The following is a 72089-nucleotide window of genomic DNA, read 5'->3' on the forward strand; positions in this document are numbered from 1 at the left end:
GCTTCTGTGGTACTGAGAAAGAGATGAAGAAGGTGCAGATGGGTGCAGATGGAGGCAAGCGTGGCCGAAGAGGGACTGGGTTCTGTGGGTTCTCTGTGCAGGAGACTGCCAAGTTCTACAGGCTAGGGACAAAGCAACATTTAGTAAAGGACTTGAGAAACATAATGAAGGTATGGACAGGTGAGTGTGAAAAACAGGCATTAACTTGAAAAGGTTCTCAGAGTAACAAAAGGGCAGGAGGTGCAGTTGTTCTGGGAGGTCTGGACAAACTTGGGGATCCCTGGAGACACTGACCTTGGGTGCTTTGAGTGTCCAGCATGGGACCCAGTGGGTGATATTTTATCTGTGAATGAATCAATGCCTTAAATTTATAGCAGGAACAGCCTAATTGTATGATGATGTCTAGTAGTTTTCACAGCCCCAGTATGGATTTAACTTTCCATAGTGTGTTTCTAGAGAAAGTAAGAGAATGTGGAGAGTGTGAGTGAACAGCATCAACCGGAGAGTGGTTAAAGGAATGCCTTGAGGACACAAATGAGACAGAGGCAGGCACAAATTATCTGCATGCCTAGTTAAACAAGGGCCCTAGCGATATTTAAGGCACATTCCAATAGGACTGTGAGAGAAAAACATCAAATCCACAATTTTTAGAAAGACTTATCCAATGTTATAACCATTGGATAATGGCCACACCTGCATTTCCAACAACATCGGATACTTTGAGAAAGCTTGTGAGTCAGGAGGCATGTAACTGTCTCTGACTCCAAGGATGAGGCAAGGGGTGCAGGTGTGTGCCGGCAGCCTTTCAACTGCAGCAAAGGCACCACACAGAGCCAGCCCCGGTGTCCCGCCATCAAGTCTTGACCTCTTGCATCAGGTGAGCTGGAAGGCAGGTAAGATGCAGCGTGGCCATGCTGTCAGCACTTGGGGTTACCAGGAATGGACCTGCACCAAGAAGCACAGTCTAAGGGCCAGACACAATTAGTCTGACGCAGGCACATGAGCTACAGTTGCCAGTCCTGGAACTGTTGCTGCTATGCAGGTTTCCCTCAGGACCAAGGAGCTTCAGACATGGGCCCTGATGAAAAAGCTCCTTAAATGCCACATACCTGGCTGGCTGCAAACTTGCCCTCCCTGCATCCACCTCTACTGCCAAGAACTTAGAAGCAGCCTATCCAAGAAGAGAGACTCTCTTCTTGCTTCTCTGACTAAGGCAGATGGAAGCAGCCCGCCTCCTCTCTCGCCACCCTCTCATTGTAGCCATGGCCCCTGAACCATGGGGATCCTGGTGACAGATGGATGCAGCTGTGACTTCTGAGCCAACATGGAGCTACAACAGGCAAGGTGACTCACACACCTGCTAATGAAAGGAAGAGCTGTCAAACACTTGGAGAGTGTCTGAGCCCCCAAGACTACAGGACACAAATTCCCCAGAAGAGCAGTACCACCTGGTGGTCCTGGCATAAACCCACTTGTGATTCATTGTCTTCTAACAGTGTGAACTTGGGAAAGTCATTCCGTATCTCCTTGTTTTTATCTGTAAGATGGGGGTAATAATAGAGCCTACCTCAGAGAATCACTGTAAAGAGATTTAAAATGCATGTATTTGACATATAGTCAATGCTCAATAGATGTTAACTATCATCATTTCCCTGGAAATGCTGGAAAGGGTCCAGGAAGGTTTCTGCACACCTCCCCAGAAAGGATTTAACTGAAGGCCTACTACTGCTGTGAAATCCACAGCTCCTCTTTCATATATAATGCAGTGTCCCCACTGAGCCAAGAGATCAGGAGGAAAAAGAAAAACTCAGTCACAAGGCTACATAGAGGTATAAGAATGGGCTGAGGAGAGAGCATCAGAAACAGAACCTTCAGCTCAGTGCTCCTCACACTGGGATACTGTAGCCCAGGGTCAGTGTAGGATGCCAAAGTATAAGAAAAATTTTATTGTATAAGCAATTTTAAATAATACTGTCATTGTATATAAGCACCTCACCTATATTTTGTTTATTGACTATTATGGAATAAAATTCAAATTGGTATTAATATTTACAATGAAATTGCGACTTTAAAAATGTCACAGTGGCCATAGCACAGGCCCATACACACATCTGCAGGAGCCCAAACACTCTACCCCCAGAAACCATTCCGTCATTTGGTGGAAATATTTGAGAGACATTTAGAACATGAGCAGAGATTCAGACTCCCAGCTAATGAGCTGGAAAGAATCTCTAGAAAAAATCCAGCCCTGCAGAGGAAGCAGCAGGGAGACTCAGGCCTGATCCTCTCTGGCACAGAACTCACATTCCCAGACCCATAACTCGCTACTCTCTACCCTTAGATAAAAGTTTCCTCTTATGTAAGACTCTGCAGGGTTCCCAGGAGTCCAGGAGCTCAGCAAGGCTTAGCTGTCCAGGGGCAGTAGAGAAATGCACCCACACTGGAGTCCGGGGCACTCTCTGTGTCACACATGACTCTGACTTTCATCTAGACACTAAGTCGGGACAGGCAGCTATGAAGCCACTCAGCACCTTGATAGCAATCGTCTGTGGTGATATTGTTCCAGGTCTGCTTATGTTCCCTTGTAAAACTACCTTCCACAATTATTTTGGGGAGCAGTAAAGAATGCAGAGGGGAGGAACTGAAGCTGGGTTATAATTTTAACTATGCCATTTCCCAGTCATGTGCCTTTTAGGCATAAAACCACTCCATCTCTCTGAACCCCACTTCCCTCATCTTTAAAATGAAGTTGAAAAAATACCTCATAGGATGACAGGGAGGTGAATAAAATGAAAAGATAGAAGAGAAACACCACAGTGCCTGTTAAATACAGACGAGGGTTTCAATATACCTTTGCCTTTCCCCTTCCAGGTTCCTTATATTCTGTTAAAGGTGTGGAAAACTAAACTGTCTCCAGAACTAGTGAATATGACAGTATAGTGGTTAAGAGTTCAAGTTTCATAGGAGAGATAGGTTTGAGCCACTGACTGGCTAAGAGACCTCCAGTTAGTGCCCTCACCCCAGGCAAAGGGTCCTTGTTGTTAAATGAATGTATAATAATAGATATCAACAATCAGGCCATAAGTCAATGAAGTGGTACACTATTCTTGGCATGGAGTAAGTGGTGAATAACTGAATGCATGATCTAGGAAAAGTACTTAGTACAGTGCCTGCCATATAGGTGTCCAATAAATGGTGCTGTTGGTGTTGTTAAAAAGAATGATTTTGGGACCTCCCTGGTGGAACAGGGGTTAAAGACCGCACTATCTTGCTATCACCAACCACTGCAGCACAAGTTCAGCTGAAACCCCAGCGGCCAGGAAGCTGACATGGTGCAGCAGACCTCTCCTGTCTTGCCCACTGCTCCCCTCAGCAGTGTGTTTCAATACATCTGCCTGTTCTGCTCCCCCTTTTGTCTCTGGTGAATCCTCTCACCCCCTTGCCTCTACTCTAGTTCTTGTATGCATAAATAAATAAATCTTTTTTTAAAGTGACTTTATGGGAGAAGAATTCAGGGGATATTCTCTTATCTAGCTTTTATCATAGCAGTTCACATTTAACTTTTATCTTGGCTGTTCTTTGCTATTGAGTTGGGATGTTATTTCTTTCCTTTTTTTTGTGCTATCTTCTCTCCCATCATAGTAATGCATTGCATTCATAGCTTGTCTTCCCCCGCTTGTCTTCCCCCGCAATGCCTGTCCTTGTCTCATTATTCCTATTACCCAGTGCATCCAGAAAGAGTTTGCCCATTGGGGGGCGGGGGAGGACAATGAAATTGAAGCCAGAATGTGCAAGAGATTTGACCAAACTCACATTGGCAGCATCAGTCATCAAGTGAAGGAAAAACCCAGTCACAGGACTTCTAGTCAAAGCTTTGTTCAGAAAAGCATACTGAATAATAATAGCCATGTGATATATTTAATGCAAAAAAAATGCGGTTATTTATAAACACAATCCACGTGCATAAAAATGATTACCATCTTCAAATCTATCAGTCAATGTAAATAGATTCATTCACCCTCATATATATATATAGGGTTTACATATAAATATAAATTCATAAAAATAAGAACGCAAAGATTAAATTCTGTATTTTCTCCTTGTCCCATTTGCCAGCCAGTAAAGGTACACACCCCTTTGCTTTACTTCTCTTCCCTCGGTTCCATATACAGAAATAGCCCATGTGTGTGCACAGCGTGAGCGCATATACATATTGTAGGGGCACTCAGATCCCTGTTCTCTCAGTGTGGAGTAACTGACTGCAGATATAGCAAAGATCCCCAGGAGTGCTGTTCCAGTGCTGAATTTAGCACATCAGGGCAATTTTCATAGGAGTCACTTAGGATGCCAAAGCCAAACTTCAAACTTTCATTTCTAGAGGACATTGAAAGGCATGACAAGAAGCTGGAGAAGTTTCTTTTCTAAGTATAGTTGTCTGCAGACATCACAGGGAAATAGCCAAAGTTCATTATTTTCTGGGAGCACCTCATCAGCAAATGTTTTCAACTTTCTGCTTGCTGAGTAAATACGTATTGCCTTCCTGACGTGGCTTTGTTGATGTAGTTTCTGTATGAGGTTCCTAGGAATAGCTCCTTTTTCACTGAGGATGCAAAGTTTCCATGTCCATGACATCATGTCCTAATGCTGATCCAAATGGCTTTCATTAAATGAACATTCACACCAAATGAATCTCACTGGGTTATAGAGCCTCACTCCTGAGAGAATGGGGAAAAAATGTCATTCAAGCAATCAAATAAGTTTTATACAAGTGTGAATTCATTACTCGTTGCATTAAAAGTATTTTCTCTGGGCCCTCCCTGGTGGTGCAGCAGATTAAAGCACAGCACTAAGAAGCTAAAGCCACTTCCGCATGAGTTCGATTCCCGCTTGTCCCGGAGGTGACCACATGGCGTGGCAGACCTCTCCTGACCCGCCCGCTGCTCCCCTCAGCAATGTACTTTGTGGATCTGCCTGTTCAGCACCCCACTCTGTCTCTGGTGAATCCTCTCACCCTCTGCATCTCTGACCTGTACCCCAGTTCGGTACTAATAAATAAATAAATCTTTAAAAAAAAAAAAGTATTTTCTCTAATATGAGGAGACTCTCCAAAGCTTCCCTAGTAAGGCTGCTAAGCTCCAGTACTATGAGGAAGAAGCCCACACAGCTCCTACTCCTATTTAATAACCAAGAAATAACTGAGAAGCTGCCATCTTTCATTGTGAACTTACTGAGGGACTACTATATGCATTATTTTAGGTTTTAAGGGCAAGCCACACTAAGCAAACAAAGTAGTGTTGATCCTTCACTGTTTGATGAAGACACAGGCAAGTCCAATAATAAGCACTGGAAGATGAGGCTTCCCAGCACAAAGATGCCTCACTGGGACCTGAGGAGTGTACGTTAAGCTGAAGGGAGGGAAAAGAAGACAAGATGGAAAATTTTTCAACAGCTAGTATAGGGGCTCACAGTAAAGGGGGGGGCTGTCATGTGTCATCAACAGTGGGTTTTGTTAGTGTGGCTGGAAAATTGAATGCTAAAAGAAATTCCTGTAGACTGAATATCTGCATTCTCTGCTCCCAAATTTCATATGTTGAAACCTAGTCCCCAATGTGATGGGTGTGGAGGTGGGCCTTTGGGAGTAATTAAGTCATGAGGGTGGAGACTTCCTAAATAGGCATAAATAGGATTAGTGTCCTTATAAAAGAATCTACAGAGAGCTCTCCTGGCCTTTCTGCCTTGTGAGTATACAGTGAGGCGACCACCTCTGAACCAGGAAGAGGGCACCCACCAGATGCCCATTCTGCCAACTCCTTGACCTTGGACCTTCTAACCTCCGGAGCTGTGAGAAATAAATTTCTATTGCTTATATTTCAGCCAGCCCCTCTACAGTATTCTATTATAGCATCTCAAATGGACTAGAAACATACAGAAATAATGAGAGCTGAGGCTTCAGACTGTCTAGCTCGACTCCACCCCATCCAGCCAGGTGCACACACTATGACTGCAGCTCTCCCCACCCCTAACTTGTACACACACATATGATGAGCATGTATCATTTCTACCTGCCCAGCACCCTAAGCTCTGGCTTCTGGTAATCAACATGTTTTTTTCCTTTGATGTGCTTCCCATCTCCTTCCGGTTTATATATATGCATGGAACTGACACATCACTGCTCTAAGAAGGGACACAAATTCACACCTGGACAGAAAGAGCCTTGCAGCTCCATGGTTATAGTGATTCATTCAGTAGTTAGCACATGTCTAGGATGCATGTGCCTGGAACTTATGCTGGAACTTATGCAAGTGGAAAAGCAGTGTGCTTCCCATTAGAGTTGACAGAGCTCACGGGATATCAGCCTAATGCTGCAGGCAGCCATCTGGCCACCACTCACTCATTCAATAACAATTTATTGAATAGCTATTATGTGCCTAGGGGCAGGCACATTAAAATATAAAAGGTGGGCCCTCCCTGGTGGCAATGGTTAAAGCTCAGCACTGAGAAGCACGAGTTACATCCCTGGCCTGAGGTGACCCACATGGTGCAGCAGACCTCTCCAGTCTCCCCTGTTGCTCCCCTCAGCAGTGTACTTTGCTGATCTGCCTGTTCTGCTCCCCACTCTCTCTGGTAAATCCCCTCACCGCCCCCACACCTCTGACATGTACCCCAGTTCTGCAATCATAAATAAATAAATCCTTTTAAAAAATAAAATAAAATATAAAAGGCATATAAAAGCAAACTAATCACACAAATAAAATATCATGTTGCATAGATAACCATATGATTAGGGGATGGCAGTGAACATAAGAAAGGTTTCCTGAGAAAACATTCTTTGAACCTTATTGGGCAATTACCTCTTGACTGGGTGAATTGGGACATGGTAGTGGTTCTAGAAAAGAAATTAGGGATTATGAAAGCATAGAAGGGAGGGTCAGTCAGGCAAACTCTGGTGACCTACCAATTGCAATCAGATTGGAGGGTAATGGCCATTCAAGGAGATAGGGGAAAGGAAGCCAGAAAGCCTAGCTGGGACTTAATCATGAAGGCCTTGGACTCTCACTGAATTAACTTCCAAAAGAGTTCAAGCAGATGGATGAGACCATCAAGTTGGCCTTTTAGAAAATCACACAATGCCGTAACTACAGAATGGTTTGAGGAGTGCCAGAATGCAGGAAGGGTGAGCCTTCTTAAGAGGCAGGTACATCACCTTCCCTTTTTAAAAAAATTTTTTTATTCATACAGAACTGTGGTACAGGCCAGAGATGCAGAGGGTGAGAGGATTCACCAGAGACAGAGTGGGGAGCAGAACAGGCAGATCAACGAAGCACACTGCTAAGGGGAGCAGCGGGCGCGCCGGTCAGGAGAGGTCTGCCACGCCATGTGTATCTCCTCCGGGGCAGGCAGAGATCGAACTCATGCAGAATCGGCTTAAGCTTCTTAGTGCTGTGCTTTAACCCGCTGTGCCACCAGGGAGGGCCCTCATCTTCCTTTTTAAAGTCAACTCCTATCAAATAAACACTCAGAGTTGGGGAAAGGTGAGCAGGCCCTGAATATCAGATTTTAGAGAGGACAAGCAGTTTTCCAGGTTAACTGGATTTATGCAGCTCTAGATTGGTGAGGGCCTGATCCAGAGTAAATACAGGTGGAAGACACAGGTTGTTCAGCTTGGGCCATGGTATGCTAAGTGTCTGCAGGGCAACGTGTTGGGGTATCTGAGGTAATGAATATGTCATAAAGTCTTCAGGGACTCTGGAGCCCCTGAGAGAGTTCTTCAGGTGGTATTTATTATTTCTGCAGTCCCTTCCTGCAGGTTTATATGCCTCTCAGTCAAGTATTAGCAGCACACAAGTCATAATTAAAATCATGGATATGGATGTGATTGTCAAAGACAAGCACAGATTTCAAGACAAGAAAGTAGCATTTTTAAGTAAAAGAAAAGGGAAAGAAAAGGTCATGAAGACTGAGAATCAGAGTGGGAATACAAGGAAGGGAGTCAAGGAAGGAGAGAATAAAGAGAACAATTACAGTCGTGATCCTGACATGTTCATGGAGCATAGGGTTGGTGGATTGGTCAGAAAAGGGGAAGGACAGTAAGGGACCATGAGTGTTTGTTCATTGACTGGTTGGTTGGTATAAAACAGTAGACATTCTGGCATGTCTGCCTTTAGCCAGTATAGAGTAGAGATGAAAGAATAAAGGAAAGGAGTGATGGATGTGGCCCTTCAGGGGCCAATGGGAACAAAGTTCATTGCCTAAAAGGTAGGAGGGTTCTGGGGTCTGGAAGTGCATGTCTGCCTTTGAAAAGAGGAAGAAAGGCAGCAACGGATGAATCTCCATGTGGGTAATTTTGTGAGCAAGGCTGATAGGGAAAAGAATACAAATTAATTATATCAAATAAAGTGATTCTAGAGCCTCCTTGGTGGCGCAGGCTATCAAGCTATGGCCAGACACCGAGTTGGATCCCTGGCCAGGGAGCCTACCCACATATGGCAAGGCAGAGCTCTCCTGTCTCACCTGCTGCTACCCTCAGCAGTGTACTTCAGTAGGTCCACCTGTTCTGCTCCCCACTCTGTCTCTGGTGAATCCTCTCATTCCCTCACTTCTAGCCTACAGCTCAGTTCTTGTATGCATAAATAAATATAACTTTTTAAAAAAGTTATTTTACCTATTATTCTATTAAAACATGTTCATGATCTCCAATTTCCAAAGTCAAAAATGACTGATTGAAGGTGATATATTTCAGGAAGCTATGAATGAACTGCACAGTCCCAATGGTGGGGGTTTTCTGTTATTTTCCCTCTTGTTTAATATTTTTCTCTTCTATTTGAAACTATAGCCTGTTTTATTTTTGACTCCTTGTAAGTTCTTGCAAGCTGTAGCCTGTGGGTCTCACCTATTTTAAGCAATTTCATTTTTCTGAATGTCAGGCTTTTGTGTCTTTGCCCCTCAAAAAATCAGCAGCAGTTAGAAAGATACTTGTTCCAATCAATAACCATTTGGAGATAGAAACTCAGATATTAAAGACCGTGTGAGTTGCTTCTCGGAAGTAACCTTGCCTCCTCCCAAAATCATATCATAAATACACCCGTTTGGGAGGCTGCTTCAGGTCTCTGTTACTGAAAATCACAAGCTGAGTATGTCTGGATGGTGACATGAGATCTCCAGCTCATAAATAAAGTACCCATCCTCAAACTGGATGTGGGGGCAAATGCAAAGCTGTGTGGAAAGCTACTTGACCAGGAAAACAGTCACACTAGGGAAGGAATCAATCACTAAAGAGATTATCCTTTCCAATCCAAGACACAAGAGCTAAAACCCAGGTTACTTGGAATGGAGGCCAGGACCTGAATTCAGGTCTCCTGAATCCCCACTCCCCACTCACTCCTCTTATAACATCTTTTTTTTTCTGTTGGGCAGCAAATTCAGCAGAGTCAGAGACCTTTCCCATCTTGTTCCCTTAGGTGTCCCGAGCATGAAGGTGACAATAAATATCAGTTAGTAAGTTAAATACTCAGGATAGTTCCCTCTGTCATTTGTGAGGTTTCATGCCGAGCTGAATATCAGAGTAAATGGCCTCAATGGAAAGAAAAAAAAAATTACTAACTGACAAACACATGGTTTATGAACTCTGGAAATGCCAGAAACTACAGATGTGACTTACATGGTGGAAACTCTGGGACAGCAGCTGTAGATCCATCTTTTGCTAAAGGAGCGTGTCAGGGTTTCATTTGTCTTTGGGTTGGCAGGCACCATACCACTATTAGCTATACAGCTTGAAAACAGAAGTTTCCACATTGCCTTTAAGTCAGTTTTGATGGACTTGAATCCTCCTTCAAGTATTTAACAAACTCTCTTCTCTCTCCTCTCTCCAATACTGTCATTGCTAAGCTAAGCCTCCATTCATTTCCCCATTATCAAGCTTGCCTAACATTTTTATGTGAGTTGAAATCCCATGTCCTTTTGTACCTTAGCAAAGCAACCCATCCCTCAGAGACTAGCCCCTACCAGAGTTTGCAGAGTATTCAGGCACTTCTAGGAGAGAGGGTTTGAAAGTAGCATTAGACACAGTAGAAGTCAGTTTTGTTTTGTTTTGTTTTGTTTCGTTTCCAAACAAGACCCTAAGCGGTTCTTCCTATCGCTGAAAACCACGTGCCAGCTTGATGACTTTCTAGCCTGGCTGAGACCAAATATTTCTCAAATGAATCCGCTAAAAGGGTTTCTGGGGAGAAATGCATTCCCTGTTAGATTCTTCATTTGGGTTTGCTTTGGGTTAATTGGTTAATGGTGAAAATAAGTACTTACAGCTTTAGCCCCTAAGTCAGGAGTGGCCGCTGCTGCTTCTGCTACCTCCCATCCTGACAGCCTGCTGTTACTCATAGCTGGCAGACGCTGTGAACTGTGATGCCACGTCAGCTGCCCAGAACCTTTCTGCTTCAGTCACAGTTTCCCAACGGGATGATTTTGTCTGTACATCCTGAGGCTAGAAACATGATCTGGCCACCATATTGAGAAGGTCCGGTGAGAGAAGTCACAATCTGAGATGAGAGAAACCACACATTCTTCTTCATGTGTCTAAGTAAGAATCTCAAGGAAAACTTCAACATTATATTGACTTCCTAAACAATGATGACAATAAGTTAATAGCTAACAAAATTAAAATCAGTATTAGAAATTGAAAATATAAAATTCAAGGAACCAGCATTATGGATTTAAGCTTATTTAGATTATTTGAATGGCAAAATGTTGAAAAGTGAATGTTCATGAATGGGGAAATTGTTGAGTAGATTATGAGACATTTATGACATGGAATATTAGGATATCTAACAACAAAAATTAAGTTAGATCTCTGTCAGTTCACTTGGAGGAGTTTCTATGGCTTTTAAGGAGGAAAAATATATAAAGGATCATCCCATCTGAGGTATCAATAATACATTATTGTGTAAAAACGTAATTATACCATGTGCCATTATTATATACATATGTAACTGAATGTGAATATATATGAGTATTTATGTATTTATTTAGATACGATATTTAAGATAAAGTTGCCTTTGCTTGAAATAGAGGAGGTACTAAGGCAATAGATAGGGTGAAAGTAACTTTTTTAAAGGTTTCTCAGCACAACAGCATTTATTTCATCCCATTCCTATAAGATTATATGTGAATGAGGTTTATTCTTAAAGAGACATGTATGTTGGCTGACAAAAGTGTTAATTATATATCTTTAGGTGGAAGGATTCAAACATGGCTTTTATTTGCTATAATTTCACATATATTTCCTTCTGTACAAAGAAAAATGTTATTTATGTAACCAGAAGAAACAATAAAGCTGTTTCTATTATGTAAAAATTATTGACAAGTGGTAATTTACTTGAACTCATGTTTCTGAGTCCTTCCACCAAATCATAAATAAATGTGGGTTTCCCCATTCTGTTTTCCAAACACACTCAAGAATTCTAAAGATTCCTGGGTTTCTCAGAAACAAACAAGTCATGCCAAAGAGAAATGTAAGACACTCTTCCAGCCCAGACCTCATGCAACCTGATTTTTCTTTAAGATTGATGTCAAAGCTGGACCATCTCCATGTCCCTCTGTGATGTGGGCTGCAGGGGGAAGGCCCCCAGCACACGAGCACAGAGATGTCAAAGGCTGTTGTTCTTCAACTCATACTGTCCCAGGTAATGCATCAAGGGGTCACTCAGAATTAATGTTTTTAAAATGCCAATTGGGGAAAAAAAGAGGGAGTTAGAGCATACCTACCAATTCCTGAATTCCAGCAACAGAGTAAGAAACAAGAAATAAACTCGTACTCATCAATGACCAACTAACCAACATATCTTACATCATTAGAACACAAGCAGTCACATTTTCTGAATTAAAATGAAGTATATGAATGTACCTGATTGTTAAGTTACCTTAATATATGGCCAGCATTCTCGTTAGCTGAGGCAATCATAGAAATTTCAAGATGTCCCATCACCATCAGGACCATATATCTAGTAGATATGTGTATGAGCCAGAAGGCATGTACTGTAAGTATGTGTTCATTACCTCAGTGTTGGAGAGCTATCAATTTTAAACATAATGGGGAAAAGGCCTGATTTAGGTAAAATTTTGGAATTATAGAATTGTTTTAAAAGATAACATTAAAATGTTCTTTTACTTTCAGCTACCAAAAAAAATCCAAAGTAGAATTCAAAAAATTTTTATACCAAAAGGGATCTTCATGTCAACCTATCATTTTAAATAGAAACAGATTCAGAATGATTGAATAACTTTCCTAAGGTCACACAGTAGAACTTAGGGCTTCTGGATCTCAAAAATCATCCTACAAATCTGAGCTGTAAATATTAAGAATAGATCTGTCATAACTAGACAAGGTAAATACAACCTCTTGAGATTTATGCAAAATATAGTTAACTGATGGAGGCTAAAGTAGAAAATTTAGGGTGGAGGCATCACAACACTAGAAACTGGAAGTGAGGGTAGAAATTATTGAAACAGTTTTTAAACCAGCTATAAAATGTAAAAATCCTTAGGCTCAGATTACTACAGAAAGTAGGCTCAGATTACTACAGAAAGTATCCAAAGGCTCAGAGCAGAGGTGGGGATATGGAAATTGAGGGTCATTAAAGGGAATCTCCCCTCCTTACAAATCAACTTAGTCACACCCTAAAACTGATTACTTTAAAAATAGGTAGCAATTTCACAAAGGAATTAACTCCTCCCCAAAAGAACACTAAATCAGAACAATTGTTTGCACTAGCAAAATGGCATCTCTCTGCCCACCTGTGTCTATGCAGGTGCCTCTCTTTTCCTTTCCCCTTTTCCTAATAAGTCTGCCCTTTGAATTTAACCTTCACCTGCATATGTCTGTGCAAACATCTTTGTCTCCTGGGTAAACTTGCCATGCCACAGAAAAGGAAACTCTGATGGAACTTTTCTATAGGTAACCCATAGATCCTGCTCACTGAACCCAAAACCACATCAAAATGACCTGGATGTGCCAGTTTGTCTTACAATTCCTTTATTCTCCTTTACCTTGTTAATAATCACTCACTCAACTGGATGAAATGAAGGACAGAAATGAAAATCCATAAAAAGCAGATTGTAACTGCATGCCAAATATGTGAAGTTAGCAGAAGGTGCTAAAAGAATTCCAGAGAGGAAAATTAACTAAGGTAATTTCAAGGGGTAAGAAGAAATCTATCACTCTCCTAAAAAGTGATAGGAAAGAAGATTCAAAGCATGAGGTTTCTTCTCCAAGAACACTTGTACTGTTCAGGCTCTCACTGACGATAATGAGCCTCGTTTACATGGGACTTGTGGCCACATTCTGCAACAATCTAGCTCTCTCATTATACACACATGCCCCTCATTCAAAAGAAGCACATTTGGAAAAAGACATACATCCATATATTCATGAACCTGCATTCTCCTTAGCTCAGACATCCAGGATAAATTAAGGAAGAAGTTACTAGACTTCCCTATCTGTAATTAAACAACTGAACAAAAAGTGGAAAATGCAGTAACTGCCACACACCCAAACACATACCTACAGGGGTCTTATAGGCACACAGTTTCCAGCCCCATCAACACATTAGCTCGGACTTCACTGAGCCAAAACCCACAGCAGAAACAAGTATAAATAGTTCTTCTTCAAAGAAGTTTAAGCTCCATCCCTTAAATTAAGTCACTTACATACAACAGACCAAAAATGTTATGATTACCCACCGCAAGTCTCCATCAAATTATAGGAAAGTATTTTGAACTCCCCAGGAAAGACTGCAAAAGGTGGAAGCCCACTTTTCAAGCAGGTAGCCCAGCACCATAATTGACATACTGGTGCAGAGAACTCACTGCCAGACCAGGGTCCTGGCTCTGTCACTCTCTAGCTCCATGGATGTTGAGAAAATCACTGACTCCCTTTTGGGTCCTCAGTTTCCTAATCTGTACAGTGGGCTTAATAGTGATTACATCAGAGGGTGTTTTAAAGAATAATTAAATCAGGTAAAACATTCAGAAAAGTGCTTCAGTTATGGTTTATACCTCTGCTCTATTATTATTATCAGCAATAATTATTATAGAAGTGGACATAAGCCTAATGTTTATTATTTTAATAAAATATCATAACATATAATCATAACATAATAACACTATATTCTTTATTATTAAACATTTGTTGAGTGCTATTAAATGGAAATAAAGCCTCGATGATAGTTGGACAAAGAGTTTATTAGATAAAGAGGGTATTCGAAATTGGGAAGCAGTCTGACTTTACTCTGTGAGAACTGGCCCAATAAACACAAGTTAGAGTTTAGTTTGTTTAGGCAAGAACAGTGAGTTGGTGACATTAAGAACATAATTAATCTCGACAAGAGATGCTTCTAGTTCTAAATTGTTCCCAAAGCGACAGATACAAAGCTAAAGATACACTGATTCTAATGGAGGACAATGCAGGAGTTAGTCTTTTCCTGGCTAAAGAGAGCACTGCAGAGACTGGGAACCCCTTGTTAAATAAGCTTCTTGGTCATCAGTGGATGCGAAAAGAATGGCTTTACCTTCAGGCAGTAGAGTTCCTGCACAGGCTACAGATGGAGACTGTTTGCACTCTAAGTCTCTGCTCTCTTGCCTGCTAGAGGAGGGAGGGGGTCCACAGAAAATTTTACAATATGTTCACAGTGCTTACAATGTGCCAGGCATTGTGCTAATGTTTTTCACATGTGATTCTAAATAATCCACACAGCATCCCTATGAACTAGCTTCTGTTACCTAGCCCCATTCTTCACAAATGAAAAAACTGAAGCTCAAATAGTGAGTAATTTTTCCAAAGTCCCACAGCTAGCAAAGACAGCCAGAACCAGACTTTAAATTTAAAGTGAGTGTGGATCAAAAACTTGAATGCTTCATTATCACTTACAAGGCCTCCCATATCAGCAGTTTAGAAATACACAATATAGGCCCACCCCTTTGTTGGTTCATTTGTTCATTCACCCTCATTCATTCATTCTCTGGGATCTCCCTGTGTCCTGGTTCTATACCTGATGTTGGAATCTAGACATGAACTGAGTAGACTAAGAGGAAACTGGCTTCCAAAAGCCCACATGCTAATGAGGGAGACTGATCAGCAAACAGATTCATCAAGTGATATCAGGTAGTGGTAAGTGGTATGAAGAGAGTAAGGAAGAGTTACGATAAAAAATATGGTGGGGGTGTTGCATTAGGTAGAGGAGTCGGGAGGTACTCTCATGAAATGGTGTGGTGGAACCAGGGATGGGTGTCCCACAAGATTTCCTGGAGGAAAGAGGGAATGTGGAAGGCATTAGGAACAATTAAATACAAATGTCAAATGTTTTGTTAGGAGAAAGATCAGCATCTTGGAGGAGTGAAAGAGAAGGCCAGAGAGACTAGAGAAGTTGGTTAGAAGAGAAAGTAGATAAAACAGCCTCCTGAAGAATAAAAAAGGGAAGAAGCCAGAGAAATGGTGGTGCTACCAGGTACCACTAAGAGTTCACTTGGGCTCTCTGTTGATAAAATTCAGGCCAGTAAATCAAGTGTGTATTATTAGGCAGCCATATTTTGATTTTTGGTGCTGGGACACAGCTGTGATTAGAGGAGGGGTGTGTTATTGGATCTGGGGTTTGCCAGGCTAAGGCAGCAGAGAAGAGGAGAGGCAAGAGAGGGCAGTCAGGGCTCTGGACTCCAGTATGGTGAGTAAGAGGAGGCCTTAGGAATGTGAAAAGGTGCAGGGATGTTAGACCAACGGGCCCGGTAAGGTTAAAGCATGGTAGAAGTTGGGGCTTTCGAGGGAGTGAGCCAGTAATGAGGAAGAAAGCAGAGAGGGATGGCAGAAATCAACATTTTTGAATTGGGGTAAGTACAGGCAATGACAAACACCTAATGTCACAGTTCAAGCAGAAGGACGAGGTGGGAGATGGATTTCTGGGAGGATGGCCAGAGAGACCAGAGAAGGAGGATGGAGGTGAGGGATCTCAGAAGCCAACCTATTACTCAGATCATCTCCACCAGTAGTTTTCAAACCTGGTCATGTACCAGAATGACAAAAATACACAGGCCTCAGACCCTCCAGAAATTCTGACTTAGTTGAGAAGTAAGCAGAGTATTGCCTGGGCCCTTTTAAAGTCCCAAATAATTTTAAAGTCTGTCAGGATTGGCACTGACTAATCTAAGAGGACTAATCACCCAGAGGGAGGGCAGGAGTGGTGCTGAAGAGGAGCTTCGAGCCAACCCATCTGGGCTTCAAGCTTCACTGAAGAGGCTGGCGGATGACCACGACAGCAGGAGAGTTTATGGAATATCGATGGCCTGTCTGCCAGGGAGACACAGTGGTTTGGGAGGGACCAACAGGAGACAGCAGATGTCTACCCCACCTCAGCCCTGGGACACTGGGGTGAGTCTTCGCATCCCCAGGAGTGAGTTAGGTATTAGAACAAAGAAGTGGGGGGACATTAGGAGAAGAAACTATAAGGACTCAGAGGAGGGCTTGGAACCACAGGGGTGCTAGAGAAAGTCAAATAAGGAGACATATGGAACCCTATGGGGAGGAGAGCCTGGGAATCTAGAACTGGAGTCATCACCAGAAAAGACATTATGGGATTAGCACCAAGGCCCTTGAGGGGTGATGGGCAATCAGTTCTAATTAGAGCCTCTCTTTTATATTTTATGTAAACTCTTAGGCAGTATATTTGTTTCCTAAGGCTGCTACAACAAATTACCACAAACTGGGTGGCTTTAAACAGCCTAAGTTCATTTTCTCACAGTTCTAGAAGCTAAGTGTCATGCTCCCTCTGAAGACACTATGGGAGAGTCCCTCCTTGCTGCACTAGGTTGATTCCTGAAAATCCTTGGCGTGAACTACATCACTCCTTTCTCTCCATCTTCCACTTCCATTCTCGTAGGGTAGCATGTGTCCAAATCTCTCTCTATGTGTAAGGAGACCAGACCTTGAATTATACCTATGAAGACCCTATATCTAAGAAAGCCACATGCATATGTACTGAAGGCTGGGATTTCAGCAGATATTCTAGGGGGACACAATTCAACTACAATAAGTAGTTGGAGGTGATATGACTGCCAGGGAACTTATTCAAAGTTCAGACACTCTCTGGGCCACTATGAAATCCACTGAAAGCCATCATGGCAACAGAAGGCCAGCTATTGGCCTCTTTGCAGACCCTAGTGCCCAGCAGGGGATTGGCTCTCAGGGACCATGTGCAAACCTGCCAGAGTGAGAGAACAAAGCTGATTCAGGACAAAAACCATCTACTAGTGGATCCACAATCCAAACAAACTGCCTTCGAGGCAGGTCAGCATATCTTCAAATAGCTATTTAGGATATATTTGACGAGAAGCTACAAATTGACAAGATAATGAAAGGGTCAGTGATTTCCCACTCTCTCACTATTAGCAGCAAGCAGTAAAACTGAAGAGACAAAAAAGACAAAGAAAATAACCTGTGTTGTGTTACAGAACCCAAATCTGGGCAAACCAGTAATGTACTCCATCAATCAGTGATCAAGAATTAAGTGCCTATTATTGCAACATGGACACAAGAAAAATAAAATGCACAGGTTGGTTCTCCAAAGTAACTTTACCCACCAGCGGGGACTGTGAAAACAGTAGAACTACAAATCAAAGACAAGGTTGAGTCATTGCTAAATCATGTAGTGAAGATAGACCAGAAATACCGAAATCCAAAGAGAAAAAGGATTAATGATTACAGGGTTACTCAAATTGGGCTTTCTGGAGTTTGAAAACGGTTTTTCTGGTGTCTGTTCTGTATATTTCAGTCACTCGGCTGGACCCCAAGCTCTGAACCCTTATTCAGTGATATTATTAGCATCCCTGCTTTCAAGGAGAAGAACTCGAGGTTCACAGACAGAAAGTGACTTGCCCGAGGTCAGATAGGTTGTTAATTCCAAGTCAGAAACTGAACCCAAGTCTTTGATCCTGGAGTCCATGGCTTTGTCTACAATGCATTGAAGGGTGGGGCTTGGATAGGTAAAGAAAACAACGAGAGTGTTTTATGTGTGGGAACTAGGATTAATATTTTATTAATACATTTAGCTCATCGGCTCCTGAGAGCCGGCCAGTATCCCCAGATGAGAAGCTGCTGTCAATCCTCCAACTCTTAAAATATCTAGGTCAGTGAAAAGAGGATCATAAGGTCTCCTTATGGTTATTTTTAACTTTAAAAATAACTTTTAAAGAAAAGGAGAGGATAAAAATGAAAAATATCTGAAATTTTACAAGCTGAAGTCCAAAGGGAGCTTTTCAATAGGAACAGGTAGATCACTGACCTTGACTTGGAAGCTGCAGGGAGGGCTCACTGCTGGGTCACTGTGGCTCCATCAGGACTGAGAAAGGTCTAGAATCTACATCAGAAGTGGACCTCAGACATGAGCAGAAACTGAAGACAGGAGATGCTCAGTGCTGGGGCTGCTTCCCCACATCTGCCTTCAAAGACATTGCCCTTGACCCTTTCTTCTCTGAAAGAAGTTCGTGGACCTGTTCCAGCTCTACCACATGCTTTTGCAATTTTTCAGAACAAAAGGAAATGAAGGGAAATCTTTTCAGCAATAGCCTTATGCTACATGAAAGTGGTACCAGATGACATGTGAATGCTATTCTGGGGAGAATGATAATCTAAGGGGTATTTTATTCTTTTTTGAGACCCATCAGCAAGAATAAACACCCCCTGTACAAGTGTCCCATCAACTCAAAGATATCAGGAAAGAGGATTCTGTAAGTGCCAGAAATTTTGGTATGTCTCCAGGGCCCTCAAAGGGAAAGTTTCCTTCAAAGCATCCCACTGGCTCATGAGCAGCCCATAGGAACAGAAGAGTGTCCTCCAGTAAGAAACAGGACAAGCACTTTCCAGCACTGGATCCCACACAGGGAAAAAGTACTAGAGAGTGTCCCTGAGTCCCAGGGATGGACTCCTTGGTGGCTCTCTCGCCCAGTGCCCTGATCACAGCAAATAGTTACTAAATGTGGAACTTTAGTGGCACATAGAACTCACATACAACATAACAGGACAACATGCAAATCCCTGACAACCTCAGGGCTGACTGGTTGGTTTCACTGAGTAAATCGGCCTGCAGCTGGGCCCTGCATAGCTACAAATGCCATAGAAAGGGCATGAGAAGGACTTGCTGCAGAGTTTCCTCAAGCACTGTGGGTTACCACAGACACACAGTGAACAAAGCACACCCTGGCCTCTGTTTGCTGGGGGCTTGATTTCACAATCCACCACCTTGACGCAGGGGCACTGATGGGTTATGACTTTCACTCAGACCTGTGGCCCATTGGATAAGCCGGGGTTCTGCTAAGTGCTTCACAGATAGACAGTTGCCCTTGAACAATACAGGTTTGAGCATCACCATTCTACTTATATGTACATATACAGTACTGATAAGTACTATCCAGTTCTATAAATGTATTTTCTTTTCTTATGATTTTCTTAATGTTTCCTTCCCTCTAGTTTTACTTTATTATAAGAATACTGAATATCATGCATATAACATACAAAATATGAGTTCATTGACTATTATTGAGAAGGCTGTTGGTCTACATCAGGGTATGAGTAAAGTTTTGGGAGAGTCAAATGTTTTGGCTGTATCAGGGGGCTGGTACCTCTATCTTCGATTTGTTGAGGGAGCACTGTCATCCCCTCAGTACTACTCAAGGGAAAGGGGGTTCATTGCCAGCCCTGTTTTATGAAGTGGAAACCAAGCCCACACAGCTAATTAGTGGGAAAGAATAGATTCAAATCCAGAGCTGTCTGACTCATGGGATATTCTCTGTCAGCTCTCATACCCCATGGGAAATGAGGCTAGGGGAGGGTGCCTGTTGAGTAATTGGAAAACAGGTGAAACCTCTCACAGAGAGGTTAGAGAAAATTAGAACTTATTTGTTCCCAGTTCTCTCTTCCTCCTGTTGCTGTACCCCCTTTGCCAAAGTCGGATTACCAAGGAATACACAAAGTTGAGGACCCTCGGGGAATGACATGTTCCAACACCTCCCCTAACACCTCCCCGAATCTCCATGAGCTTTCCCACTCAAAAGAACTGCCATGACCATTTGGAAAGAAAATTTGAAACCTACGTTATTCTCTCTCCCTTGAACCCTAAAGTCTATGAGCAGTCCTAAGAAAACAGTCCCTATGTTTTTGCTCACTCCACCCTTGTATTGGCCTTTTTTGGTTTTCCTAAGATTCACAAGAACCCTCCATATTGCCCAGATTAGAACACACCGGTCTTTTAGGTGGTATTTTTTGTTTCTTTCTTTGTTTGGATGGATAAAAATGAGGGTTTTTTGTATTGTTCTACCTCTCTGGAGAAGGGATATTCTTTTCTTGCTCTCACAGTCCTCTCCTTCATTTCTAGGTTGGCAAATACCGTTCTTGAAAGAGACCAGAATCAGGAAGCTCAAGGTGAAGGTCAACCCACCTGTAGTGCCTAGAACCGAAGGTACCACAATCAAAGTAGAAATTGCCCCTCCCTGGTGGAGCAGCAGGTTAGGGCACAGCATCACAAGCTAGCCACAGCTTCAGTATGAGTTCATTCCCTGCATGGGACTGGGAGTGACCCACACGACACAGCAGACCTCTCCTTTCTCGCCCACTGCTCCCCTCAGCACTGTACTTTGTCAATCTGCCTGTTCTTCTCTCCACTTTGTCTCTGGTGAATCCTCTCACCACCCCTGCACCTCTGGGTGCAGTTCTGTATGTATAACTAAATAATTTTTTTAAGTAGAAATTATTATGCTTTTAAGAGTCTTATCCATTTATCACCTACAAAGTACTTCCAGGAATGCCATTTCATTTGAATCTCTCTTTTTTGGGGAAGGGTCTTTAATTTTCTATTTCATTTCTGTTTTGAAACAGCATTTAATGATTTGGAAATGTCTCTAACAGCAAGAGCCAACCCCATGCTTTCCCAGAGCCTCCCCTCCTAAGAGCTGGGGTCCAAGATCCAGCACCTCCCCCTCACTCACACCAACAGCCCTATTTTCTCTCCAAAATCTCTCACAATAGTTAGGCATTAATGTTGCATTGGGTTTTTTCCTTATTTCTTTCAACAAGTGAGGAACATGAGACGCATAAAAATGAAGTGACTCCCTATGATCAGAGAAACTTGACCCAGGCCCCAAAATCTGGGCTCTGTGTTCTCTGCACATACACAATCAAATGAGCTACTTTGGACCCAGGTGCCAGAGAAGAAAATTCAGTGGTCACTCCCTTGGGTGTCATCCCCCAACACAGGGGAGATTTACTCTAATAATTTTCAGTTCCTTTTCTCACCTCCTATAGATCTGTCCTCCAACAGTACAAGTCCTTCTCACAGAACATTTGTTTTTGGTCCCAGCCAACTTTGAGAGTAGTAAGTTCTATGTATTTTTCATCCCTGTGCAAAGAAGTACTATTTTTACTTTGCCCTAGAACTATTTATTTATGATACTAAAGTTGGTCCTAGTTCTTGTGTTGTAGAGAAGTTCATATTTTTATCCTGTGATTTTCACTATTGTATAAATTCCAATCATATACCCCTCTCAGCTTTGTCTTTCTGGCACAGTCCTAATTGTTTTATCATCCCTCGCAAAGAACTGTCTTTACCATCAGCACTCACTTAGGCATCCTTTTCTAGACCTTTCCTAGCTCTGTGTGCCTCTGAGGTACATCAGGTCATCAGGTCCCATCACTTTATTCATTTTTTGTGAAAGAACACAATGACCTTAACTAAAATAAAATGTAAAAATATTTTATTCAAAAATCAAACAATTCTTTTGCTCTAAGTCAACCTAGCATAGGCTGAAAAACATAAACATTTTTGCTTCAACTCAAATGAATTTGAATATGCTGGCACTAGGCAACCTTGTCATCTATTATGAAAATGACAATTTACAAGGCAATTTCACATACTTTATCTCATTTGACCCTCACATGAACCATGCAAGGTAGAAAATGCAAATTATTGTCTTCTTTGTTCACTTGAGAAAAGTAAAATGATGAGTGTAGGCCAAGGTCAAACAGCTGGAATCAGACCTGAGGCCCTGGCCCTCCAGTGAGAGGTGCTTCATTCCCCACTGCACCACAGAGCCTTCCTTAGAACATTCGTGCTGTGCAGCTGATTTGTGAAGTATTTATCGTTCTATTGAAAGGGAAGATGCTTGAGTCTAGAGTAGACCCGTTTCCCCTCTTCTGCTCCCCAATGGGCAAGCACAAGCATCAGTAACTCCCAGATTTATATCTCTAGGCCCCACCTCTATTCTGAGCATTAGGCAATATGTAAAAACCACACACTTGACATCTCCTGCTGGCTTAATATGTGCAAAGCTTCATCTTCTGCTCTCACCATATCCCTTCCACTGGGAAAACCCAGCACTATTTGGATGTTCCTTTTCTTCAATATCACCCAGGAACCTAGGAGTCATCTTGACATTTTCCTCCTTCTCCAGTCCCCCCGCCCCCATATCCAATGTAACACAAAGTCCTGGAGGGATTCTTCCAGCCCGTCTGGTCATGCCACTCCCCACCCCGACTTCTAGATAGAACACATCAACACTTTTCGGGTAAGGCAAACTCCTATAATGGGCCACAAGCCCCTATCTAGTCTGGCCCCTTCTGCAGACCTTCTCCAACATATGCCTGCATGTTCCACCCCATAGCCTTTCAGCTCCTTTTATTTGCCATGCATTCATTTGCTACAGGGTCCTAGAATATTCTCCCTTTCCTACCTGCCTATGTAAATTCCTAAAGTTAAATTTTAGGAGGCCTACCTCTTCAGTGAGGGTTTCAAGAATCTTTCATCAAAGAAACCATTCTATTTTTTAAATACTTATTTATTTATGCATACAAGAACTGGGGTGCAGGTTAAAGGTGAGGTGTGGGAGGTGAGAGGATTCACCAGAGTTAGGGTGAGAGAGGTGAGAGGATTCACCAGAGACAGAGTGGGAAGCAGGACAGGCAGATTTACTACTGAAATACACTGCTGAGGGGAGCAGTGGGCAAAACAGGAGAGGTCTGCTGTGCCATGTGGGTCAGCTCCCTGGCCAAGGATCTACTCGTGCTGTAGTGGCTGGAAGTAGCTTGACAGCACTGCCTTTAATCCCTGTACTACCAGGGAGTTCCCAAGGGAACCATTCTTGACCAACCTCAGTTCAATACCCCCATTTTACTTCATACAGCACTGTTTGGCTTTGTATACTTAATTAATGGCCACTTTACAAAAAAAATTTGTAAACTTTTGTTTACCATAATATTCCTTATGCTGTGCTGAGCTTGGTATTTAGTGGCGCATCAAACAATTATTTACTGTTCAATAAACTAGCTAATCTGTGATAAGAAAATAGTCCTATATGATATACATCTTACTTATGGAATATCTAAGCAGCTGTTTGAAAGAATGAGATAACTCATACTTGCTAACATGCATGCTGTCCATGACACAGCACTGAGTAACACAGTACATCACAGAGCAGAATGCACACGTTGGTCAGTTATTCTCAAAGCTGATGTCTATTTTTTTTTAACTGTGGTTATATGTGTTTTAAAAGGTGTGTAAGACTAACAACAACTACTTGGTGATTTCCCTGGAGAACAGGAATGACACAGATTGAGAAAAACAGGATCACAATTTCTAGTCACAAACTTCTTGGTGATTTGACTTTTATTAATGACAGGTGGTATCATGGTGATAACATTGTTGAAATAATGATGTAATTCACCAAAGTTCAGTAAGTATATAAATACAGAAATACCTGTATTTTGCAGGACGATTTGAAACTGAGAAATTAGCAGAGGGAAAGGAGAGGGGAGAGAGATCAGGTTCCTACGTTAGGTTGTGTTTTCTTTGACAATGAAAATATTCCAGAAACCAGTATCTTTCTAATTCAGCCCTTCTACTTAGCAATAAACTATGACAAAGAAGGGAAATGGAAGAGACATACAGCATTTGCTGGTTGAACTAGGACACATGTCTTTTATAAACATTTTAATCAATTTTTATAGTCATTACATATTCACTTATACAATCTTAGAAATTATAATAACATGAATTTTCTAAGTTAGGTTTTCTCATGAAATAAAAGTGATAATGTACATACCTTTGTTTTCCTTCAATTATAGCAAGTAGCAATCTTTTGTTGCCTTTACCATAGTTCAGACAGAAAAGATAGCTTTCTAGAGCTGCACAGATTATAGCATAAAAAGCAGGGACAAATACACTGATGATACGTAGACAAAATTATTCCACAGTTAAAAGCACAAAACCTCACTTTCAGCTGTTAAGTGAAATGTGTGCAGGTGGACAGACCCACAGTAATTGAAAATGGAGAGGTAGGTGTGTGGGTGTGATTTTTCCAGCAGCCAGCCTACAGGGAAGTGCTGGGAAAAGTCTGTGAATACAGAATAAATGCTGTCACTTGGAACTGCATTGATTTCTTTTTTCAGACAACTAATGGCTCAGATGGTAGAACAACCAAACGATGACTAAAATATGAGTCAAATGCAAATCAAATCATTCCAATGAAGCAGGAACACAGGCAAGCACAGAACAGGTCATCAGGGGTTCCAACCAATATTCATTAAGCCTGAAGAAACTCACTCTCCTTAATGACTGCTTCTTTTCATCTAAGTCACTTAGGCATGGTGACCTGGCAACCATCTTTCCCACGAGTGACACCTACTGATCAACTATGCACAGTGGAAAGGTGGTCCCGGGCCAGACCTAGCCTCCTTTCTTCCTGAATCTAGCCAGCAAGCCTTTAATTATCCCAAAGGGTGTCAGAAATTCTAAGATTCGCCTCAAAATTAGTGTCTTGTTATTTTTGAAAAGCAACTTCCATTTACATACAAAAAATTGCTCACCTTTGGAAGAAGTCAGGTGGGGAGAGGGTAGGTGAGGAGAGGCTACCAGACACACAGGCCCCAGGAAGGTAAAAATGCGGCAATTAGACAAAGCAGAGATAGCAGCAAGTACTCTGGCCCTTGGGCAAGTACCACATGGACCCATCACAAGTAAGTAGTTTTCCTGATCTCTCGCCCCTCGCCTTACCTTCTGCTAACTTCTCAGCTGCAAACTCTTTCTGCTAACTTCTCAGCTGCAAACTCTTTCTGCAAACGTTCACTATTTTACAATTCAATTGTTCCAAAAGCTTACTTGGTGAGGAGCCCTGAGAAGACAGGTGTGTGTTCAAAAGAACTGAGGTACTACCTAGAAAACAAAGCTTCTCACCACAGATATTGGAACGGGACCACAAGAATAAAATCTGATTATCATTTTCTCTGGTATCAGATGTCTGTATTATCCCCTCCCAACCCTCCACCTCCCTGAGAAATATCACTCATGCAATATGAGGCACTGAGAGCCCCGGTTAGTGTCCAGTAGTGTGTACAAAACCTCTCCCTGCAGACCAGGGCTCACACAGGGCCTGGAGCTCTCTTCAGCCTAAAGTAGGCACTCTTCCTCTTCTCTGAAGGAACTCACTAATATGTGAGGAAAATAGACTCATTTTTTGGAAACATTTTTGTGGTAAATATATACATAACATAAAATTGACCATTTTAACCATGTTTAAGTATCCACTTCAGTGGCATTGTGTAAGTTATATTGTTATGCAAATATAACTACTCTCTTATCTGTACAACTTTTCACCATCCCAAACTGAAACTAAATAATAACAACTCCCCATTTTTGTCTCCTCTGGCCCCCAATAACCACTCTCTTAGGTTGTCTGTGATTCTGACTGCTCCAGAAACCTCATGCAATTGAGATTATACAAACATACAATATTTATCCTTTCATGTTTGACTTAACTCCATTCAGCATGTCTTCAAGTGTCATCCATGTTGTAGCGTATGTCAAATTGCAATTTCTTCTCAAGTGTACAGTAGTCCACTGTATGTGTAGATCATATTTTATTTATCTGTTGTGCATCAATCTATGGATATCTCAGTTCCTTCCAGGCTAACATATTCTTAACTGAATCCCACAATTTAATACGTGCAAATAATTCCATTTCAATTTGATTTATTGTGTTTTTTTTTTTTACCCAGGGCATGGCACTTTGTTAGGCATTATAGGCGGTACAAAGGGGAGTTAGGCATGGAACCTATTCTCAAAGGATAAAAAAAGGGAGGAGAGGAAGAACAGAACTAGTGTTTCCTAATTGTTTAGCATGTGCCAGGTGCTTTGCCAAAGGACAATTTTCTTCTTTGTTTTGTTTTTTAAAGATTTATTTATTCATGCATACAGAACTGGGGTACAGGCCAGAGGTGCAGAGGCAGCAAGAGGATCCACCAGAGACAGAGTGGGGAGCAAAGCAGGCAGATCGATGAAGCACACTGCTGAGGGAAGCAGCGGGAGGGCCAGGAGAGGTCTGCCGCACCATGTGGGTCACCTCCGGAGCAGGGATCAAACTCATGTTGAAGTGGCTTCAGGCTCTCAGTGCTGTACTTTAACCCGCTGTGCCACCAGAGACACCAATGAGAAGAGATGACAGCTCAGAGACCTTAAATAACCACCTCCCAAGTAGTGGGACTGGGATTCAAATCCATATCTTGGATTCCAAATCCTTTAATGATGCCACCAGACATTTGCTCCGTCCAATGCAAGGCAGATAGAGATGCATCATTCGGGGAAGCTATAGGAAGGAAGGGGGAGGGTAGAGATGATCCTCCTCCTGTAAGGAAAGACTCGTGCAGAGGTATATCTTGGAGGTCAGGAAGGCTTATGTTTGGCAAAGATAAGGGAGTAGAGGAAACAGTCTGAGCAGAGCAAGGAGAGGGTGGAGGAGACAGGAAACCTAGGAGTAAACTTGGGTACAGGTGACGCTACAGCCCAAGGCTGGAGAGCTGATGGGGCAAAATCAAGGCCATAACAAAAGGTTAACTCAAGGAGTCTACACTCCAACAGGCAGTGGGGATCTGTTGCAGGTTTTTTTTAAAATGAGACATAGCTATAGTTGTGCTTTGGGAAGGTCACCATGGCAATACGTAAAATAGGAATGGAGAGGGTGGGGATAATTAAAGGTAGGAAAACCAGTCAGGAGGTCACTGGAAATAGCAAGTGAGACATAATTAGTCAGAATAGGCAAAAGATACAGAGTGAGAATTAGCTTTCAGTGTGGTTATTCTGTACAGAATTCAATGATTAGGAAATGCATGATAATAGAGCCTGGCTCACCTAGGCTGTTTTCCTAGTACCATTTTTTTTTAAAAGATTTATTTATTTATTCATATAGAACTGGGGTACAGGCCAGAGATGCAGAGGGTGAGAGGATTCACCAGAGACAGAGCAGGGAGCAGAACAGGCAGATCAATGAAGTACACTGCTGAGGGGAGCAGCGGGCAGGTCAGGAGAGGTCTGCCACACCATGTGGTCACCTCGGGGGCAGGGGGGAATCGAACTCATGCGGAAATGGCTTAAGCTTCTCAGTGCTGTGCTTTAACCCACTGCGCCACAAGGGAGGGCCCCTAGTACCATTTTTAATAGCACCCTTTCACTGTCAAACAAGTCCACGTCTGGACAAGTAATTATGAGCAAAAAGAAAAGAGAATCTCAAGATGATGCTAACAGATTTTAAACCTGGATTAATAAGGAAGGTAGTGAAGTAACATCTTTAGAAACATAGGGGTTTCTTGAAAAGATGAAAATTTCAATTTGGACAAGCTGAGTTTTCCATGGAGGTGAGGACTTATTTAAGAGAGATAAGCACTTTGCCTGTGGATTTGCGCTGTATCACGTGAAAGAAAGCATCATTGACCTAAAAAAAAATCCAAAAATTGTGGTCAGGACTGCATATATGCATATCTTAACAAACACTTATTGCTGGCTCAATTCTTAAAGTGGCTAAAGGGCTGAAATATGTCACCCATGAACAACATACAGTTCACTGTACGGTGCCAACTAACTAATCCCCAGAAAATCAAAGTAAATCAATATTTAAGAATAACCCAACTTCAGGTATTTTTTCTCTCCTAAAATATGATTATTGATATTATCAGATAAATTAGAGCAGTAAAATGCCCTAGGGCCTGTCCATAATCTATTGTAATATTTCTCTGTGTCCTGACTTTTAAAAACTTTTATATAATTTATCATTTTATGTTTTACAGCACTGTTCATTTTTGTACAATGTTTGCTTTCTCCTCTCAGTCCCCACAGAATTCCCACCACAATTCACCCATGCACCACGCCTTAGGCCCTCTCGTGTGCCCTCCCCTTCCCTGTTTTGAGCTCTCTCCCTCCTCTCCCCTGCAGAGTCGTCTCTGATTTATAGTTGCCTGCTAACTTTGTTATTTATTTGTTTGCTTGTTTGTTTGTTTATTTGTTATTTTCCCTGATCCCTTATTTGGTTCCCCTCTATTCCTCCTATAAGTGAAACCATCCAATATTTTTTCTTCTTTCTGACTCATGTCCTAATTTTTGAGAGAGTTGAGCCACTGCCAGAAGAATCAATATTCCAATTTCTTACAATGTTTATCTCTTTGTTAAATTTTTCCTGTTTTTAGTCATGATTAAAATTATAATTAATTTCCAATCCTTTTTTAGAAATTCAAGGCTAGAGAGCACAAATTAAAAATAGAGAATAATCAAGACAGTGTGATATTGGTGAAAGAATAGATTGATAGAATCACAGAGCCTAAAATTATACCTACAGAAACAGTCAACTCATCTTTGACAAAGCAGTAAAGATAATTCAATGGAGAAAGGATAGTCTATGAATAAATGGTGTTTGAACAAATGGCCATTATATGCAAAAATAAATAAATAAAACACTGTCTTTACATCTTTTCACAAAAATAAGCTGAAAATGGATGTCATACCTAAATATAAAGGCAAAACTAAAAGTAAAACTTAAATTCTGAGTTACATGTCTTGAGTAGAGTTTCTAGACACAACACCAAAGCATAATCCATGAAAGAGAAAACTGGTAAGTTGAACATCATTGAAATTTTAAAATTCTGCTCCATGAAAGGCAGCTAAGTATGAAAAGAGGCCCTCCCTGGTGGTGCAATGGGTTAAAGCGCAGCACTAAGAAGCTATAGACACTTCAGCAAGAGTGTCTTGGATAACTCTGCTCCAGAGATTATCCATATGGCCCCGCAGACCTCTCCTGACCCGCCCGCTGCTCCCCTCAGCAGTGTACTTCGTCAATCTGCACTGTTCGACTCCCACTCTGTCTCTGGTGAATCCTCTCACCCTCTACATCTCTGGCCTGAACCCCAGCTCTGTATGCATAAATAACTAAATCGTTTTTCTAAAAGTATGAAGAAACAAGCCACAGCCTGGAAGAAACTGCTTTGCAAAACACATAGCTGATGAAGAACTTTTACCTAAAACATACAAGGAATTCTTAAAACTCAACAATAAGGATGGACACCATGGACTACTATGCAACAGTGAAGTGGATACAGGACCAGCAACACACTCTAAAAGACAGTGCTGAGTAAAAATTAAGAACACCATTTAACTTGAAAATAAGTTAACACATAAAATAATTCTGAGTGTTTTACAAGGAAATACAAATCCAAAGATATGCACACACACACACACATGTCAGAGACTGACTCTGAGGGGAAGCAAAAAAAAAGATGGGGGTGGTAGCAGGAAAAGAGGATCAAGTGAATAAGGTAAATATAGACAGCCAGAAATATACAGACACAAAATGAAACACAGGTCTTGCATGGTCCAACCATAAAAATGTGTTTTCATGCAATGAGGATTAGGATTAACTAACACTCTCCCCCAAAACCTTAAGAAAAATAAAGAAAAACAGGCAGAGAAAAAATCGTGCAAACTCTCTGCAGCTTGACATCCTGATTTCAAAGACATCTGCCTTTTGGTTCTTTGTGCCTTGATGAGCCCAATCTAAGCAAATTCGGACTCACTCACTGGAGGTGGAAGAGGTCTAAGACAGATGGTTTGAAACACTCATCCCCAGTCTGTCAGTCACTGAACGGTACATCTCCATGTGATTCACAGCTGCTTCACTTTACCTATCAGTTACAAGTTGCTTGTTGCCAGAGATCTGTCACAGCCCAACCACAGAAAGTACAAACAAGCATAATTTGAGTCAGTGATAATCTCCTCACCCGGCATCCTAGGGAAATGAGGACTCTCCTACAAATACATGTTGCCACGAAAAAAAAAAAAAAAGTTGCCCCTTCAACTGCTACAGCTTATTTTTAAATTTTACATATAAGTCTTTATGAAATGTAGTACCCATTTACCTGATGTCTTTATAAGATAATATAGCAGGGAAAGCATGACCTTTTTGTACCATGACTTGGGAAGCTCAATTATGAATACCACATTCATAATTGTTTTTCAGATGTTCTGTACATTCTCTGTCCAGCTTCCACTTCAGTGGCCACTTCTGAAAATAACCCAACTCTACCCCTCTCTGCCTGTGGTTTCTACCTGGATTGTGAAAACAGACAACAACCAGAGATGTTAGGAACTGGATGTTTCTTTAATACGAGAGACAAGTGAAGCGCATGGCTTCAGACCAGAGCCTTTTGATAGCTCATCTGCATGCCCAGGACACTGCCCTCCGCAACCTACCAGCTGTATTACAGAGTAGGAGGCTGCTCTACACCCATACGTAAAGAAGGTACACAGGCTGCACCCCAGAACCCGCTCTCTGCCTTGCAGAGGATGAAGCCATAATTAAATTTGTCTCTAGAGATATGCAACCTGGAATTTGGGGGCAGAGTGAGGCTACTGCTTTTGTTTTAGGTTCTGCTGTTGGCATTTTTAATTAGCCCATCAAACAGGAATAATCAGAGTAACCTATCGTTGCCTAAATATATTATGCTGACTCATGCTTCCTATTAGACACCAGCTCTTTCTTCCCTCTAGCGCAGTCTTGTCCTGAGATATTCCCAATTCAAAAACAATTCCTCAAGTCTTTTAGTTTTCTTGACTGGCATACAAAATGTACTCAGTAAATGTTTGATGAATAAAACTCATGAATGATGAATATATCTGGGACTAAAATGAATTGTTTCTAAAAGGTGAAAACATTTAGTTAGTGACACATTTGTCCTAAGTGAATTTTACTCATTATTATGACTGCTCTCACACAAGTTGATCTTCATCTTTTCTAAAAGGCAGTCATGCATTTCACCAAAAAGGAGATACAGATGGCAAAGGAGATACTTAAGACCCTGGTTCACTACAGAACCTGCAATCAGATACCACTGCACACCTATTGCAGTGGCTCAAATTAGAGAAACCAACTGATAATACCAAGTTCTGGCAGAATTAGGACAACTGGAACTCTTATACATTTTTGGTGGAGATGTAAAACAATACAACCTTTTTGATAAACAGTTTGATAGTTTATCAAAATTTAATCATAGAGCTGCAAATAGATTCAAATAAAATCTTGAAATGTTCAGACAGTGCAAGCTGGAACACCGTTTCTTATGTAGAATATACCAAAAGAAAGAAAGAAAAAAAATTTATATACTGTAGTCTTCACTAGGACTACAGTCAGAATGGTCTTTTCTGCAAAAATTATGAACTGAAGAGACTGAGACAGAATTATTCCTCAGTAACGAAGGCATAGAGAGAGAGATGCTGACAGAGCAAGTTTGCCTGTTCTGAAAGAACGTCAACATGGGCATTTTGTAAGATTTATCAGTGATATCTTTTAAATTGATGTTTTTCTCTAAAGACTGTGGTAGTATAGAGGGTTATGAATCCTGCTCTAAAATAAAGTCAATAAAATGTCTGAGTAAATAAAGATTTAAAAAAGAAGTTAAGCATAGCACATGACCCAGAAATCCCAGGCCCCCTTAAACAATAAAAACATGTCAATACAGAACTTACTCTTAATCACTGAAAATTATCAATTCCATACAGTGAATTATTATTCAGCGATGAAAAAGAACACATACCTGAATATATGAAAGCATAGATGAATTGCAGAAGCATTATGCAAAGTTGAAGGAGTCAGATACATTAGGATATGTACTATATGATTACATGTCATGACATGTAATAAAAGGTAAAATTATAGGGGCAGGGTTACTTAGAAAACAGAACCTAAGCAGGACAAAATGTATGGCCCAATGTTTCACTGCAATCACACAGAGGTAAGGATGAGGGACAAGGTGAAAAAAAATAGGGAAGATGGGAGAGAAACCACAAGGTTTGGTTGTAGCTGCAGGGGCCGTGTTCACCACCAAACCTCTGGAAGAGACGTGGGACATCACACCACCTGCATGTCAAAACAGTCCAGTGAAAGGAGGAAAAGGATTGAAGGACCTATCTTCACCCCCAGGGGTAAATTCCCCAAGCCCTCTAGATTGTATTACCCAGATCCCCACATAGAGTTTCTGGGGAAGCCAGTACTTCAATGGGCACTTCAGAACAGATGTCTGTACCAAAGCTGCAGCAGATCATGCTCTGATGAGCAAAATGGAGACATTGGTCCCTGGCAAAGCAAAAGGCCACCAGCAACACTAGGCAATGGGCTCCAGGGGCCAGCTCTGGGCTGCAGGATGACAGGAATGGACATGTGATCCAGCAACGTAGACCAGTGATAAGTGGGCTGGCAGATATGGGCAGGGCCATAAACTAGGTCTGAAAAATGGTTTAAACTTAGTGTGCTCTGTAAACAAAAAGCAAGTTTTATGAATGTTTTTTAAAAGATTTATTTGTTTATGCCTACAGAACTAGGGTACAGGCCAGAGGTGTGGTGAGTGAGAGGATTCACCAGAGACAGAGTGAGGAGCAGAACAGGCCGACTGACAAAATACACTGCTGAGGGAAGCAGTGGGCGGGTCAGGAGAGGTCTGCCACACCATGTGGGTCAGCTCCCTGGCCCAGGATTGAACTTGTGCTGCAGTAACTTTGGAGAGCTTCATGTTGCAGTGCTTTACCCCATTGCACCACCAGGGAGAGCCCTGTTATGAATGCTTTTTAAAGTGTTTGCACAGATATTCTCAGGAAACTTCAAGCAAACAATTTCTATCCACTGATTGTGGCTTTGCCTCAACCAGCTTCATTCTGAGGCCCAACTGGAGACAGTAGTGCCTACATACTGCATGGCCTAGCTCATCTCATTCTCAGGGAAGAGAGGAAAGAACAAGAGCTGCTGGAAACATACAATGTGTCAAATGAGGATCTGAAATATAGCACTTATAGGAAGATGTTCTCTAATAATAGAAGAAATCACTGGGAATATTAATGCAATTGATAATGGTCAGAAACTGTTACTACTAATAATAATGTGGAACCTAACTTGCTTTATGTTTCTGTCCACTTGCTCTTTATTCATTAAGCATTTCAAATAACAAATAGTAGAGCAACAGTCCTCTATATACTGAAAATAAGTGTTTTAAAAACAACTTCTATCCATGAAATCTGTTTTTGTAGTGATTTCACCTGACCTTTATGTACTGAACAGGTTCAGATCTGTGAGGTCTAAACACTGTGTCAGGTCTGGATAGGTTTGGGCAACTCTGTACAAAAAGGAGACGTGGCACAGCTAAACAATGCCAGCCTCTGTGCCAGCCTCTGAACAAACCATGGGGCTAATTCATGATCCACCCAGCATGGCTCAGACATAATTAACAACAAATTCAAAATCTCAGGATTGTGTCTCTAACCCAGCCCTGTATGTCCATGCAAAAGTGTTATAGACCAAGGGATCTGAAAACTTCAGCTCTGTATTTTACAATCACTGTATATTTTGCTTTTAAAATAAATTGGTCACTGTGTGCCTTGACATGAAGCATTTTATGTAATACTCTTCTGCATGCTAGGAAATAGGGTTGTTACTACCCCAATGCAGACAAGAAAATTAAAGAATTGAGATGTAAATAATTTGTCCAGGCCCAGTGAAGTGGTGGAGCCAGGATCTCTGGGGTCTGACCTTAGAGCTCCCCTCAGTCAGTCATTCAACAGGTATGTGCATGCTAACAAGAATCTAGAACACAAAGATACATATAGCACTGGCCCCTCCCCACACGGAGTTCATGGTCTAAGGAATGACAGGCATCAAACAAGTCATTCAAGTTAATAAAAAATATCATGGAAGTCCATACCTTGTATCTAATAAAAAAGCTTCAGCAAGGGGCCTCCCTAATGAAACAGGGGTTAAAAACTCAGCACTATCAAGCTATCATCTGCCAACGCCGCCTGAGTTCTATCCCAGCCAGGGAGTTGACCACACGGTGCCCAGACCTCTCCTGTCTCATCTGCAGCCCCCTCAGCAGTGTATTTCAGTAGATTCATCTGTTCTTTCTCACTCTGCCTCTGGTGAATCATGTCACCCCCTGCAAATCTGGTCTGTACCCCAGTTCGTGTATGCACAAATTAGGAAAAAAGCTTCATCAAGATATAAAAACAACCTAAGTGCTATTGACAGATGACTAGAAAAATATGTGGCAGATATATGCACTGCAGTACTACTCAGCTATGAAGATTAAATCTCACCATTTTAACAACAGGGATGGAACTAGAGGGTATTACACTGAAATAAGTCAGATGGGGAAAGACAAACACCATGTGACTTTGGAGCAGAGTGGTCCCAGGAAAAGGGGAGTTTCCAGGTTCCCTGCCTCACTCAAGGAAGGGAGGAGGAGAAGAAGGGGAAGAGACTGGAGAAGGAAAGAAGCAGGATAGAGAGCCAGAGATCAAGAGGAGGCACAGGGAGCAGAGAGTTGTCAACCAACTGCACTTGCTTTTTAGTCCTGGATGAAACTGACATACGTGAGACCCATGGGGAGGTTATGATGGTAGCTTCGATTTTGATTTTGATTTTGCTCTGCTGTTTCTGACCCTTTTCTATGGGTCCCCACCAGAATGTGCCTTAGACTTGTGACAAGCTTTCTGGCCTCAGATGCCCTGCTTTGAGCCAACCCTGTTTGGTTGAGCATTTTACCCACAAGAGGATGGGGAGCTTTGGATGCTTCATTTGGAACCTACCTTCTTTATGTTTTGTTGTTGTTGTATACTAATTGTATTAAAGTTCCTTTCCTTAAGGGTCTTGTGCACTAGAGTATGCTTTGTTGTGATGCAGCAGATGGCAGGTTTGAGGGGCCTGGGGTGCCCCCTCCCTGTCCTATAACAGTTTCACAAACAAATAGATGAGCTAAATATAACAATAGTAAACTTTTAAGTTATTAGGCCAAGTAAGTGTTGGTCAGAAGGGAAGGGACAGAAGGAGGTGGGTCAATCTGGTAAAAAGGGTCCATTATATGGTGAAGGATAGAACTGGACTTTTAGGGTGAACTTATTATAGTATGTAGAGACATGATTTATAATGATGCACACCCAAAACTTACATAATGTTACAATGCAAGATTACTTCAATTAGAAAACATTTTTTAAAGTTCTTAAGTAAAATAAAATGAAAAACTGGGGTATAAAGTATGTGGTCATAGTACCAATTTGGCTAAAGGCCAAATCTTTAGGTCCACATATTAATGAAAAAATACAAGCTAGAAGGCAACAATATCTCTGGAACCTTCCCTTTCACTCTTTCTCTCTCTCTCTCTCATACACACATAGTGGTCACTTTCCAAAAAGATTCTGATAAATATATTTTGCCAATACTTAATTAATTTACATCACCCAGGCTTTAGTGTTAACTGAAATGAATTAGATATTCACTTAATCATATTTACTTCAACAGAACAAATCATAGATGCTAGAAAACACTCAGGAAAATTCAAGATTCTAGCTTGAAAAACAAGATAGTTTTTTTTAATACAGAAAAATTCTCCAGTAGATGGATAAACTTCATCTAGAATAAGGGGTCTAAGAAAGAACTTTCTGGCTTATTTGCAAAGAGTTTGACAGCCACAAGGCCCCCAGATTCTGTAGTGAGACCAGCCTAGATTAGATTCTGAGTCTGTCCCTTACTAAATGTTACTGGGCAGTTTTGTAGCCTCTACAAGTCTTGATTTCTTCAACTGTGAAATGTGATAAAAATGGTTCCTATCTCAAAGGGTTGCTGTGAATATTAAATGAGAAAATGGGCATCAAATGTTTCCAGAGTTCCTGACTCATAACAAATAGCTCATGTATGGGAACTACCATAATTATTATCATCATTCCTCTAAATAGTCTGCATATTGAAAGACACAGAAAGAGAAGAAACAGTAAATGAATGGTGGATGAATGACTGAAACTGTTAGGGACCATGGCCTCAGAAAGCCCAGTGGTAACAGGAAGAGCAGCAGAGTGGGAAGAATTAAATAAGTCCTGTGGGCAGAGTCCTGACTGGAAAGAAGGGCAAATGGGAGCTGACAGGCGGATAGCAATTAGACAGTTAATTTGTGTTTAAGAGAAGAAAGAACTTCATTGTGAGTAATTAAAACACCTCTGGCTTTCTTTCATGCCTGAGCAACACCCAGAACACTTCAATGGAGAGCAGAGACAGGTCAAACAAGAGTGCTTTTCTATTCCTGTTCTGCCTGTTCAACCTTATCCCATCTCAGCAGTACACATGAGCATGAAATAAAGCAAACCTCAGTTTGTAAAATCACATGAGAAAATCCACATGATGGAAAGGGACCTGGCAACTCTGGCAACTGGTGGTTCTCAAGTTCCTAAGCCACAAATCTTCACTTAAAGGTGTAAAAAGTAAAAAACATAGCTACTCAGGCCACAGCAGAGCTGTGGTCTCAGAATCCAGGCAGCTCAAGTGTACAGCTGCCCACCCCCAGCATGCAAGTCACACCTGCCACCCATCTACTGTAGCTCCTAAGACATAACCTGAAAGTCACTGATGCTGGCCTATCCCTCAGTTTTATTGATCTGGACACTTAAGGTCAAGAAGGTGAAGAGGGCCCTCCCTGGTGGACAACAGGTTAAAGTGCAGCACTACAAAGCTAGCCACAGCTGCCTCAGCACAAGTTTGATCCCCAGCCAGGGAGCTGACCCACATGGTGACTCACATGGCACAGCAGACCTCTCCTGACCCACCCGCTGCTCCCCTCAGCAGTGTACTTCATCGATCTGCCTGTTCTGCTCCCTGCTTTGTCTCTGGTGAATCTTCTCACCGTCCCTGCTCCTCTAGTCTATGCCCAGGTCTGTATGCATAAATAAATCTTTTTTTAAAAAGGTGAAGAACTTACACAAAGTTACAACTGGGGGGGGGAGGCACCAGGGAAGAAGGGGTAAAATCTAGAACTAATGTTGTACCAGCTTTTAATGGCCAGCCAGGCTCTCCTTTTACCATCAATGTTACCTTCTTGATGTGCAAGCCAAAAAGATAAGAAAAAAGGAAACCATATTTGAAAAGAATGTGCCTCCTCAGAAGGGAAAGAACATAGAAATGGAAGGCTGGTGAGCAATGCAGTCTGGCACTGACAGCTTGGACTCCACTAATCTGCATTTGAACAAAACATCTTCTTCAATGGCTGACTACATTTACCAAAACAGTTTTTGAACATTAAAATAAATGAAGCCCAAAAAAAAAAAGAAAGAAAGAAAAAGACTTCACAATTCATGCTTAACAGATTTGCATTTACAACTATTTCCCATATACATGCACACAATTACACTTTAGAGGAAGTTTAAGCCACATTAGGGGGCCTTTGTGGGACTAAAAAAAAAGGAGTGACTAGCCAACAAAATTAACTACAGTGACTAATGGATGACTTCTAGTCTTATGATGCCAGGCATGATTTAGTGTGTGGATCACAGAAACCCAGCCTAGATCATCTGGTTGTACTTTAAAGCACCTATATTCTAAAATCAAAGGTCAAGTTAAGTGCTTCCTTCTTGAGCGCCTATGTTGTGGAGTTCAGAGTTCATATGAGCACATGTAAATTATGCTCTAGAGCACTGTGACTTACCACTGTTTCAGACACCAGCTATATAGGCAGAGCCCTCAAAGTTCAGCTCGTCCACGCCTCAGCAGATGCTGCTTCCAGGGTGGCTCTTTAAGCTTGAGTCCACAGTCACGAAACACAAAGACTGAGAAATCCTGGCACACTGCAGCCTGTGAGACCCCACTCGCCTGCACTGCATTTTCACATTTTCATTCCAGACAAAGAGGATCTATAGCAGCCAGCAAAACTGTCTAGTGGCTTGATGCAGTTTACTTCCTGGACTTATCCTTACCACATCTCTTAAAAGCATCTTACCTCCTCCAGCTTAAAAACTGCTCCAATATATGGCTGGATGAGCCCTTGTTGACAATACTGAAGGGCTGATGACAGACTCCTGGAGAAGACAGGGAAGTTCTCACGTTGGTATCGGCCCCAGTACAGTCCCATGGCAGAGATATTCTTCAGGAGGAGAAGGTTGGCTGGCAGAGATGCAATGGTTCCGCCAGCAAATCCCACTACCACAATCCGGCCTTCCCATGCCAAGCTGGAAGGAAAGAAGAGAAAGGGAAGACATTGTAAAAAGCAAGGTACATTCATACCCACTAGGACTACTAAGGGAAAATGAAGGAAATAACAAGTGTTAGCAAGGATAGAGAGAAACTGGAACCTTCACCCATTGTTGGTGGGAATGGAAAATGATGCACTATGGAAAATGTATGGAAGCACCCCCAAAAATTCAAAATAGATCTACCATACAATCCAGCAACCACACTTCTAGGTATATATCCAAAAGAACTGATAGAGTCTGAAAACATGTTTTCACACCCATGTTCACAACAGTGCTATTTACAACAGCCAAGAAGTAGAAATCAACCAGATGTCTATCAACTGATAAATGAATAAACAAAATGTGGTTTATAGTAGAATATTATTTAGCCTAGAAAAGGAAGGCATCCCATTATATGCTACAATACCAATGAACCTTGAGGAGATTATATTCAGTGAAGTCAGTCAGTCAGTCAGTCACAAAAAGAAAGATGTATCAAATTCACATAGATAGAAAGGATAATGGTGGCTACAGGAGCTGGGAAATTAGTCAATGGATATAGAATGTCAGATTTGCAAGATTAAAAAGTAGTGATCTGTTTTACAATATGGACATACTTTACTGAACTGGACATATTATAGTAAATCTTACATTATACATATTTTTACAATAATAAAAAATGTAGAGAGGTAAAATAAAGCAGATGTTTTAATTCATGGAGACAGAAAGTAGAACACAATTTACTGAAAGTAGGGGAGAAAAAGAAAGTCTCTTCTTCATGTGTGTAGAGCTCTTGTTGGGTATGATTAGACAATATTGTTAGTACAGTTAATACCACTGGATGATACATTTATAAATATTCAAAATGGTAAATATTAATTTACATATAATTTACTATATATGTATATATCTCTATATATTTATATTTATATATTTATATATCTATATATATATATATTTATATATATATATATTTAGTATATATATATAGATATATATTTTAGAAAACAAAACAACATGGGTTAAGCCCAGAGCTAAGAACTCTTCTTGATCTTACAAACTGGCAGAAATGACCCATTATGAGCCATTATGAGTTCACTGATAGGAAAATTCCAAAAATAAGCCAAAAGGAAGATAGTAGAGAGCCAGAGAAACTAAAAAGTTTTATAAGGAGACTCACTTTAGAATCTAGGCTGTCTAGTTAGCCACCTCAACCACTTTGAGAAAGCTATAAACAAATGCCATTCCCTATGCTGTTCTCTGAAACAACTCAATTGGAAGATTTCAAAGTGAGGAAGAAGGAACAAGAAACTAGACACTTGAGGGAAGTATCATTTGCTTTATATAAAGACTGGCTTTAGAACTCCTGTAAGTTATGTACTTGTCTAGAGAGTTCTGAGGAATCTACAAACATGTACAAGTTTTCTGCACCCATTATGATGCACCATACAGTGCATGCTAAGCAATGCATTATAAAAATAAATTCTGTAAGCATCTTTGATATAAAATGTTTATCCTTGTTTGCTTTTTTGCTTTTCTTCTTTAGATGGGAAATGAGAGGCTGTTGTCAAAACACAGTGAACAAGAAGGCAAAAGAAGGTATTAGCCGCCCTCGGTGCTGGATCCCCTTCCTCTGCATTCCCTTTCCTCTTTTTTTTTTTTTTTTAAAGATTTATTTATTTGTGCTTACAGAACTGGGGTACAGGCCAGAGGCTCAGGGGCGGCGAGAGGATTCACCAGAGACAGAGTGGGGAGCAGAACAGGCAGATCGACGAAAACCACACCGCAGAGGAGCAGCGGACGGGTCAGGAGAGGTCTGCCACGCCATGTGGTCACCTCCGGGGCAGGCGAGAATCGAACTCATGCAGAAGCAGCTTTAGCTTCTCAGTGCTGCGCTTTGACCCGCTGCTCCACCAGGGAGGGCCTCCCTTTCCGCGTAAGCACGATACTGGGCACAGGGCAGCAGCTCTCCAGAATAACAGAAGCACCGCTGGGAACCTACTTTCTGATTCTGTTTCTTCCATTTAAAGTGAGACAAACTGAAAAAACTAAAGTGCTAGCAGGATGATATGAGAAACAATACCACTATTATGAGATATTATTGTCCTGATAGATAGCATTATCAAGATTATTATTTCAACCAGAGCTGTTGGTTGAAAACAGAATGAGAATTGGTGTGGCAATAGCAATCCTACTATATATCCAGTGATGTATTTTTAATAAAATAAATTGAGGCGATGTATATAGTGCTGGCTGCTTCAAAAATATCTGCACCTAGCTACCCAGTGGACTGCGGGTCAGGCACCCCAGTAATTCTACCATCTGAACAGTGGTAGAATTCTCCGCACCATGTATATAAAGTAGTTAGTGGGAGCTGGCATTGCTGAATTTAACACATGTACAATTTTTAAAGCATCTGACATTGCCAACCAGAGAGTCTGCAGTCATTTTTTGGCTATCTTCCAGTGGGTATTTTGTTTTTGCTATATTTAAGCATTTCCTGATTTTCCCTCTGCTTCTATTCCTTTTTCACCCACCCACTCAGCTGTCTGGTTGATGCCGATGCCTACAGGAAAAGTGAGCAGCAAAGAAGAAAGAGAAGCAAAGCCAGAAGGCAGTCAGGGTCTGGGAAGGTCTCAGCACCTTTTGGGAGTCTAGCTCACCCACCCCCCAAAGAACACCTCACGCACCTGCGAAGAGCCTCCAGGAAGACATCTCCTCCCACAGTGTCAATGGCCACATTCACCCCGCCACTGCCCACCAGCTTCCTCACAGCCTCCTTCAGGCTGCCCTGCCCATAGTTCAGAGTGGCCTGTGCACCTCTTCGCATTGCCAGCTGGCACTTCTCATCACTTCCGGCTGCAGCTATTACCTGCATAAAGAACAGAAAGCTTCTGATGACCAAGGTCTAGAATGTGTACCCAGAGCACTCACCTAACTACCCAGACTCCACCCAAAAGGTACTAAGCAAGGAGACCAATGTGACCCTGCTGTCCTGGTATCAGCCTCAAATCCACACTTCAGACCCAACACATAGCTCCTCCCCTACCCTCCCCTGCCCCACTGGCCAGGGGAGCTACATTTCCAAGAATCCTGGAGCTTCAATGGGTCTAGCTCAGAGATGGTTCAGGGGACACTCAACAATCTTCAAATGCAAGTTAAAATTGCCATTTATCGGGCAGTAGAGCTAAAAAGACACTTCTCCAAAGGGGAAATGCAGATGGCCAACAGGCATATGAAAAAATGTTCAACATCACTCGTAATAAGGGAGATGCAAATTAAAACCACAATGAGATACCACCTCACCCCACTGAGAATGGCACATCTTCAAACAACTAGCAACAACAAATGTTGGCGAGGATGTGGAGAAAAAGGAACTCTCTTGCACTGCTGGTGGGAATGCAAACTAGTACAACCACTATGGAAAACTGTTTGGAGGTTCCTCAAACTGCTAAACATGGAGCTTCCCTACGACCCAGCAATCCCACTCCTAGGTATCTACCCAAAAGACACAAAAACACTGATTCAAAAAGATACCTGTACCCCCATATTTATTGCTGCTTTATTTACAATTGGAAAAACATGGAAGCAGCCCAAATGCCCAAAAGTAGATGACTAGATAAAAAAGATGTGGTACATATATACAATGGAATATTACTCAGCAACCAAAAAAGAGAAACACATGTCTTCTGCAGCAACTTGGATGGAGCTGGAAAAGATCATGCTTAGTGAGATAAGCCAGAAAGAGAAAGAAAAATACCGGATGTTTCACTCATAGCAGGAGTATAATGGACCAGGCGAGAAAATAACAAAAATAATGAACAACCATATACTGGAGACATTTTGTGGGGGTGGAGTGGGGAATGGGATCAAAAACGGGGGGGTGGGGAGGGAAATGCACGGGATTATGGTGATGGCACACGGGTGACTTGGTGCTGGGAAACCCGCAGGGATTACAATTGAGATGGAAAAAAAAATGTACAAAATGATGTAAAAATAAACTTTTGTAATAAAAAAATAAATAAATAAATAAATAAATAAATAAATACTTGCCATATAAATAAATAAATAATACTTGAGGCAAGTAGTACGAATGTAAGCTAAACACAATGCTTAGAGACAAAAAGGCAAATTAGATTAATGTGATGGGGTGAGCATAGAAGATTCCAAAAGTACAAATAGGAAGTGCCCACCAAATCCAGGTGATTAGGAAACATATCCCAAAGAGTAACTCAGTGGAAAAAATCTTGAAACCAGGCAGACTGAGTTCAAATCCTGACTCTTCCAGTCTCTAGCTGTTTTACTTTAGGTGAATTACTTAGTAAGAACGTACACTTGCATCATGCATACTATGTGCTAGGCACGAGTCTAACTGCTTTACATATATTAACTCATTTAAACTAAATAACCCAATAACTTACGCACTATTTTATCCTCATCTTAGAGGTGGACAAACTAAGACAAAGATTGCCTAAGTTTGGGGAGTCAGAACTAGAATCCAAACTTGGGTGATCTGTTCTCTGTCAACTCAAAGTTTCAGTTATCTTTAAATAAGATTTATTTTAAAAATTTAAATGGGATGCTGTATGTAAATCACTTGGAAAACAAAGTATAAGATACATTGAAACTATTGTTATATATATGCAATCCTTTGTTCTATTTAAATCTCATAAGAACACTAAAGGGGAAGTACAATTTCTCCCCTTGTACTTAAATTCGGAGAGGTTAAGTAGTTAATCCAGAATCATCTAGGCAGTAGGTGGTAGAACATTTATTTCAACATCACCTGACTTCAAAGCCCATTCATTTCTACTCTAACACACAAGGGCCTGGCAAAAAAGGCACAGATCGCTTTGGTCACAGTGTACAGAAGTCTGTGGTTCAGGAGTCCCTAGAAAAGTTTCAAATGCTTCAGCATTGTTTTGAATGGCCTACTAGCACCCACCAGCTCAAGCACTTTGGCCTCAAGGTGACACTCAGGACTCACATTCACACATCCAGAGAACATCAGAGCCCTTAAAAAATTCCAAATTCATGTATAACTACCTGAAACTGAAAGTTATCTTCAAACCCTCAAATAACTGTGGTTCAGTGCAAGCTACTAGCACCCCATGGACGCAGACACAGGCTAGGGTCAGGCACCCCAGGATTCTCCCTGGGTCCAAATGAGACCTACTGTGATTCCTTTTCTCTCTTGGTAACTCACTTTCTTTACCTGTGAAATAGGGATAATAAACACCTACATTACCTGTCTCCCAAGGGTCTGTGAGGATGGTGGGTAAGAAAATTTCTAGGGACACACTTTGACAGCAATATGAAATGTTGTGAATAGAAAGTGTATCAAATGGCCTGTTCCGACGAGGTGGAGAGATAACATCATTTTTATTCTTTTTTTGGTTTGCTTTTGCTGAAAACCTTTCTTGCAATTAAGGAAAATACATCTTTGAATAATTTTAATATCTGAATTGCAGAGAACTGTTCTATCTATTTAACCTTCTTTAACTATTTGCAGCAAGTGGTATAACTTTCTGAGAAATGTTAGTCTAAGGTTCTAAGCAATGAGATTAATTTTGGTATCCCCCACTAAGAGAGGTGCTAAAAACCCTCCTTTAAACATGAAAATGTGTTAATATTCCATGAGGAGACCTTGTCTATTTAGGATTGTTTCAGAACTCACAAGTTTTTCCCAAAAGGGACTTAGTGAAATAAAAGAAAGCTATCACCAGAAGAAATTCCAGATTGATGCAATTATCTCCAAACTTGTCTGTCTTGGTGCTTTCTGGATACTGCAATTGCAGGCACCATGGGAACCTCACACTCCACAATCCAAAACTTCAGCTCACCATTTCCCCATGCATTCCAATCTCAATAAATGGCAGGTCTGCAAGTTAACCTAGTTTGCTCCTTCCCACTCAATCTCTATTAATAACAGGATCCCTTTTTAAGAGATTTTTACCAACATGCCATGCCTTCTAACGGGCACATTCATTGCACATGTAATCTCAATATTGTCACAACCACCCTAAGAGGAAAGCATTATTTTGCAAAGGAGGGAACTAAAGATATTAAGCTAGAGGAGAGCTGGTATCTGAATCTATGTGCTACTTGGGTGCTTTTCCAGTCACCAAATTCTCTACGTTCCTCTACTTTAGTATTTCTCAATTCATTCCCTTCATGACCTCAGTTAAAGTACCCTCATTGCTGTCTTGAATTGCTCCTAGCAACTGCCCAAGCCAGCCATGAACTTGCCCCCTCCCCCCTCCACTACTACCAGAATGAACCCTGCAAAATGCAAAATGATCACGTAAATTTCTGATTCAAAATCTTCAATAGCTTCTAATAAAACTTCAAATGCTTGAGTCTGTCCTGCTCATGCCTGGCATCTTCCACCACTCACCATACAATTTCTTTGCTCTGCAGATGGTATTTGCCATTTCCTGAATGCATCATGTTCCTATTTCTGTGTCTCCTGATATGTCTTCTGATCACTAAAAAGGCCTTCACTTCCCTCCTCACTCTACTCAGTTACACTCAGTCCTCACTCAAAAGTGAGTTTCAAAAAAGTGTAACTGCTCCAGTTCCTCCATCCCTGACATGCACAGTCTTGAAGAGAGGCCCCATAGAGATGTGGGTTTCTTTTATTTCAAAGTGCTCAAAATAGACCAGCTCAAGATTCTCACAATTGGTCTCCTGAAAAAGCCCTTCTCTGATATGCAGATTATTTTGATGTGAGAGCAATAAAGAACCTAGAGGCTAGGGAGATGGCAGGCCTTGTCTCTAACCCCTCTGTCTTCTCCCTAAAGAAGAAGTAATCACTGTTCCCTTTAATTACATAGGAGAAAACAGTTGGGAGACATCATCCAGGTAAAGGTTTATCTGCAGACATGCCCCCTCTATCTTTCAGAGTTAAGATAAAGTCATCGCATCCTTGTCATGTGAAGCTTCTTTCTCACTCCTCTTCATTGTCCCAGGCCCTCTCCTCTCATCCCATGGTTTAAAGTTTTAAACCCTATTCTTGCCAGCTGAAATCAGGACCTGAATAATCATTATACTTCCACTTGCGCACATTGTTAAATTGATCTGTTTCCTCTGCCAACACATTTAATGCTATTTTGATGATTCAGCCAGTAGAGAACAACCCAGGGGGTGGGGCATCTTCCCCTGAACCTGGGCACATTCATTCATTCATTAAAGTTATTGCCTGCCCACTATGATATAGCCACCAAACTAGGCCCTGAAACTAGCTTGAGCCAAACAGACACTGTCCTTGCCTTATGGAGATCAGTCTAGCAGAAGGGAGTCATTAATCCAAAAATGACACAAGTAAACAAATACCCACACATTGAGGTGTCTCATATGACAGAGAAGTAGAGAGTGCTATGAGGCCATATATAAATGGGAGGAGGGAGGAGATAAACATTGCCTGTGTGACAGTGAATACTTAAAAAGAGTCATCTGAGCTTAAATTTAAGTTCAGGAGGAAACAACTAAGAGCATTACAGGTAGAGTGAATAAAATCTGCAGAGATTGTAATGCTAGTCATACCTCACCAGGTTTTAGCACCAGATTTACTTCTAGGGACCTTGCTAAATATAAGCAAATTAATGTTAAGGTCCTAGTCTAGGTTACCTTATATGTCCCCTCCCCCACCACCATGTACAAGATTTTAAATAAATGAATGAGCAGGTTCATGTTTGAAAATGAAGGTATAGGTTGTTTCTTTTCATGGAGAATCCAAAATGCAAATACCTTAGCCTGAAGAACGTTTGTTGCCACATCTATCACAGCAAGGCCCGTGGCTCCAGCTGCTGCTGTCACTAAAACAGTTTCTCTGTACCAGAGAAAGGTAAGTGTCACTTCAGAAACCTTCAAAACTCAACCAGTAATTTCATGACTTCATGAATCACACTAGAACTAGGACAATTTAAAGCATGAAGAGAACATGAAGGTCATCTTATCTATCACTTCATATACAGCCTGCTCTGTAACTGTTAGGACTGTCACTATTAGATCAGAGTGGATTTGGAGCAATTTTGAGGACTCCCTGGAAATAGATTTCTTAATTAGGTAGCCTCTTCCTCATTCCAGTGGCGACCCTCCCTTTGGGCTACCACACCAATTTCTGCTGCTGAAATTCTGTCTCCAAATCATTTGCATACTAACCACTGCCAAATTTTAGAAAGTAGCGATTACATTAATAGCCACATTGCAACTAAAACCCACACTCTGGAGCAATCCCGAAGCACAGCCATAAGGAGTGAGGAGCAGTGGGAATGCAAGTGACACAGAGACTTCAGCCCCTCTGCAAGGGAAATATATCAGTTAGGCACATTCAACCAGGTCTTACAGAAACAGGTATCACAGGTCTCCGCTAAGCCCAGAGTGAAGTGAGGGTAAATAAACCAACTCTCTAAACTTCAGTGTTCTCTAGGAGGCCATCTTCAGTGTGGCCAGATTGAGAGACAGTGTTTTCCAAATTCAATTGGTCAAGTGCACAGCTTCCTGCTCCCTCTCTACAAAATACCCGCCACATCACCAGACCCCAGTATTGGGTTGACAACTTCCCTGGTCTTTCCTCTCAGGTAGACTGAACACGCAGTAAAAGTCAGGGCAGAGAAGGTGCAAGACCTTGGTGGGGACTTCTGATACCAAAAATGGGATTCATCTAGCCCATTGTTGTCCACACTGTCCTTACCCAGGCTGGGTACAGGCCCGATGTTCCAGGGCCAAAATAGCAGTACAGTAAGACACAGGCAGGGCAGCAGCTTCTCGAAGGGAAACACTATCTGGAATCTGCCATAGCATCTACAAAAAAAGATAACAGTGATTTAGGGATTAAGTACATGTACCTGGTCATAAGGCTGCTTAGTAAATATAAGTATTTGACTGAGTGAATGATTTTGCAAAGAGAAAAACATCAGGAACCAGTCCAGAAGGAATCAAGACTAAATAAACTGTGGCTAAATTTAAGATGCAGGTGCATTATACTTCAAAAATCCTGAAGCTGGAATCTGGCTCTGGAAAGAATCAATTGATGGAGAACTGAACACAGATAATGGGCATTAAAATAGATGAACTGTAAGGTGTGCCAATTTTATCTCAATAAACCTGAGAAAATAAATATACAATGTTTACCGCTAGGCGGCATCACTCATGGCAGGTCACCCAAACTGGCTCCATTCCCAGAACTGACAAGTCTTTTTCAAGCTCTGTGTTGAGGAGAACCCATTACATCCAGCTCAGAGCCCACCATACCCAACTACGGTCCAACCAGATGCTCCAGGGCTCAGAAAACAAAATGTCCCTCTTCATTAAACCATTCCACAGAAATTTCTGTGCAAGGGTTTCCCTAATGATATAGAAAAAGGAGTTAATATTTGAAAGAAGTTCTTGGCTGAGAAACCAGATACAGTCAAACTTATACAAAGAAAGGGGCAAGAAAGAGCATGATGAGGAATAGGTGGGAATTAAAGAAAAGAAAGGGGGAAACCTCCAAGCATTAATATTAAGTGGTGGCGCTACCTTCTGGTCGGTGATGCATTCTTCAGCCATGCCATTAAAGCCACTCACACCAATAACGCGATCTCCCTGAATGGAAAATAGTATTAAGGGTATCTTCAAAGGTTCAAATGCAAGGACTGTTGAAGGTCCTTGTCACTGACCTCTTCCCAAATAATAAAAAAGAAAGTCTGTCATTCTGAGTCCTTAAGACAAAGGTTTGCCTTAGTTATCTATTCAGAGTTAATGTTTAGTAAGTAATTCAGTCATTTTTTTCAATATCCTGACACCCCCCCCCACCCTGTGCCAAGCTAATCTGAGAACATTTTGGATAGTAATAGGATAGAGAAAGGAAATGGCTGATGTGATTTAGAATCCCAGAGTTAATTTCTTTCACATGTCTGATACTTGAGACTTCTCTATTTTCTCAGTAACCAAAGACTGAGGTGCTGCCTTTTATTAGTCATAAAAATTTTAATGAAATCAGGAACTTCCACTTGCTTTCTTCCCTATTCAGAATGGGTTTCTTCCTCCTCCATCTCACTTCTCTTTGGCCAGGAGGAGCCAGACATTTTGGCTACAGAGGAGTTTAGTATAATTCTCATAGCCACGCACCCACCACAGTTCTATTGATTTCAACTACTTTACCTCTTTCACTGTGCTGACATCTGTGCCTGCCTCCAATACTGTCCCAGAAAACTCCATTCCTAAAACAAATTGTTTAAAGATTAGGTTATCTGCAAAGGCCAGCACCACGGAAATGGGGGCACTCTGACCATCAGCATCTTACCAACCTACTGGAGTTCAGAGGGTCTGTTTCCCCAGGTCAAGAAAAAAGAAAATGGACATTATACCCAATGTATAAGAAAGGGGACTTAGGAGTTCAGTATCACAAGCTGAAATGCTGTCACAGTCCTACTTTTACTGAGGCACAAATGAAATTTTCAAGAATGGGCAAAAAGGCAAGGAATCACAGGGACAAAGGTCTTTGACCCTGAATCCTGAGTCTTTGGGTTCCTACAGCCCTCCAATCACAGCGGTCATCATATTGTAGTTATCTGTTCTCATGTCTCCTCTTTGGGACCATAAGGCCCTCAAAGAATGAACTCTATTTACAGTACTTGACTCAATGGAAGAATTGCTACTGCCTGTCCTTTCTTTTTCTACCACCCAACATCTCTGAGTTTAATGATTACACACTTCTGACTAAAGCTGCCAGAGCAATAGCTCAATTGAGTATTATATCTTCCCCTCTACTCAGCATTTCAGCAAATATAAACCAAGTGAAATGGTTCCAACTGCTGAGATATAACCAAATACCCACAGGGCAAAACACAACAACTGTTTTGCAATCACTGTACCCTTAATAGTATCTATCTGTATAAAATATGCATGTAATGTATGTACACTAAGCTATACTTACATTCCTTTAAATAAATTTCAAAAACAATAACCACTCACTTGCCCACATACCCAGGATCTAAACATAATCAGACTGACCATAATGTAAATCAGATAGTGGGCTGCTAAGAAAATTATAAACTCTTTTTCTTCTTTCTGATCCTTTGATATTAACTTTCTTTGGAAAGGCATTTGTGAGAACTGAGAATTCTAGCTGCAAACAGATGTTTATGATCCTTTGGTGAAAACACAAAACTGGGCCTCCCTGGTGGCTGAAGGGGTTAAATTGCAGCACTGTGAAACTATCCACAGCCACTGCAGCAAGAATTTGATACCCAGCCAGGAGGGTGACCCACATGGCACAGCAGACCTCTCCTATCTTGTTCTCTGCTCCCCTCAGCAGTTTATTTCAGTAGATCGGCCTGTTCGGCTCCCCACTCTGTCCCTGGTGAATCCTCTCATGCCCCCATACCTCTGGCCTGCACCGCAGCTCTTCTATGCATAAATAAATAAATCCTTAAAAAAATAAAATGGTTAACTTTACACAAACAAAAAAGAAAAGAAAATCCAGGCACTATCAAGGACAGAAGGGCATGACTAGGGCCAACGACAATTCTGAAGAAGAGAAAAAATTCATTTGTTCGTTCATCCATCTTTTAAGTGTTTATTGAGCACCTACTATGAGCCAGGTACAGTGCTAAGACCATTATAGGAAGAGTCAAAACTCTCCCTTACAGGGTTCACAATCTGGCAATTCTAATTATTAGTGAGTTGAACATATCTGAGACACCGCTGATGGCAAGCAACATGCCAGGGTAGGGTCTGAGCGGAAATGCTTGGTTCAGAAAATCCTCTGTATCATCGTTTTCTGACACAGTTAACTTAGTCCCTTTATACTCACCAGGTACAAAGGGAAGATGGGGCTTTTCCTGATACTGACCACGGCACACCAAAATATCAGCAAAGTTAACTCCACAGAAATGAACACCAACTCTGACCTGCAAAGGAAAAAAAGCAACAAAGCAAAGGTGCACACTCCATGGAGGAAAAGTTCAGTCAATTATACCAAAATATTTATTGAATACCTACTATATACCAGACACTGAACTAAGAGACTTGAACCATCAAGAGATAAACTGGGCAAGGTTATTGGCTCATGGAACTAAGATAGATATTAAACAATAATTATGAGATTTATGCATTAAACTATAGCTCCTATAAAAAAAAAATGTTGACGATGTGGTGTGATAAAACATAAAGTAGGCATTTGACCATTTAGGAAAGTAAAGAAAAATCCCTGAGAAAATCACATTTGAACAACAAACAGTTATGGGTTAAATTATCAAGTTAGAAGGGGAGGAAGAAAGCCTGGCATAAAAGCAATGCCGAGACACAGGAAATGCCAAGTGCAAAGGGCGTGTGGTAGGGACAAAAGAAAAATCAGTGTGCCTAAAGCACAGAGAGGAGAAAGAGGCGGTGTTAGAGAGCACTGACCACAGCATCCAAGGTTTTATTGAAGATTTTGGTCTTTACTGTAGGAACAACGGGCAGTCACCAAAAGATTTTTTTTTTAAGATTTATTTTATTTATGCATATAGAACTGGGGTACAGGCCAGAGGTGCAGGGGGTGGTGAGAGGTTTCACCAGAGACAGAGTGGGGAGCAGAACAGGCAGATTGACAAAGTACACTGCTGAGGGGAATAGCGGGAGGGTCAGGAGAGGTCTGCCGCACCATGTGGGTCAGCTACAGGACAGGGATTGAACTTGCACTGAAGAGGCTGCAGCTAGTTTGCAGTGCTGCGTCCTAACCTGTTGCGCCACCAGGGAGAGCCTACTATAAGATTTTAAGCAGAGAGGTCACAAAGATCAACTGATTTGGGAATCAGGAATCCTAACAACTAGTCTGAGATCCCTAACATTAGTGTGTTATTCCAGTGTCAGAAGTGAGGGAGGCCTGTAACAGGGTAGTCAGCATTTTCTCTTAGACCTTGTAAGTCAAGTGATTCTTAAAGTATGGTCCCCAGACCATCAACTTCAGTGTCACCTGGGAACTTGTTAAGAATTCAAATTCTCAAGCCCTGCCTACAGAATTAAAAACTCCGGGAACAAGGCCCTCCGTGGTGGCACAGCAGGTTAAAGCACAGCACTGAGAAGCTAAAGCCACTTCAGCATGAGTTCGATCCCCCTCCCAGAGGTGACCACATGGCACGGCAGACCTCTCCTGACCCTCCCGCTGCTCCCCTCACCAGTGTACTTCGTCAGTCGGCCTGTTCTGCTCCCCACTCTGACTCTGGTGAATCCTCTCACCACCCCTGCACATCTGGCTTGTACCCCAGTTCTGTATGCATAAATAAATCTTTAAAAAAAAATACTCTGCGACAAAGCCCAGCACTCTGTTTTAATAAACTGTGGGTGATTCTGATAAAAGTTGACAGTAGAGAACTCTTAGACCAACCCATCTCAACAGGCTTAGAACATAGGAAGAAATGGAGAGAAAGCATCCATGACATTTATTCATGTGTTTTATTTAAACTATCAATTTAGTATGGACAAAATGCACACATCCAACAGTCTTTTAAGCATCTGTCACATGCCAGGCATAATTTCAGACTGCAGGGATTTAACAGTGGGTAATTTCACCTAGTCCCAGATCTCATGAACTAGCAAGGCAGTGTCTGGGCAAATAACCTAACAAAGGAGCCCACATATTGTGTGCATGACACATAAGCTGCTGAATGTAAAGTACATATATGCCAAATCATTCTCCTTGATGCAACTATGAACATCAGCCCTGAATCCCAGACCGCAGACTAGCTGAACGTGCTCACCCAAATTCGCCATTCTCCCTCTAACGGAAGTCCCCAGGCCTAAGATTTACTGAATGCTTCCCGGAGTCCAGGTCTCCGCCTCCACACCAGAGGGCATTGTGTGGACTACCAGGGTGGACAAAGGGACCTCCGCATTTCGGTGAAGTGCCCACAACTCCAATCCAATCCCACCCAAATCACTGCAACACACCAGAAAAGAGTACAAGACATATTCATATGGAAATACAGGCATTACCAGACGGGCTTGGGGGAGGAGAGAGGGCGGATAATTAGATGCTGACACCAAGAGGAAGTAAAGAATGGGGTCCATTTATCTGCATTAAATCAATACCTTGCAATTGGTTCATGCAAAATCGTGTGCAAATCAGAAATCTGTTTCTAAGGCAACGGCTCCAGGGCCTTCAGCTAGAGGCCTACATTTTAGTGTCTGGGGGAACACTTTCTTTAGCACTTTTGGCCTTTTGGTGAAGCCTGAAGGGGCCTTTGTGACCCCGGGCGAAGCTGTGCTCCAGCCTCCTGTCGCCGCCTAGCTGAGCACTCGGGAACTCAATTCCGAGCGGAAGCCTGCGAGGTGTGTGGCGACCGGGAAAAGGCGGGTGTTAGGATTTCCCCCTGATAGGCCAGCCCCCCTACCTCGTGAGGCCGGACAGGGCTGGGGGCGACCTCCTCAATGGCCAGGGGTTGCTTCAACCGGGTGCAGAGCGCGGCGCGATAGTGCCGACTACAGCCAGGCCCGGCTTTCCTGCAACATGGAAAGAGAGTGGGTCACGAGGCCGAGCCTGGGGCTGCCTTTTGGAGCTCAGCCAAAGTCAGGGCCGCACCGAACTTAGGATTTAGCACCTGCAGAGCCAGGCTCGAGGGAAGCACCGACCCCAAAGAGCCGCCGCCATGGCCCCAGCGGAGTCCCCACCGTGGGGTGGTCCTAGCGCGGCAGGAAGAGCCGGGCGCGTCCGCCCCGCCCCGGCCCTCCCGGGAGAGCGGAAGAGCGGCCAGCCGGCGTCTGGTGACTCCCCCGGCCGGGGCTGGCTGCCGCGACTCCCAACACTGCCCGCGCCTGGGAGCGGTTCCGAGGGCCGGCGCGGTGCTTCTGCCAGCGCCCCAGAAAGGTGCGGAGACCCCGGGAAGCAGGAACCTCATCTTACCCCGGGCCTCCCGGGAGGTGGAAAAAAGCAGTAGAAAGAGATCACCTACCCGAATCTAAGTTCGTTAGCAGCCTAATTGGGAGACTGAAAATCACACTGTCAGCACCCAAATACCAAATAAAGGTGCTTGGGCCCGCTGCATGTGAGAAAGCCTAAATGCATGGGGAAGGGTTTTTATGTCTGTATTCTACACAGTACTAAAACTCTACTCTTGTTACTAATTTTCTAACACTTATAGGACCAATTACACTAAAACCATATGTTACTAGCAATCCAAAGCTGAATGGCACTTACAAATCTGAAGATGTTTCTAATTAAAGCCAGGCCAACACTGTTACCTATTTCTGATGCCTACATTATACCTGGGAAGTTGTGGATGCTCGATAACTGATTCTATAGCCGCATACTTCCTAGGTGAACAGGTAAACTTTGGGGGAAAACTAAAAACATAGCAATATATTCTGTAAAGTATTTTAAAGCTGTTGCAACAGTAACCAAATATTTGTATACTGGAAGTAGAAGAAAAGTAAGTGTTATCCTGGGAAGAATCTTTTATTTGACAGGTAGCTCTTGAAGACAGCATGACATCTTTAAAGGCCATCTGGTGACAGATTACGGCCTCTCAGGTTCAAGACAGGCTCTCCCACCTCACTATGGCTATGGCATTAATATCTGAGGCTGTGGACTTCCTTTGCTTCTGCATTAAGTGGGAGTATTGGGTGGGGTAACCCCCAGTTTCTAATTTGTTTCAATTTTTTGAAGGAAAAGATAGTCCAAGATAGCAAATGATTTCAGAGGAAGGACCAGGAATGAAATAAAGAAAAAAAATAGAGAGCAACTGTGAAGTAGGAATGAACTTCTGAGATTTCGGCCTAAAGGCTTTGGTAGGAAAGGAATCTATGAATAATGTGCCACCACCTGGTATGTAGTATAGGTCACTGTTATCTTAAAAAGCATTCACAGGGAATTAGAAAAGTCTTTGGAGCCAAAAAAGGAACAAGGACTAGAAAGTGAAAGATGAAAAGACAATTCTTTCCAATGAGACATTTTGTAAGTTCTTTGTCACTTAAGCACATAAAGGTAAAGCAGGAACAGTGGAGAAATACTACATTACCATCATCAAAATGAACATTTTGGTTGCTAAATTAACATTGAGCAACAAGAAATCTCAACTCTAGAAAATGTGAAATCTGACTGATTACGCTGAGGTTGAGTAGACACATGTAGAAAATGTCTTGTAAATCATTTATACAAACTATAAGGCCAGCAATTTGTAACTGAACTCCTTGAAAACAGCAACCATTTCTTAATCTTCTTGATGCTTGCAATACTTTGCAGCACTTTGAGGCATTTAAGACATGTTTATCTAAAGAGTTGTTGAATGAGCACTCAGTTCTTTAGGATCTATTTTTCAGATAATTGAGAGTATCTTTAAGCAGCAAATCTTTTTTTTTTAAGATTTATTTATTTATGCACTAGGTTACAGGCCAGAGGTGCAGGGGCAGTGAGAGGATTCACCAGAAAGAGAATGGAGAGCAGAATAGGCAAATAAACAAAGTACACTGCTGAGGGGAGCAGCAGATAGGTCAGGAGAGGTCTGCCATGCCTAGTCTTTTATTTTTAATTATGTTTATGGGAAATTTTTCTATTATGGTAGTCATAATAGCCTTGTCATTCTCAGGAAATGTGAAAATCCATGATTTAGAGAAACCTATTAATACTGTATTCTACATCTATCACAATAGCAGAAGAAAATAGCAAAACTCCTTTAAGAAGAATTCTGGAAGGAGATGAAAGTATTTTCCATAATAGAGGTGATTTTAAGCACTCATATGCAAAATAACTTTCACCTTTCCAAAGAGTGTAGAGGTAAGTGACAAGGCATTTATAATAGTTGCTATAGTAGCAAAAGAAATATTTAACCTACCCATCAAAGTGCTGCCACCACAGCATACTGTCTAATTTTTGTTATAGTTTCAGATTGTTTTGTCTTAAGGGTGGATGGGGGTTTGAGGGGGAAGAGGACAAGAAGAATAAAATGTGAGCCCTCTTGGAGATAAAACCAAGCTCCTGAAATTGAAATGACCAGTCCTCAGGGAAGAAAAAAGAATCAATAGCTGCCCTGCAAACCAGTCTAAGGACTCATTAGGAAGTAAAAGAGGAACAGATGACTCTTCCTTCTGGTACAACTCACATGAAGAGATAATATTTAACATCCAGAAGCTGCTGAAGGGCTAAGAGTGGAGAAGCAAGTCAGCGCTGAATACACAAACAGCTATGTTTTCATAGAGAAGGAGTCAAACAATATCTCACCACACAGGACTATGCTGAACACATATATGAAACCCACACAGTTACAAATGCTTTATCCAATAGCTCGTGGGCTCCTTGAGAACAGAAACTGGGTTTGTTTGGTGGCCCAGAGTCGACAACCACATTTAGTATGTAGTAGGTACGCTAGGTTAGGAAGTAGGAAACAGAAGCTTCGCAAGTCGTACAGGAGAGCTACCAGCACATTCCTAAGTCATGAATCCAAAATAATGTTAAGGGTTCTTACACACACTTCCTTGCTAAGCATACACATGCTGGGCATTGTCATATCAATTATCTGATTTGTTGAGTATTGCCATTGTAGATATGTTATCTTCTCCGTACTGAGGTCCTCTAAGATTCCTGAAGTATCTAGAAGCAGTTTAACTTTTCTCCAAATCTGCCTGGATGCTGTTTCTGATTGTTGCGCAGGGGTTAACATTTATCAGATTCAGGGATGAACTTGGGTCACTGGTGTATGTAGTATATATTGACTTCCTTTATTTCAAGAACCGTATCAGTGGGCCCTCTCTGGTGGTACAATGGGTTAAAGCTCAGCACTGTGAAGCTAGCCACAGCTGCTTCAGTGCCAGTTCGATCCCCTGCTGGGGAGGTAACCCACATGGCGCAGTGGACCTCTCCTGACCCACCTGCTGCTCCCCTCAGTAGTGTGCTTCATTGATTTGCCTGTTCTGTTCCCCACTCTGTCTCTGATGAATCCTCTTACCCCCTGTACCTCTGGCCTGTACCCCAGAGGTGTACTGGGGTACATCTGTATGCATAAATAAATAAGTCTTTAAAAAAAAAACCATATCAGATTTACTACCTAACTTATTCTAATACTCATGGAATCTTAGAATTCCAGAGTTCAGGGTGAGTGATGAAGATAATCTATTTTAACTCCTTTATTTACAGGAGAAAGCAAAAGTTCTGAGAGACTGGCCCAAGGTCACACTGCAGATTAATGGTAGAAGTTAGAATCCAGCTTCTCTGATTTCCTGTTCACTTCTCTTTCTCCATTGGAATTTAAAACTTCAACAGTATATACAATAATAGTAGTATTTCATATTTGCCTAATACTTCATATGTCAAATCACTGTCACCTAGATTCTTTCTTCCTGCTAATGATGAGCGTAATAATAATCATTACAACAGCACTCATTGTTAACTTATAACAAACCAGTCACTAAATGCTTTTCATTATTTCATTGGTCCACACAATAGTCCTATTACTAGGATGCCATTATTGCCACTCTTTTAGAGAGTAGGACTATAGGCTGAAGGAGGTTAAGGAACTTGCTTAAGGCCATACAGCTAGGAAAGGGAGCAGTTTAGAAGTCTCCTAATTGCCTGATGTCAGAGCCCTGACAATGGTATCTGGCAGCCCACTGTGCCTTCTCTCACAAATGCCCTGAGAGCAGACAAAGAAGGCATTGTATCATTCATGTTAAAGCACACTTTGCTTATAGTTTTAACCTTAATTTTATAGGATTTTTATAGTAATTCAAGCCTAGAAAAGAGATGAATTCCCTGGAGGAGAGAATATAAAGAAAAACCCCAGCATTTAAGAGACAAGAACAGGAAAAGATGCTAAAACATCCTTAGCTGTTTCTACCCTGTTCTGTACAGCCATAACTTGAAAATGTATTGATTCATTTAAACTTAAAATTAACTGGGTAAGATTAATACTATGATTATTTAGTATACACTCCCACTTACATACAAATAGGATTTTCATGAAATATTGTTCTAACATATTACCACTACTTAGCAGGTAGCAGCAGAGAGTCGAGGTATATTCCTGGCTTCAGACTGGCAAATTGGGAAGCAATGGTCACCTAGACTTGTTGCCATGGTCCCCCAAACTAACCACCACTATTTGACGAAGTAACCTGTTTCCCACCTTAAACTATCATTATAGAACCAACTTACAAATCCCCGAACATTCTGGTAATTTTATGAAGATTTTCCAACTCCCACCCTCTCCAGAAAGAACAAATTCTTCCCCTTCATATGTTCCTCTGAAGAACTTTGTGGTAACCTCTATTAGCTCACTAATCTCATCACTCAAGTGGATTTTATCTGTTTATCTAGCTTAACATCTAAGCTGTAAGCATTGTGGCTGGTTCTGATGATAACATAGAAAAATTAAAAAATTTCTGGGCTTTGGAATCAGATGTACCTATGTTCAATTCCTGGCTTATCTGTTTATTCATTATGATGTTGGGAAAATTATTTTACCTCCCCGAGTCTCCATTTCTTCTATAAAACAAGTATAATAAGGGCCTCCCTGGTGGCTCAGCAGTTATAGTCTCAGAGTTATCAAACTATAGCAAGCCACTGAGGCATGAGTTCAATCCCTGGCCAGGGTGGTGACACACATGGAGCAGCAGGCCTCTTCTGTCTCTCTCACTGCTCCCCTCAGCAGTGTATTTCAGTAGATCTGCTGGTTCGGTACCCTACTCTTTCTCTGCTTAATCCTCTCATCCCAAGCAACTCTGTCCTATACCCATTTCTTGTATGTATAAATAAATAAGTAAAATCCTTAAAACAAACAAACAGACGAGCAAAGCACTACACTTCTCCAATGATGGCTGTGAAAACTGAAAGAGGTCACACTCAATGAATGGCAGTTCTCAGGAATTCCAGCTTCAACTCTTTCCAGCCACGTATCCTCAACCAAGTAACTTCTGTCTGAGTCTCAGTTTCCCCATAGGTAAAATGATTGTGACTACACAAACTAATGTCTGTAAAATAGCTGATATAGACTATACATTTAAAGAATAATAGCAAGAATTACTTATCCCTGTTTACTTATCCCTACTTATCTAAGCATGGTGTTTGACCTCATGTTATACCCTCATTTTGATTGAATCAATGAAAGTATAAATGAATCGGTGTGTTCATTCACTTAACATGTATTCATTAAACACTATCTGAGTGGTGGACATTGCCATAGTTACTGGGATGTGGCAACAAACAAAACAGATAAAAATGTCTGCTCTAGTGGGATTTGCAGTTCCTGAATAGAGATGGCGAAGGGTCACAGGTGTCGTGAGCAGACAGTGGTGTCCTTCTTAGCCCATGTGGCTCCAGAATTATCTGATGGAAAGCTAACACGTTGACAAAAGATTCCAATAGGTCTGGGTGTGAGTCTCACCTCCTGACAAAAATGAGGAAGCTCTTGTCCCCTCCCTTAGTCATTTATCACCCCCAGTTTCCTGTTGTGATCCAGGGGAACTAGTGAGTTGTGTTGTTTGGCAGGAAGGACTGTCAAGGAGGGTTCTATTCATTCTTAGGCTGCAAGGTCTAAGGTAACAGTAAGAGGAAGTAGAAGAGCAACTCCTACATAAAGGGTAAGGAGAGGGAGATTTGCCTATCTCAGCCACAGAGTGATAAGTGGGCTCAAATGCCCTATGATGCCGGGAGGTTTCATTTCAATGGCAGGATAATCATACTGCCCCTGTACATATCTCTTTACAAAGTGGTTCACCTAGGGGATTTCCCTTAATCCTCAGAAGAACTCTACAAGGTATGTATTAACCCCATTTAATCCCCACATCTCTCTCCTTTGAATTAACTCCTCTCTCTCCACTTCCTCCTTCCCAGCACTATAGAAATATGCCCAAGTTTCAATCGTAAACTAAAACAACCAACTTCTTTCTTCATCCTTCTCTAGCCAATACCCTCTTCATATCCTCCTAACAGCCAAGTCCCCTGAAGTTACAGCTCTGTTGATTTCTTTCTGTTCACTTCCCACTGTGATCTCTCCTAAATGCTTCTGAGACTGAAACATCTGAACTCTAGTCAAGTCACCAGTGATCTCCCATTTGCTCAGTCCCCTGGGGCTTGTGAGAACTTACAGGCCTCTCAGCATTTAAAGCCATTCTAGCGACTCTACTCCTAGCTCTTAGTCTTTTCTTTCTGTCTTGTCCTCAGTTCTTCTCTGCCATGGTTTTAAATGTTGTTCCAGGTTCTCTCACCTCTCCTTACCTTCAAAATCCTGCTCCAGCTCCTGATTTATGAGACCTTCCCTAACCATCCCTTGTCAGCTCTGACCTTCTCCCTCATCTTAAAACACACGCTTTCTTTCTTTCTACTTTCATGGTGACTCTTCGAGAGTTTTGTAAAGCATGTATCACATTGTATTGTAATAGCTCATGTGTCTGTCTTCCCCACAAATTATGAAAAACTTCAGGGGTTGAGCTGATAACTTCTCTATTTCTGCATTCCTTGTGACTGGCACTCGGAGCCTAATGCACACACACACATCGGACACTGAGGTATTTTTTTTTTTTAAGATTTATTGATTTATGCATACAAGAACTGGAGTACAGGCCAGAGATGCGGGAGAGGGGATTGTGAGGATTCACTAGAGACAGAGTAGGGTATCAGAACAGGCAGATTGACTGAAATACACTGCTGAGAGGAACAGCTGGTGAGACAGGAGAGGTCTACTGCACCATGTGGGTCACCTCCCTGGCCGGGGATTGAACTCCTGCTGCAGTGGCTGTGGACAGCCTCACAGTGCTGATCTTTAACCCACTGTGCCACGAGGGAGGGCCCGGTAGACACTGTAATTTTGAGGTGTTCTGCAATTCTCAAGAGTCAAACAGCTAGCAAGAATTCAAGGTAGGACATCACCCTGACTTTTAAAGATATAGTCTTTGCACCTCAGCACAGGACAGTCGAGCTGCAATTCCTTGATTGTAAGTGCCTCGACCTTAGCAAGTTATATAAACCAAGAGAAGGATTTCCCTTTCCCTACAAACATTGCCCTGCTGCCAGGTGTAGAAGGATTGTTTGGTATTTGTAGTCTTCCTTTTGCAAATTCCAGGATAAGAGAAGAGGTGGGGGGCAGGGGTGAACCCTCCGCCCATCTCTTCCTCCCAGTAGACAATCACCACCATCACTTCCTTTCCAGCCAGGAGACAGGAAGCCTATCTGAGCTCTGCACTTGAGAAGGGTAGAAAGTGACTTAATAGTACACTTTGTAGCTGGCCGTCTCCCACCCGCATAAAATGGGTACCATCCTGAAGTAACACTCCAACCTGTGACTCCCACTCAGGTGGTCACAGATATACCTGGAAGGAAGGAAATCCACTCTGCACCAGGAACAAACAAGCTTTCTAAGGAGAGGCTCTGAAACCAGACAATGTGTGCATTCGCCAATAACAAGCTCAAGTTCCACCCAAATACACACAATGAAAGGCTTTGCCAAGGCCATCATTACAGGCACAGGGCCCTCCTGCTGTTTGGGCCACATTTTAGTGCTGCAGTGAAGCAAGAGAAATGTCATCAAAGCGGCAAGGCAAAGACAGAGCCATTCGGCAGTGCTGTTTCGACCTCATGACTCACTTCACCTTGTCATCTATAACACAGCAGTCCGGGAGGGGGAGAAGGAAATGAAGAGGGAAAGAGTGGGCTGTGTCGTGCATGTAATTTGTTTCTCCATTTCAGACAGCTTTAAATGAGCTTTCTCATTAAAGTTTCTGTGAATTTAAGTATAAAGTTTTCCAGACAAGGACATGAGCAGGACTGAAATTACATGACATTGGTCAGCCATGTTTTGTTTTAAAGCGACACGTGGCTAAAGGGAGCACAGGTTAGAAAGAAAATACTGCAATCTGTAAGGGGAGATCTGGTAATTTCTTTGTCCAAGATAATTTGAAAATGAATGGTTTTATTGACTCCTCATGATAATTATAATGTTCATCAATTATAGAATCTTAGGGGAGTAGGAGGAGTGGGCGGAAGGGTTGGTTAGATAGAGATGAATGAACAGTAACCAGAAATTTGGAGGTAGGCATGGTATGGTATATATATATATTTATGTAGGTAGGAAGTTGTACCCTGAAACATTGTCTACAAGCCAGTGATTCCTCAACAACAACAAATTAAAGAATATTAGAATACTTTTGCAATAGCGTTTCTCTATCTGGCTGCAAGGAGAGAAGTAATTGGCTTGTGTGATCCTAGCTCCCATTTCTAGTAGAATATTTATTGCATTGAATCAAAGATAGTGTCCCTTTGGGTAGGCCAAAGGGACACAGGATAGGCATTCAGACTTACGTTACCTTTATTTTTCTCTCGCTCAATCCAGTGTCCAGAAACAGCAGACACTCAATAATTTAACTGAATTCATTAGATGATACTAGTACATGATAAAGTTACACAAGTGAATTAGACTTGAATGCTAGGCTGCACATCAGAGTATTCGGTCATTTTGCAAATGCAAGCGTTTTTTTTTTAAAGATTTATTTATTTATTCATATAGAACTGGGGTACAGGCCAGAGATGCGGAGGGTGAGAGGATTCACCAGAGACAAAGCGGGGAGCAGAACAGGCAGATCGACGAGGTACACTGCTGAGGGGAGCAGCAGGCAGGTCAGGAGAGGTCTGCCTTGCCATGTGGATCTCCTCTGGGGCAGGCAGGAATCAAACTCATGCTGAAGTGGCTTAAGCTTCTCAGTGCTGTGCATTAACCCGCTGCGCCACCAAGGAAGGCCCAAATGCAAGCATTTTAATGTGCTAATAAACTTCAAATAAAACAGCAAGCTTCAATTGAAATTACCAAGAAGAAACGCAATGGTGGGGATTCAAAGATGTGATTTTTGTGTCACTGATGGACACTGTTTATTGGATTTGGGAACATAACTGAGCTATTTTTACAATAGAGAAAAAGATGTAATTGTTGCTTTATTTGTCTTTCTAGTTAGTTTACTTAACAGATGTAAGTACAGAACACACAAAAGCAAATTCTAGCTGTGGACAGTGCTTGAACCCATTGTCCGACAATCCTTTCCTGGTTGTGTGACATAAGGAATGCACTGCTTATGATTATTCCGGGGACTTCCAGAAATAATATATGTAAACAGCCAGGGACTTCCAGAAATAATATATGTAAACAGTCTGAGTATGTGCACAGTGGAAGCCAGGTGCCCATTGCCAGGAAGGGCACAAAAAGAGGAAAAGGGCTGCCCTCTACTAGATTGAAGAATAGACACAAGAGAAGGTGGCACACTCAATCCTTCCACAAATATTTACTCAATGGTACAACTGAGAATGCTGCTGGCTATTCTTGTGTGTCCTAGGCTGTACTCTATACCAGAGGACCAAGCAATCTGTGTGTATGTGTGTGTGTGTGTGTGTGTGTCTCACTCATGTTCACATTTGCAGCAAGACTACTTCCGCAGGAGCAGAAGAATGAGTTTGGGTGATGGCTTCATCTAGGTGGTAGCCACAAAGGGATCTGAGGACTGTCATCAGCTCCCTGACAATGCTGATTCAAAGCATTGGTCTCCCAGGTGGCTTGGCATCCGGCATTTGCAGTTCTATGAAGCTCCCTCCACGATTCTGCTTCCTGCTCAAATTCTAGAGCCCTGGCTCCTGACCTAGTGATGCTTTGGATCACTAGAGGGCACCCTGGAACAACGTTTTTTCCAAAACTACGGGCTCCTGTTTCTGCCAACCAGCCAGAACTGCGGCACCCACAGAGTTCTGGCCTACAGTTTCCAAGCCTGTCCTGGAACCACAGCTGATTTTAAGAAATTTAGTCGAGTTGCCACATCACCAAATATATCTAGCAAGCATTTCCACAATAATGCTGTAATAAATTCTATTTCTAGGGAAGAATTAGACTGTAAGTCATCCTATGTTTATTCATGAGATGCTTACAGATTGAGTACTGCAACGTCAGGTATTAAAAAGATTGATTAAAGAAGACCTGCGCCCAATTCTCCATAAAATTGTAGGAGACATAGGCATAAATATAAATCATTTGAAGTAATTATGACTCCTAGTCATTTAACTTTCAAATTAATAAAAAATAAGATAAATTACTAAATCTGACACAGACCAACAGGAGTTTCCCCAGTGGTCCTGAATGGGGATATTGCACACACAGATCCCTGGGGCAGCATCTGGGGGACAGTGAGATGGGAAAGGGAGAAGAGAGGGAGTTCAGAGTGACCCAACTACCACACATTTTCTGTCCTCCCCATCTCAGCAGGCAATCATGTAAAACAAATATGGCAAAATGAACAATACATAAATGTGTATGTATCTGTATATGTCACATACATATACATGTGTATATGTATACACATATATACATATACATGTGAGAGATAAATGTTTTTAAAAGTTAGGAAAAAATTATGAAATTTAAAATTAAAAAAAGCAAAACCAGGCCCTCCTTGTTGGCACAAAAGGTAAGGACACAGCACTGCAAGCTAGCCGAGCCACTTCAGTGCAAGTTCGATCCTTGGCGCCAGAGGTGACCCACATGGCATGGCAGACCTCTCCTGACCTGCCCGCTGCTCCCCTCAGCAGTGTACTTCGTTGACCTGCCTGTTCTGCTCCCTGCTCTGTCTCTGGTGAAGTCTCTCACCACCTCTGGCTTGTACTCCTGTTGTATGCATAAATAAATAAAATTTTTTTAAAGGCAAAAACAAGGATAAGTAAGAATAAAAATAAATTTATATAAATGAATGAATAAAAGAAGCATGGCAAATGCAAATCTTGGAAGGACCATGGGGGCTGGTTTTGTGATATTGTCACTTTTATTCAACAAATCCAAAACCAAGCACTGGCCTGACCATAGTGCGCAAGACACTTTAGGGCTTCCCATAGGTGTGTACCATCTAGGTGGTACAGACAAGTAGGTGAGACAGCCAAGTGAACACATAATGACAGTGTGTAAAGGTTTGTGGGAGCCCCAAGAAGAGAGAAACCTTTATAGTCACGGTGGTAAAGGAAAGTTTCTCTATGACAGAAATGTTGAATGAAAGACTATAAATGGTAAGTTCAGAATAGTTAGGGAAAGTGTATTAGAAAGTTGGGGAAGAGGGGCAGCAGATATTTGAGGGACTAAAAGAGATTCAGTGAGCTAATACAGTGCTGGTGGGGACCAGGGGAATTATGCTAAGCAGTGTAGGTGTGGTGGGGAGGGGACAACAGTGATCTTAGTCACACTTTATGGGTACCCATAAAGACATCTTGAAAATCCTAAAGGGGATGCCTGAGCATTAGCTTAAGGGCAGTGGAGAGTCATTGCAAGTTTAGGAGCAGGAGTATTGCCATGATCATGGTCTGTGTTTTAGAGAGACGCTGTGTTTTAGGGTCGACGCTGATGTAATAATAAGCTAGCAGAACCAAAAGTTCCTTTTAAATGGAACTTTTCTGCTTCCTTCCCCCATCTTCAGCCACCAGCTCCTCAATAAACACTTTACAGAGGTCTCTTTTCAAAATTCTGATTCTCGTGACAAAGAGTTGAGAAGGCAGGAATAGACTCTCACAAGCCCACAGTCCCACTCAACATATCTCATGCTCACAAAAGGCCATCTCTGTGTAGTGGAGAAGGAGCAGGTCCACGCCCAATGGAGAGGCAGGCTGGGCTGCATTCCATTTCCTAGGTTGGACACCTTCAGCTGCATCACAGACCTGGTTAAGGCAGCATAGAGGAGAAACAACAAAACCTGTGAATTGGTACACAAAATATAGCAAAATATACAGAAAGAGGTAACTGCTGCACTACATTGAGGTAACTACTGTACTACAACTTTTATTACTAGCACTTTCGCTTGGTCCACATATCAAATATGACATTCTTTGTCAGGCCTCCTGTCCTTATCAATGAGGTAGCCAAGAGGCAGGTGATGGCAGTAAAGCTTAATGACCAGACACAGCCCAATACTAGTGCAGCTGTTTAAACTTTCAATTAAAGTAGCGTTCTATACTTGTTTGCCTAAAGAATAATCAGAGAAAGACTCTTTTTTTTTTTTTTTTAAACCAACGCCAAGCTCAGGCCAGTTCCAAGGCAGACTGCATTGTGTCCTGATTCCTTCAACTGTTGACTGCATGGAGAAGCAGCCTTCGAGTGATGCCACTTCCCTCCATTCTGGCCTCTGTGACAGGGAGGCCTCACGTCCAACTTCCTTTCCTTCAGAGTAAGGAAGAGTCTTTGCACACAGCCTGGAGCCTCTGGGTACAAAAATAGAATATTTGAGCATTTGGATTTTCCTTTCCTGACAGTGGACTGACTCAGGAAGAGGCACTTAAACAATTTTTTTTTTTCTTTTCTGTGTTTTTAAAAAAACACATTTCATTGGGGGAGGGGAAAATCAAAACTGTTGCTGAGAAAGGTTGTTTTTTTTTTTTTTTTAGCTTCATCTTCTTTGTTCTCATAAAACAGCCTCAGGTGAGGCAGACCTTTCCTCTTCAGCTGTTTTTTTGGCTTGCACCCCCCTTCTCCACCCTCCAGACTTCTTTTCACAGTGCACTCTCCCCCCCCCCCACCTACCCAGTCCTAAAATGCACCACCATCCCTTCGATTGTTGGGCTCATCACCGAGACTTCCCACACAGTGATATGAAGAGACATATGATTCAAGCAGCCCCATTCCAGAAATATTATTATAGTCTCAGGGAAAAATAGGGGCCTGCTCTATGTCTGTCACCTGAAATAAACTCCCAGTTCCTTCCCTACTGCTCTCCAGATGCTTAATTCTGAAGATTATTCCAGCTTATTTTGTCACCCCCCAGGTTGCTAACCAGCCCTGGCGAGTGAGGCTGAGGGAGAAGAGGGGTCCTCTGAAGTTGGCCACCTCAGGGTATGTGAAGCACATGCTTGTCACGTGGGGGAAAAATGTGCCCAGCTAACCTCTGCAGCTCCCCAGAGAATCCAGAGTTTGTGTCTCTTTGCAGAGCTCAGAACAGCCTGTATGTTCTCTCCCTGTTGTGTGCCTGGCGCTTCCCCAATGAGATATCTCCTGGAAAAGCTTTTCCTGTGAGGGGTGGGGAGCTTTTGTTCTCTGCAAAATATGGTGCAGCTAATTAAGAGCATTGTCCTGTGAGGGGGGAGGTTTTGGAGACTGTTTCCACCAGGGGTTAGTGCAGCTGCCTTGGATCTCCATCCTGATGTTCTTGATCTCTCTGCCCTGCTGGGCTAACCCTTTGGGGGAATGTTGTGATAAAGCTCAATAAAGTAAAAATAGACATGTGAAGTCAAACCTTTCTCTCTTTAAAGGTATTCTTTGCAATGAGTTGAGTTTCTATTACTAACTCATTTCAGAGAATGAACCTTCCAACGCTTTGGTTTTGACCCCTCCCCAACTGGTAGAAGCTAGAGGTTCCAGGACTACAGCCACATTCTTTTTGCCCCATTTCCAGTGTAATCATGAACAGGGGAATAGCTTAAGTGAAATTCCTAGCAATTCCTTTAATTTTGCTATTGGTTGCCAGCATAGAAGGAATTTAACAACTCTTAATTCTTGATTTGAAAAACAGAGGTAGCATATTTAATGGCATCTGTAGAACACAGCATCGCAAGGGTCTTAAAAGATTGTATAAACTGTTGTTGTCACCTTCATGGCAAAGTCAATTAATTGGGAAAGGATTTTGTTGAGGCAGCATTCTCTCTCTAAGTTGATTCACCTACTTGATTTGCTCACTCTGGAGTAAAGAAACTTCATTCATTAAATGCTACAAGCATATCTTGAGCAGTGGTTCTGTACTGGGTAGTATTCTGAGTGTTTGGGCTATTTTAGGGAACAAAACAAATAGCGTCCTGTCCTTGTGGAGTTTATGTTCTAGACAGGGGAGATAAACAAAACACAAAAAGTAATTTATATAATAAAATAATAGGTGATGGGTGGTTGGCTAGGGGGAAGAAAAAGTTGATTAGAGTAAGAGCAATTGGAAAGTTGGGGTGAGAAAGGCAGGCTGTCAGGATGGTTGGGTTATTCACAAGGGTCATTGAGAAGTGACAGATGAACGACTTTATAGTTGATGGAGTTAACTATGTTGGTGTCTGAGGAAGGATGTCAGAAGATGGAAGGGCCAACACAAAGAATGTGCTTAGGAAGAGCAAGGAGGCCCCTTTGCTGGAGTAGTATGGTACAGAGCCCTGATCTCCATGGTAAGGACTTTGCCTTTTACACTGAGTAAAAGAGGGAATCACAGGAGATGGGAGTTATGGGTGTGAGCTAAGAAGTGAAATCATTGGATTTAACATTTAACAGAATTCCCATGTATACTCTATAGAAAAAATAATGAATCCTAAGTATGAGAACATGTTTGTTCTTCCTGGAGCTATTTTGAAAGTAGATAGAGCCAACAAGATTTGTTAGACATTGAGTATGGAAGGTGAGAATAAGAATTAAGTCACTGGTGACTCCAAGGATTCTGACCTGAGCAACTGGAAGAGAGAAGCATGAAATGAGTAAGGGCAGTTGGAACCTAGGTCTCTTGGAGGCCATTTGATCCAAGTAACTTTATGCATCTTACCCAAGCACCAAGTGTTCTCATCAGGATGGGGGAGGGGAGGTCACCTTTGCCAGTTCATGTGCACAAGAAAGTCTGCTCTAGGAGGTGTGGAGGGGGGAGCCCAAAATGCACGTTAGATTGAAATCCACTGTTATAGTGAACCCCTGTGTGGAAGAGTTTGAGGTTTTAACTTTCTGGACTTTATCATGAAACCAATGACAGGACTTAGGGACAATTTTCCTACTCATGGGGATGAACTATCTACCGCAGGTCTTCTTTGCAAAATATATTCCAAATGAACTACCTATAGCTTACCAAACAATTAAAGCTCAAGCAAACAGTAAAGATAATTGCCAGAGACTAAAGTTGTGATGTTCAATTCTAATCTATCAGACTAGAAAATTGGTTATGGGATAGTTCTGTCTTGAGTCTGTTTAGATTCCTTTGATCTAGCATGAGCTAGATAAATATAAGTCAAGAGATCTCCAACTGTGACCAGAAGAGAAGAGATAGGCAGAACTACAGTGTAAAACAAACAGGGAAACAAGAGGGGTGTCTCCAGGGAGATTTGGAGGGGCCTTTGTAAGTGTAGGATGTCTCTCCAACTCAGGCACTAGGTATCAACTTGAATCTATCGGTCGAGGTTACCAATCCCAGTTCCCACATTTGAAAACTGAGACTCAAGGAGGCCAAGTTCACTTGATTACACTCAACTAACAATTCAGTGATCAGATGGTGCTTCAAAGCCATGAAACGAGGCCAGCTTTGCCGGTTCCCAGGGCTGTCAGCACTTCCTCGTCACAATTGGTTCCACCATGAGTTGGAATCCCTGACTGAAAGAAAAAGTTGCATAATGAAGCTGCCTTCAATGGGAACCTTCTATTCAGTCTGACTCCCAGCCGGATTGTTTCTTTTATCCCGGATCATTTTCTCAAACTATTTATTTCTGTGAAGTGGTGGTGGGAACGCTGACGACAAAATGGCAGCTTCTTACTCAATTTTGGGGCTCCCTGTGTGTCTGACTCACACCTGCTGACAGGAATGAGCCTCAGCTTCTTCATTCCCTGCAGAGCTGGAGGTGGAATTAACTTGCCCTGGCCCTCCCTGTCATCAGGAAGACTTTCAGCTTCATTCTGATTCAAAAACAAAAAAGAAAGAAAGAAAGCAACTGCACAAACCTTTATGACTCAGCAGGTCACTAGAGGCAGTGCGAGCAGCTCCATTTTCTGATCTCACATGGAGGGACCAGTGGAGAACTGAAAGATCAGCTTTTGACTTATAAAACAGCCACTAAATTGGCCGCCCAAACTCTTAGGCAAGGAGGCCTGAGGGGCTCCCTTTCAGTGTTTCACCTTTCAGCTGAAAACATTCCTTTCACTGGATGGAATGTTCATTTGATGACATGTGTTTAGGGTCTATTTCGAGGACTGCTCTTGCTGAAATCAGGCATACATTTGACCTGAAAAATCATGTCACATCCAATGAGAGGGTAGAACAAATTGATGCAATGTGTTATTCTTTTTGCCAACAGGCTGTGATTGCAAGTTTCTACTTTACTTTCTCCTTACTGACAATAGGCTGGTTCTTCCTGCCCTAAACACTTAAAAGAACAGTCCTTTGCAAGAAGGCAAACCTCGGAGTAAGGGTTGTTCAGGTCATTCTTGCAGAGAGCAAAGGTTGCTTGTGAACCTTGTTTTCTTTGTCCCATTGCTCTAGGGTTCCAACACAGAGACCATTTGGCAAGGTGTGGGAGGTGCCATCTGTGGGGTTTATTTGAATTGAGCCCATTTTGAGAAATAAATATCTCTTGGAAGCAGGATTTGATTGTTTTCCCACCATGTTGGAATTTTTGACCTTCACTTACACATTCATTAAATGGCCAGCAATGATGCTTTTTTGCTTCTCTCCTAAAGTTGCTTTGGGATATTAAGAGAGGAAATCATAATTCAAGAGCAAATTGCTCTGATTAATATTATATTTATAGTTCAGTCTATCAAGGTCGTTTCCCTAGAGGCCAGCTTTCTTTATGAAGACAGAAATTCTGTGTCAATGCCTATCTATCCCTGGAAGAAGCAGGAGGCCAGTAAGGAAGGCAAGTAGTAAAGAGAGTGGGATGCACATTTACTTACTGGCATCTGCTGTCAGCAGCTTGCTGTCCTCCATGTGTCTCATTCAACGTTTTCTCCATTTCTGAAAACTTGTCTTAAGTCACCTGAGTTCTTTTTCAGCTGGTTCTTCGGAAACAAATACACCTACATTAAACACTTTATTCTCCTCTCTCTCCACCACCCCCCACCCTTTAGCAAACATCTGGTGGCACAACTTTCATTATCGACTTTTAAATCACATAAGCTGTGGAGCTTAAATTAAGGCCAAACATCTATGACTCTGAAAGGGAAGGTACTTAGAGAACAAAGGTCACTCCTTCAGCAGGATGAATGAGATTACAGGTGTCTGTGACACTGAGAGAATGGAGGGCCTGAGAGTCTTAAATTACTAGAAAACAAGTTAAAACAGTTGCCTCAATGTTCTCTTGCTTTTAGCAGTCACATTTACATAAAGAAGACATTACCTCAGAGTTAGCCATGACGCCTTCTGGAACCTTGAGGTGTCCTCTTTGATTCAGAACTCCTTTCTCCTCAAGAGAGTGTAATTCCCTGGTTGCCTGGGTAGAAATAGAATGACCTCATTTCCAAAAAGCTCCAAGTGACCAGCAACCATATTAGTGTAATTTTTAAGTACAGTGCAATGTATTTAATATTCACTTTGGGGTTAACATTAATAATTTTGATGACAACTTTAGATACAAACACTCCTTTTATTCATTTTATAAATATTTAGTGGGCGGCAACCTTATGGAGCAAAATGACACAGTACCTGCTTTGGAAAATAATGATGATCTTCACTTGAATGTTTGCCGTGTGTCAAGGCATTTTTTAAACTGTTTGCTTCACTTTCCATTCCTCATTAAGTTTTCACAAGTCTGTGAAACAGGTAACTGTTATGGTCCCCATTTTGCTGATGACAAAACTGAGGCATGAATTGTATAATGTCACAGTTGTATAATTGCAGAGTGTGAATTTGAATTCAGACAATCTTGCTCCAGGGCCCTAAATTCCTTTTTTTTTTTTAAGATTTATTTATTTATGCATACAGATCTGGGGTATGGGCCAGAGGTGCAGGGGCAGTGAGATGATTTACCAGAGACAAAGTGGGGAGCAGAACAGGCAGATTTATGAAGTACACTGCTGAGGGGAATAGTGGACAGGTCAGGAGCGGTCTGCCATGCCATGTGGATCACCTCCAAGGTGGGGATCGAGCTCATGTTGAAGTGGCTTTAGCTTCTTAATGTTGTGCTTTAACCCACTGCACCACCAGGGAAGGCCCTGAATCCTATCCACTTGTTATTTGATTGCCATGATCTCAATCGCCTTGAGTATGTGAAGAGAAAACAGAAACATGTACCATGAGTAAAGGAAGTACAGAATATCAGACAGTATTTAATAGATATATTGACTCAAGTTAACTATACCATGACATACACACATTTTTCTTATTTGTGAAAGACTCAAAAGTGTGTGTGAATAAGAACTCCAATGTAATCCAATAGGTAGAAACATGCAGCCATAAAGGTTGGTGGAATAGACAAGATATCTCAGAGGAAGAGTTAGTTAGTTTGAGGCTAATGACCATTTTCTGAATCTAGTATTAATTCACCAAACCAGATATAAAACTGTGTGGGGAATGACAGGACAAAGGGGAGCTTGGTGATAAGCAGTCATATCTCAAGAGGTCATACATATTATAGCAAGAATTTAAGGTTTTATCTTAAAGGGTTTGCACTTTAGAGAGATCCTGGTATTTAGAGAAGCAATTGGAGGACAAGTAGTTGAGAGATGATTGTGGCCTTGCTGATTAGAGGCCAGGGGATTGGTCTCAGTGAAGGGAGTGGAAATGGAAATGAATGAATGAATTCCAGAAACACTTAAGATGTATAGTCATCAAAGTTGATTGTAAATTGAGTATAGATGAGGGAGTCGTTGAAATGGAAACCACATTTTTGGCGTAGGCTACTGGTTGAATAGTAGATTCTTTCCCTGGTCAGGAAAATCAGCAGGAAGAGCAGAGTAGGAGGGGAAAAACAGGGGATTCTGAAGCAGCCGGAGTTTGAAGTATCTGAAGACCTGAAATGCTCAGGAAATAGATCAATATATATTTAGAAATAACACTCAAGCGAAATGTGCCGGGCATGTGGCGCACACCTGTAGACCCAGCTAC

The 72089-nt window shown here is 41.9% G+C and overlaps 1 protein-coding gene across 1 annotated transcript; it reads right to left on the minus strand.

Annotated features, from left to right (window-relative positions):
- Window positions 1-27475: 27475 nt before the first annotated feature.
- Window positions 27476-53230, minus strand: LOC101622513 (quinone oxidoreductase-like protein 2). The gene is given in 11 exon segments (XM_012728916.1): window positions 27476-27783; window positions 38135-38363; window positions 41057-41238; window positions 46116-46197; window positions 47062-47171; window positions 47889-47954; window positions 48513-48571; window positions 50167-50263; window positions 52727-52835; window positions 52934-52986; window positions 52988-53230. Coding segments are annotated over 11 exon segments (1299 nt in total). The 3' UTR covers window positions 27476-27714.
- Window positions 53231-72089: the final 18859 nt, after the last annotated feature.

This window comes from Condylura cristata, unplaced genomic scaffold (genome assembly GCF_000260355.1).
Source record: "Condylura cristata isolate star-nosed mole 26May11 unplaced genomic scaffold, ConCri1.0 scaffold00024, whole genome shotgun sequence".
Classification (NCBI taxonomy): domain Eukaryota; kingdom Metazoa; phylum Chordata; class Mammalia; order Eulipotyphla; family Talpidae; genus Condylura; species Condylura cristata.